This window comes from Mauremys mutica, chromosome 20 (genome assembly GCF_020497125.1).
Source record: "Mauremys mutica isolate MM-2020 ecotype Southern chromosome 20, ASM2049712v1, whole genome shotgun sequence".
Taxonomy (NCBI): Eukaryota; Metazoa; Chordata; order Testudines; family Geoemydidae; genus Mauremys; species Mauremys mutica.
The window spans coordinates 25,615,066-25,684,566 of record NC_059091.1 but is presented as its reverse complement, the minus strand read 5'-3'; the positions used below and the strand labels follow the sequence as shown (position 1 = coordinate 25,684,566).

The following is a 69,501-nucleotide window of genomic DNA, read 5'->3' as shown; positions in this document are numbered from 1 at the left end:
TTTCCTGATTAGTTGTAGCTAAATTAGCCCCCATCATATTGTATGTATAGTTGGGGTTATTTTTTCCAACGTGCATTACTTTACATTTATCCACATTAAATTTCATTTGCCATTTTGTTGCCCAATCACTTAGTTTTGTGAGATCTTTCTGAAGTTCTTCACAGTCTGTTCTGCTCTTAACTATCTTGAGCAGTTTAGTATCATCTGCAAACTTTGCTACACTGTTTACCCCTTTCTCCAGATCATTTATGAATAAGTTAAATAGGATTAGTCCTAGAACTAACCCTTGGGAAACACCACTAGTTACTCCTCTCCATTCTGAAAATTTACCATTTATTCCTACCCTTGTTCCCTGTCTTTTAACCAGTTCTCAATCCATGAAAGGACCTTCCCTCTTAACCAATGACAACTTAGTGCTCTCAGACCCCAGAAAAGGTGTCGGTTGATATAGACAGCAGGATGGTGGCCATGGAAGTTGGAATCCGCTAAGGAGTGTGTAACAACTCACCTGCCAAATCAACCAGCCCTGAAAGTGGATGGTGCTGGGTTGTTGGGCCCATAACCAGCCGTCACCGGTAATGAGAGCCGTGGGGGCTACACCGCGATGAGTAGGAGGGCCACTGCGGTGCGCCTTGAAGCCTAGGGCGCGGGCCCGGGTGGAGCCGCCGCAGGTGCAGATCTTGGTGGTAGTAGCAAATATTCAAACAAGAACTTTGAAGGCCAAAGTGGAGAAGGGTTCCATGTGAACAGCGGTTGAACATGGGTCAGTCGGTCCTAAGAGATAGGCGAGCGCCGTTCCGAAGGGACGGCTGTTGGCCTCTGTTGCCCTCAGCCAATCAAAAGGGAGTCGGGTTCAGATCCCTGAATCCGGAGTGGCGGAGATCGGTACCGCAAGGTGTCCAGTGTGGTAACGCAATCGATCCTGGAGAAGCCAGCAGGAGCCCCGGGGAGAGTGCTCTTTTCTTTGTGAAGGGCAGGGCACCCTAGAATGGGCCCGAGCCTTGGAAAGCATCACGGTTCCGGCGGCGTCCGGTGAGCTCTCACTGGCCCTTGAAAATCCAGGGGCGATGGTGTAAATCTAGTGCTGGGCCGTACCCGAATCTGCAGCAGGACTCAAGGTGAACAGCCTCTGGCATGTTAGAACAATGTAGGTAAGGGAAGTCGGCAAGCCGGAGCCGTAACTTCGGGATACGGATTGGCTCTAAGGGCTGGGGCACAAAGTGGGGCTGGGCGCGACTCTGGACGCAAGCCGGGCCCTTCCTGTGAATTGCCCCAGCTGCGGTGGACATCGCTTGCCTCTCCCCCTCCCGTGGGGACGGGAGGGGGGGGGGCATTCTGCCTTGGCCGGCGCCTAGCAGCTGACTTAGAACTGGTGCGGACCAGGAGAATCCGACAGTTTAATTAAAACAAAGCATCGCGAAGGCCCGTGGTGGGTGTTGACGCAATGTGATTTTGTATCTGAAATTATGAATATTGACTACGTAGCTGTATTTCAAATGTAGTTACACCTGGATAATGCTCATTAGACAAGATGCTTTCAGTCTAGAAATGGGGCAGTGGCAGATTAGCCACTGGGCCTATGGGGCCCTGGCCAACTGGGGGTCCCTAGAGACCCTACACCCCAACCCCGCTCCCTGGCAGCAGCACTGGGTGGGCAGGGTCGGCATGGCAGGGGAAGCTGGAGGGAGAGGGGGGGCAGGGGAATCCCTTGCACTGGGACCCCCGCTGTGGCCCCAGAACTGGAGGAGCTCTTGCTACCTGCCGCAGCCTCAGGGCTGGGGGAGCTCTCACGCCTTGCTGTGGCCTGGGGTCCTGGTGGCGGGGGGTGGAGGGCAAGAGACAGAGCTTTTCTGGTCTTGGGGCCATGGGGGGGCATGCAGAAAGTAGCAAACGGGTTGTGGGTCTGCACAGGGGGGGAGAGTGGAATGGGGGAACACTAGATAGAACAGGAGCGGGGCCCCAGGCAAAGGAGGAAGAGGTGGGTCTCTCCATACAACACAAGCAGTATCGCTGATCTGTTAAAAACCACAAGTCGACTATTGCCACATTTCAGTCAAAACCTGACAGCATGAGACGACTTTACAGATCTAAAAGCATTTTTATTTTATAAATAAATTTTACATTTGATTACAGAAAACAACTCAGCAGATTCAAAACCTCAGTGTGTCCCAGAATGGAAACTTCATAACAGCCACCGTTTTAATGTCAGCCAAAACATGCTAACACGGACTCAGGGCTTTGTAACAGCGGGTGAAGATGAGGGAGTATTTAAACAATGGAAGGCACAAGCAGCCATGCACAGCAACGTAACCCAACAAACCAGGTGCAGGATCTGGCTACTGGCGGCCTGCTAATATTACTCAAATATAATACCTGAGATCTATGCTCTAGTTATTCGCATACATTTGGGTCTGGTCTACGCTACAGTTAGGTCAATGCAAGGTGACTTACGTCGATCTTATTTGGTCAGCATCTACCCTATGATGATGCTCCTGACAAAGTAAATGACCCGCTACGTCAACTTAATAATTCCACCTCCACAAGAGGCGTAGCACTTAAGTCGACATAGTTACAACGATGCAGTGTCAGTGTAGACACTGTGTTAATTACATCAACTTTAATGGCCTCCAGGAGATGTCCCACAATGCCACACTACTACCACTCTAGTCACTGTTTTGAACTCCACTGTCCGGTGGCCAGGTACTCACCACATACCTTTTCAATTCATTTCCTGTTTGGAGAGCTCACCTAGCATCTGCCCAATTGACCATGCTGGTTCCACGCAGCAAACACACTCCTGCCTTGAGTACACAGGAGGTGGTGGGTCTCCTGGGTCTCTGGGGAGAAGCAGCTATGCTGGCACAGCTCCAATCCAGCTATAGAAATGTAGATATCTACAGACAGATGGCTTGGGACAAGGTGGAGAAGGGCTACAAGAGGGAAACGGAGCAGGGCCACATGAAAATCAAGGAGCTGCGGCAGGCACACCAGAAGGCAAGGGAGGCAAACAGTTGCTCTGGTGCAGAGCCGCAGATATGCTGCTTCTACAAGGAGCTGCATGGCATCCTTGGCGGCGACCCCACCACCACCCCAAGGGCCCTGTGGATACTTCGGAGGAGTCAGAGTCATGCACCACTGGCGTGAACCCTGAATACAAGGTGTTGGACGAGGAACAGGAGGAGGGGTTTGGGGGACAGGCGATCGGGGGATCCAGTGGTATCTTCCTGACACCAGAGCAGTTGAGCCAGTCCCCATCATCCAGCACTGGCAAGCCTGATTCAAGGAAAGGAACCTCTGGTAAGTACGACATTTGCTTCAGTATTGCAGGTGCACATCTGTTCAAGTTTTTAATCAGGTTAGAAGAGATAGTGAAATAACCAATAGAGGTAGAGTTGCTATCTGCTTCTCATTCCCCTGTACAGTTAGACAGAGGAGGCCCTGCGGAACAGTTTGTTTATGTGCACCGGGATGTCCCGTGCATCTTCCAGAGATCTCAAGGAAACTTTCCTGGAGGTAGGTTGCAATCCTCTGCCGAAGGTTTCTGGGGAGGGCTGCCTTACTAGGACACTTTCCCACAACACTCAGCAATTAATTCGGCAGCCATCATTGCAGCACACGGACTAACAGCAGCCGGACGCGTGCAGGAGCTGTTTCCTTTCTGTCTCCGTTACCCTCAGGAGCAAGATATACGCTAAAGTCTCCATTGCCCGTGGGAAACGGTGACAGTATTCAGCTCAACTGCCCCATCTGCTTGTACTGGTGCCCGTGAGCTACCCCAAGTCATTGTCCCAACTCGCTCCGCCCCCCGGGACATACTCATCATTGCCTGGGACTGCTGCCCAGCTCTATGGATCCCAAGGAGATGGGAGAATGTTGTGCTTGTAACTTGTGGGGCCGTGAATGCATTCACAACAGTACCTCTGTCCACTGTTTCTTTTGCAACTGCAAACGTGGCCTTGACGGTCTCTCCATCCACCCTGAAAGAGCGGCTGGCCCAGATAAGCAGGAGAAAGAAGAGGACAAGGGCAGACATGTTGCAGGAGGTCCTGTAAGGTTCTGCTGTGTCAGATTCCAGGCTTGGAGGGTGACGCTCAGGGACAGAATGCAGAGCAATAGCAAGGACAGGAAAAACAGACAGGTGGAGATGATGGTGCTGCTCAAGGAGCAAACACACATGCTGCGATCTCTGACTGAACTTCAGGCTGAACAGATGTGTGTTTGCCTCCCCCTGCAGCACACAGACAAATGCATTCCAGGACTTCCTTATACTTCCCTCTCCCCCCACATTCCACGTACGCTTGAGGTCACAGCAGAACTCCCACCACTCCACCCTGCAGGACAGGACACAATCACAGTCACATATGCACTGACCTGTGTGGCACATGGTTGGTGTCTGTGTTTGTGAAATGGACACGATGGGTTCTTTCCCCTTAAAGGTTCTGTTCCCTGCATTTAAAATGTGTGTTTGCACAACCCTTTGTCCACTTCCTACTAGGTATGTTTTGGAGTAGGCTCATAGCACAGCAATGTGGTTAATGCCTTTTGACCTGAGTTAAATTTTATCTAGAGTCCAAGGTTTGGGCAGCCAAACACTTCTGTGCATCAGGATGACAGCTGACTTGCTCCCTCGTGCTTGGGGATAATTCACCTGTTGCCTGATGTTTAATGTGAGACGGGGTTAAACTTAAGACAGAACCCCCTCATGCCAAACTGCGTCTAATTTAAATAAGCTCATAGGGCCACTGGTCCTCATATGCCACCTTTCCACCGGGCCTTGTTATTTTCTTAGTAGGAGAATGTGAGAGATCACTTCAGGAGCCCAGCCAAGCAGATTGCAGAACTGAATTTCTGCTGGCCTGTTTTCAGGTGATACAAGCTGTCAGGATGGTCCACGTCCTACACTGCTCACCTCATTGTTTTAGCCAGAGAAAATTCTGCCTCCAGACAGATAAATGCAACTGCCACTGGGAGTACAACCCTGCCCAGAAGAAGCAATTCTGGGAGTTATTTCAGGGGGGTGAACACCCCACATCTCACCCTCATGTGTTCCATACAACTCCCCATTTTTAACATTTCGTCTCAGAATGTGTGTCAGGGAGCACATTAGAAACGGCAGTTGGGCAAACTTGCCTGAATTTTATGTACTGTCTGGTCTTCAAAGTCAATCCCATCTAAATTGAGATTCCTTAACTGGGGGAGTGCCTGGCACACAGCAACAATGGCATCAGGGGAAAGCTTAAACCTGGACTCGAGGCGGAGGGTTTCCAAGCATTTCAAGGCTGCTAAACAAGCCAGGCCTGCATCTGTTAGGGAACAAGTATTGCTGAATTCCAAAGAGCGGAGCTGTTTCATGTGGCGCCCGATGAAGTGAATAGCAGCATCTGTAATATCACATTTGCGCAGGACCAGGCATTCCAAGTCCTCCAGATATGGGGCTGCTCTCTGAATTCCAGTATCCGTCAGCCGGTAGGTTCCAGAGAGGGTCAGCGTCCTTAGGCTGGTCTGAGATGATATGTTAAGCAGATGCTGATCAGAAAAGGCAGAGACGTTATGGATCATGAGATGCTGCAGTTGTGGCAGGACTCTGGGAGTCTCTGGAGATGCAGATCTTTGGAACCACACAGCAGGGATCTCACACTGGTTCAGCTTCATGCTCTTTAGAGAAGATGGTATACAGTCATATGGGAGCCGACGGAGGTCAGCCTGGGTCAGGCAGAGGTGATAGAGGCTGGGACACTGCTTCCCGAGTGCCTGCAGCAGCGCTGGGGAAAGGAACTCATGCTTTCTCATTGAGTAGAGAGCTCCTCCCACTTTCAGTACCCTCAGGCTATTGCGCAGGTACTGCCTTAGCAGGTGCCACAGGATCCTGGAGCTGAGCTGAGCACAAGAGAGCAAGCAACACAGCACTTAGCACCTTGACGAGACACGTAACAAACTCAACAGAAGCACTAAATGAGTAAGGAAAGGCCCATCCCTGCTCTTCTTCATATACCTCTTTCCCATTCATCTTAAAGGAAGATACTCCACCCCCGTAGGGTAAGCCACAGGCACGACCCTGCAGCATAGCTCCTCTTACCCTGACTGTTGCAGCTCCTTTCCCTATGAGTAACCTCAGTCCTTGCTCTCCACACTCCAGCATGCGCCAGATGCTGTGGCTGCCTTCTCCTCCACATACACAGTCTCTGTCCTCAGACACCATCCCTGACTCCAGGGAGCTACTTAAAACAACCCTCCTGGTTTTAAATACTCTTCAGAAACTGGTCCAGCTGATCTCATGGCCTCTCTGCCCATCTAACACTAGCCTCCTATACGCAGCTCCCTCTCCCAATGCCCCAAATGTGCAAGATCTGCCCCTGGGATATCCTCACTGTGCCTCTCCTCTTCCTTCTCTTCTCTCATTCACCATCTCATGTTGAATCCCAGATGTAGGCGCCTGGTCCCCATAGGCCCCTCTGTCCCTTCCCCTGGGACAGCATTTATCAGCCCCTTGGAGCGGTCTCGAGTGGGAGACACGCTGCAGGGACACAGCTGGGCTGGTACCTTGTAAGGCCTTAAATCCACAAATCTCCAGAGCATCTTGTCCTGTACCAGCCTGCGCCAGCGTCTGCAGACCCTGTGGGAACAGCAGCAGGGCAAGTTACGATCCCAGCAGCAGCATCCATGATCAATTGGGGGGGGGGGCACAGGGAACGAGCTCATCCACCGGGGGGGCATGGAGGAGCCCCCTTTCCAGGGCCTTTCCAGGGGGCTGGACTGAGCCCGGGGGGGGGGGGTGGACAGAGCTTCCGGGGGGGGAGGAGAGAGAGAGAGAGAAGGGGGGTGGACCGAGCCGCGGGGGGGGGAGGGGCGGACTGGACAGAGCCGCGGGGGGGGGGGGGCGGTTTGGACCGAGCCGCGGGGGGGAGGGGCGGTTTGGACCGAGCCGCGGGGGGGGAGGGGGGCGGTTTGGACCGAGCCGCTGGGGGGGGAGGGGCGGTTTGGAACGAGCCGCTGGGGGGGGGAGGGGCGGTTTGGACCGAGCCGCGGGGGGGGAGGGGCGGTTTGGACCGAGCCGCGGGGGGCCGCGCCCGCACCTGGCCCCGCGCAGCCGCTCGTGCAGCGGCAGCAGCCCCAGAATCTCCAGCAGGAGGGAGTCGGGCAGCGCCCCCAGACCCGCGGCCGCCGCCATCGCCAGGCACTTCCGCTTCCGGTTCAGCCCGGCCCCCACACCGACTTCCTGCCGCTAGCAGCGCACTTCCGCTTCCGGGTCAGCCCCCAGCATCTCCTCGGCACTTTCGGGAGCTGCGAGGCGCCGGCGGGGCAGCGGCAGCGGCGGTGGGTGACCGGGAGCGGGGTCGGTGGGGGCTCCCCGGCAGGGCCGGCTCCGCCCCGGGAAGGGGCCCTCCGGCCCGAGCCCTCTGCCCCCCCCGACCGCCTGGGGGGGTCACCCCGCCTCCCCCCGGCCAGCCCCCCCCCGCTCTGCCCCTCAGCCAGGCCCGCCCCCCGACCGCCTGGGGGGGGGCTCACCCCGCCCCCCGGAGGAGTCACCCCGCCCCCCCGCTTAACGCCTCCCCCCAGCCTGCCCCCCCCTCTGCCCCTCAGCCAGGCCCGCCCCCCGACCGCCTGGGGGGGGTCAGTCCCCCCCCCGCCTAACGCCTCCCCCCGGCCAGCCCCCCCCCGCTCTGCCCCTCAGCCAGGCCCGACGGCCGGGGGGGGTCAGCCCCCCTCCCCCCCGCTCGGGGGCGTCACCCCCCCCCCCCCCGAATGCCTCCCCCCGGCCAGCCCCCCGCCGCTCTGCCCCTCAGCCAGGCCCGCCCCCCGACCGCCTGGGGGGAGTCAGCCCCCCCCGCCTAACGCCTCCCCCCAGCCAGCCCCCCCCTCTGCCCCTCCGCGAGCCCCGCCCCCCGCCCGCCGGGGGGGGGTCACCCCGCCCCCCCCGCCTAACGCCTCCCCCCCCCACCAGCCCCCCCCCGCTCTGCCCCTCCGCCAGGCCCGACCGCCGGGGGGGGTCAGCCCCCCTCCCCCCCGCTCGGGGGAGTCACCCCGCCCCCCGCCTAACGCCTCCCCCCAGCCAGCCCCCCCCGGCCCCTCAGCCAGGCCCGACCGCCGGGGGGGGGGTCACCCTGCCCCCCCACCTAACGCCTCCCCCCAGCCAGCCCCCCCTGCCCCTCAGCCAGGCCCGCCCCCCGACCGCCTGGGGGTCAGTCTCTCTCCCCCCCCCAGCTCTCAGCCCCAATTCTCCCCAGCTCCGCGGGTCTCCCCTTCCTCCACCCCTAACGCCTCTCGCTTCCCCCCAGGCAGGCAGGATGATTGAAGTTGTCTGTAACGACCGGCTGGGTAAGAAAGTGCGGGTCAAATGCAAGTATCCTCCGGAGGGGATGCTGGGGGTACAGCTTGTGGGAGCCTTGGGGCGTTTGGGAATGGGAGCTTCCATCAGTGCCCTTTCCTCTCCTAGCGAGAGCACCCTACCCCGTGGGAGATGCCTGTCACGGAGTCCCTGGGCGATGCTCTGGCACTGCTCCCTACAAAGCCAGTCAGGACTCTGGTGAAGTCTCCTCTCTGTGAGCAGACTGTCTCCAGGGCAAGAAGCTCACATGGCTTCACCTTCCTGGGTCTGAGCTTGGAGCATTCAGCCTCCAGCATCCTCTGCCCCTCCGTGCGCTTCCCACAGCGAGTCCGCCCAGGCAGGGTCCTGGGGGAACCAGAGGGCCCTGCACCCCCACTCCTCAGTTAGACGTGACTCTCAGCCAGCCAGTAAAACAGAGGTTTATTAGATGACAGGAACACGCTCTAAAACAGAGCTTGTAGGTACAAAGAACAGGATCCCTCAGCCGGGTCCATTTTGAGGGGCAGTGAGCCAGACACCAACGTCTGCCCCTCACTCTTTGTCCCTTTCCCAGGCCAGGAGGTCACCTGATTCCTTTGTTCTCCAACACCTTTAGCTATCACCTTGCAGGGGGGAAGGGCCCCGGCCATTAGTTGCCAGGATATAGAGTGTCAGCCCTTTGCTCTGCAACAATTACACCCCCTTATCCCACCACCTAGAGACTTAAGAAAGGCATAGGGGAAACTGAGGCATCCCTACAGTATTCAGAGGAAACGTTAAGAACAGTCTCATTTCGTCACAACACCGTGGTGGTGGGTGTCTGTAACATGACAGGTGGGGAAGGCAACTATAAATGTGTAGCCCCTTGCAGGGGAGGGGGATTCTGGCCCTGGTCAATGTCGCATTCTCCAGGCGCTCGATACCTGGGTGCGAATGTAGTTTCCTTAACCCTGTTGCTCAGCACTGAGGACACGATCGGTGACCTGAAGAAACTCATTGCGGCTCAGACTGGGACCCGCTGGGACAAAATTGTGCTGAAGAAATGGTAAGTGGGTGAATTAAACGCAGGGGCGACGGAAGGAAACATCTTAGCACAGGAGTGGCCAGCCTGAGAAGGAGTCAGAATTCACCAATGTACATTGCCAAAGAGCCACAGTAACATGTCAGCAGCCCTCCATCAGCTCCCCCATCCTGCTCCCAGCACCTCCCACCCACTGGCAGCCCTGCTGATCAGCGCCTCCTCCTCCCTCCCCGCACCTCCCAATCAGCCGTTTTGTGGTGGTGCAGGAGGCTCTGAGTGGGAGGAGTGAGAGTACAGCAGACCCAGGAAGGCGTGCAGTGGGGGCAGGGCCTGTGGCAGAGCCAGGGGTTGAGCAGTGAGAACCCCTGGGCGCATTGGAAAGTTGACGCCTGTAGCTCCAGCCCTGGAGTTGGTGCCTATACAAGGAGCCACATATTAACTTTTCAAGAGACGCATGTTGGCCACCCCCACCTTAGCAGGCTTGATGCACTGGGACTCCCTGGAGCTACAGCTTTCAATCCCAAGCAGGGTCATTTTAGTTCTTCGTCCTCCCAAGGCAGGTAAACTGAATTCTGTGCACTTCCCTGCATGTGGGTGTGTCTGGTGCAGTCTTCAGCTACAATCCACACCCCTCCCACCACACATACCCAGAGATGGCTGTATTTGAGGTAATGTGTCTCAATAGTTTGTGATGCACTCTGGGATGGAAAGCTGCATATGAATGCAAAATCTTAAAGAATGCAACAGAAAGGGTGATCCTAGGGAGAGGAGGCATGAGGTGTAGACTTCCAGTGAGTGTTCATTTAAGATTTCTTTTTAGGTTCTGAATTTGTTAATTCTCAGATGTTTCACGTTCTGTACCTTCCCCATTGTCCAATGTTTCTGGACAAACCTCTCACTTAACAACGTCTGAGAGGCAGGCCAGTGGCTCTAAACTTCATAAAACAAAAGTGTAAATAACTACAAATTATTCTGGATGAATGCTACTGACTGAGTTTTCCTTCATATTCTCACCTGCAGTGACATTCGACTCAAGATTTTTACATGGTTCTCTATCTTTTTTTCAGAATTTCCTGCTGTTCCCCTAACAGGGAATGGCTCACTTGATGATTACATGTTCTGTTCATTCCCTCTGAAGCATCTGGCGTTGGTCACTGTCAGAAGACAGTATACTGGGCTAGATGGACCTTTGGTCTGACCCTGTATAGCCATTCTAACTTCTATATGTGAAGTTATATATTTAATACTGTAACTGCACATACAGGTTTCAGAGTAGCAGCCGTGTTAGTCTGTATCCGCAAAAAGAACAGGAGTACTTGTGGCACCTTAGAGACTAACAAATTTATTTCAGCATGAGCTTTCGTGAGCTACAGCTCACTTCTTCGGATGCATAGAATGGAACACACAGACAGAGACTGGGAATGGTTGGGTCATTACACTAATTGAATCTATTTCCCTATGTTAAGTTCTCCTCACACCTTCTATAGGTCATCTTAATTATCACTTCAAAAGTTTTTTTTCTCCTGCTGATGATAGCTCATCTCAATTGATTAGACTCTTCCAGTTGGTATGCATACTGCCACCTTTTCATGTTCTCTGTATGTATAAATATCTCCTGTCTGTGTATTCCATTCTATGCATCCGAAGAAGTGAGCTGTAGCTCATGAAAGCTCATGCTGAAATAAATTTGTTAGTCTCTAAGGTGCCACGAGTACTCCTGTTCTAACTGCACATAGGCAGTCTCTTCCCTTTCCCCACGGAATTCATGACTGGCATTTGTTAAAAAACACGGTTTCAGAAACCTGTTTTAACATTTCAGTGATTTTCTAATGTAGTAACGGATACCAGCAAACCTCTGGGCACTATCACAATTGTTCCATTCTTATTGACTGCACATCCTTTTGTTAATTCTTGTATTACACTTCTGTTCTTGACTAACTTCCTTTTTAAAACGTTTGTGCAGGTACACAATCTTCAAGGACCATGTATCACTGGGAGACTGTATCCTTGAACATTAGAATAGTCTGAGTAAACTGCAGCTTCTGGAGAAACCCTTTGTCTAGTTAAAATAACTGTCACTTACAAGATCCACAACCTAAGTAGTGGAGTGACAGGCACATTATAAATACATAGCTAGACAGAGACCTTTTCTAATCTGACATAGTTGCTTGTCGCAAAACAGAGGTCTTGCTTATCTTCTTGGGTACTGGTGACTGATGGTATTGGTAGACCATCATAAGATAACTGGTGAATCTATAGGAAAAAGTCCCTTACTAAATTGAGTGGGGTGGCATATGACGGGGACTAATTTGCTAAGTTAAGATGCTGCTGCTTCTAACGTTGATGCTTGCGTCTCATATGACCCATGTTCCCTTCCATAACACTAGCAGTTTAGTTTGTCCATTTGGGACAGAAACGCACACCAGTAGTAAAGAGGGAAGGAGAATTCTGAAGTATTGAGCTGGTAGAAACTTAATGCCTTCTTCCATTTGAGTTTGAGCATTTCCTGGGGAATTCCCCTTAACTCATTCCTTCCAGATGAAATCCACGATGGCATGAACCTGGAGTTATATTATCAGTAGCCTTGACTCTAGCTGCAGTTGTACATGGCGGGCATCACTTTTCTATTTTTTTTCTAATATAAAACTTGTCTATAAACTTTATTTCATGTAAGGTAGAAATTAAAAGCTCAAGTTGTGCATGTAGTTTTATCAGATGTCTTTAGCTTTGATGGCAATAAAACTAGCTGCAAACTTGTAAGAAGGTTGATTTTGTTTTAAAAAAATTGTTCGTAATAAAAGTCTCCTGACAACTTTGATGTCCTGCTCCTGGCTTTTTAAGTCAGAAGAAATCTCTCTTCCTCAATAACTGCCACAGGAGCCCTAATTAATACAGCTGTTGGAAGCAGTGGTGGTGTTCTAGGCCATTTAACTTTCTGGAATAAGATGAATCCATCTGCTGAGAGGGACTCTGTTCTAGCTAGCTTAAGCAGCACAAACCCAAGCAAATGTATCTGTCCTTTTAAATTTAGATTTCTCATTTTTAAAAGAAACTTTGTAGTAGTTCTGTGGTTAAGCTATGATCCAGGCAGGAACATGCAAACAGCAACTCCCATCATGTTTCTTTCTGTAACAGCCTCTGCCCAAGCTATGGGCATCCTATGTTGGTAGGTACTATAACCTTGTACATGCTCTGCCCTGTCATTCTCACTGAACGTTCAAACAACCTCTCCCCACCCCCAAAAAACCTCTCTGAACTGTTCATTCAGCTCTGTCAATGTAAATGATTGGCTAGGATCCTGAGAATTTACATCAATGAGACATAATTGGCAGCAAGACTGAGAGGAGAGCAATTGATTAAAAAGCACTTTAACAAATAACAGCAATAGTAATAATAGACTTCTGAATACCTTCATTCTTAACCCAGGCTGTCTCCTGGTTTCCATGGTAAAGTCTGGTAAGATTTCTCTCACAGCTGTTATATTTATTCCCTTGAAACCCTTTTCCTGGCTCCTTTAACATAATTTTTAACTAGACCTACCCTATGCGTCCTTGTACCTCTACTGGAATAAGGAACCAGTTGCATTCTCAGCTGAACAAACTGAAATATCTTCTTGAATTCCTATCTCTTTGCTTGTAGCTGCTCCATCTGCTGGACTTTTGGTGACTTACTTTCTCAGACACCTGTGCTTCACTTTCCTCTATTTTACCTGTAGTGACTTCTCCCCTTGTCTTCTAAATGTTGGTTATTCATCCCTTTGAGCTATTTTTAATCATGCATCAGTGGAGTTCCTTCCTGCTGCTCTGTGTGAGAAACCCTGAAAATATGAAACAATCAAAGATCACCCAGCAGTTCACAAAACAAAAACGGAAACCAAGTTAATGACCAAACATACATGCAACCCTTGTCCCATGATGCTTTTCATCCTGAATCCAAGATGTTTTTAAGACTAGAAATTTTATTTTAACAAATAGGGAGGAACTCACTGAGAATTTGAAAGTGGAAGGTAGCTTGGGTGAAAGTGATCATGAAATCATAGAGTTCACAATTCTAAGGAAGGGTAGAAGGGAGTACAGCAAAATAGAGACAATGGATTTCAGGAAGGCGGATTTTGGTAAGCTCAGAGAGCTGATAGGTAAGGTCCCATGGGAATCAAGACTGAGGGGAAAAACGACTGAGGAGAGTTGGCAGTTTTTCAAAGGGACACTATTAAGGGCCCAAAAGCAAGCTATTCCACTGGGTAGGAAAGATAAAAATTTTGGCAAAAGACCAGCTTGGCTTAACCATGAGATCTTGCATGATCTAAAAAATAAGTCATATAAAAAATGGAAACTAGGACAAATTACAAAGGATGAATATAGGTAAACAACACAGGAATGCAGGGGCAAGATTAGAAAGGCAAAGGCACAAAATGAGCTCAAACTAGCTACGGGAATAAAGGGAAACAAGAAGACTTTTTATCAATACATTAGAAGCAAGAGGAAGACCAAAGACAGGGTAGTCCCACTGCTCAGTGAGGAGGGAGAAACAGTAACAGGAAATTTGGAAATGGCAGAGATGCTTAATGACTTCTTTGTTTCGGTCTTCACCGAGACGTCTGAAGGAATGCCTAACGTACTCAATGCTAATGGGAAGGGGGTAGGTTTAGAAGAGAAAATAAAAAAAGAACAAGTTAAAAATCTCTTAGAAAAGTTAGATGCCTGCAAGTCACCAGGGCCTGACGAAATGCATCCTAGACTACTCAAGGAGGTAATAGAGGAGGTATCTGAGCCTCTAGCTATTATCTTTGGAAAATCATGGAAGACAGGAGAGATTCCAGAAGACTGGAAAAGGGCAAACATAGTGCCCATCTACAAAAAGGGAAATAAAAACAACCCAGGAAACTACAGACCAGTTAGTTTAACTTCCGTGCCAGGGAAGATAATGGAGCAAGTAATTAAGGAAATCATCTGCAAACACTTGGAAGGTGATAGGGAATAGCCAGCATGGATTTGTAAAGAACAAATCATGTCAAACTAATCTGATAGCTTTCTTTGATAGGATAATGAGTCTTGTGGATAAGGGAGAAGCGGTGGATGTGGTATACCTAGACTTTAGTAAGGCATTTGATATGGTCTCGCATGATATTCTTATCGATAAACTAGGCAAATACAATTTAGATGGGGCTACTATAAGGTGGGTGCATAACTGGCTGGATAACCATACTCAGTAGTTATTAATGGTTTCCAATCCTGCTGGAAAGGTATAACGAGTGGGGTTCTGCAGGGTTCTGTTTTGGAACTGGCTCTGTTCAATATCTTCATCAACGACTTAGATATTGGCATAGAAAGTATGCTTATTAAGTTTGCAGATGATACCAAACTGTGAGGGATTGCAACTGCTTTGGAGCATAGGTTCAAAATGAAAAATGATCTAGAGAAATGGTCTGAGGTAAACAGGATGAAGTTTAATAAAGACAAATGCAAAGTGCTCCACTTAGGAAGGAACAATCAGTTTCACACATACAGAATGGGAAGACGCTATCTAGGAAGGAGTATGGTAGAAAGGGATCTAGGGGTTATAGTGGACCACAAGCTAAATATGAGTCAACAGTATGATGCTGTTGCAAAAAAAGCAAACGTGATTCTGGGATGCATTAACAGGTTTGTTGTGAGCAAGACATAAGAAGTCATTCTTCCACTCTACTCTGCGCTGGTTAGGCCTCAACTGGAGTATTGTGTCCAATTCTGGGCACCGCATTTCAAGAAAGATGTGGAGAAATTGGAGAGGGTCCAGAGAAGAGCAACAAGAATGATTAAAGGTCTTGAGAACATGACCTATGAAGGAAGGCTGAAAGAATTGGGTTTGTTTAGTTTGGAAAAGAGATGACACAGACAGGGGCGGCTCTAGGAATTTGGCCGCCCCAAGCACGGCGGCATGCCGCAGGGGGCGCGCTGCCGGTCCCGTGGCTCCGGGGGACCTCTTGCAGACGTGCCTGCGGAGGGTGCGCTGGGAGGGCGGCAGGCGGCTCCGGCGGACCTTCCGCAGTCGGGAGGTCCACCGGAGCCACGGGACCAGCGAACCCTCCGCAGTCATGCCTGCGGGAGGTCTGCTGGTCCCGCGGCTCTGGTGGACCTCCCGCTGGCATGACTGCGGAAGGTCCGCCGGAGCCGCCTGCTGGCAAAATGCCGCCCCAAGTGCGCGCTTGGCGCGCTGGGGTCTGGAGCCGGCCCTGGACACAGAGGGGACATGAGAGCAGTTTTCAGGTATCTAAAAGGGTGTCATAAGGAGGAGGGAGAAAGCTTGTTCACCTTAGCCTCTAAGGATAGAACAAGCAGCAATGGGCTTAAACTGCAGCGAGGGAGGTTTAGGTTGGACATTAGGAAAAAGTTCCTAACTGTCAGGGTGGTTAAACACTGGAATAAACTGCCTAGGGAGGTTGTGGAATCTCCATCCCTGGAGATATTTAAGAGCAGGATAGATAAATGTCTATCCGGGACGGTCTAGACAGTATTTGGTGCTGCCATGAGGGCAGGGGCCTGGACCCGATGACCTCTCGAGGTCCCTTCCAGCCCTAGAGTCTATGAAGCTGTAACGCTTCCGGGTGCACTGTGCGCTACCTCCCCACGTGGCTCGGTATAGGAACGCCCGACAGCAGCTGGCCGTGGCGTTCTCGCCTTGTCCCTCCCCGGTTTCCGTCCCCGTCACGTGGTCCGGAGGCGCCGGAATCGCTTCCGGAATCATTGCGGCCTTTCGCCCGTAGCCAATCACTGATCTTCTGCGCCAATGAGACAGTGTCTAGCGAGGGGGCGGGACCTCAGCTCTTTTGAACCAATGGGCGCCAGCGGGGGCGTGGCCCCGGTCTGCCCTGCGCCAACGGGAGGCAGTGGCGCCAGGCGGGCGGGGCGTGGCCGGCGCGGCGGAGGGAAGATGGCGGAGGAGGAGAAGCTGCCGTCGGGCTGGGAGAAGCGCATGAGCCGCAGCTCAGGTACCGCGGGCCGGGCCGGGGGGCGCCGGGAGCCGGGGCTGCGGGGCGGGGGCCGGGCTTGGCCCTGGGCCGGTTGGGGCTGAGCCGGTGGGGGGTGGGGTGGTCGGGGCCGGCTGGGCGGGCCTGGGCCTGGCGAGTGGGGGAGCCTGGCTGGGTGGGGACCTGGACCTGGACCTGGAGGGGCCGGGCCGGGCCTGGCCAGGCTTGGGTGGGTGCTTGGGTGGGGAGGTGAACTGGCCCCACAGCGGTTGGGGTGCAGCGGGGCTGGGCTTGGGCTGATGGTGGGGGGGGGTGACTGGCACCGCGGGGGTTGGGGTGCAGCGGGGCTGGGCTTGGGCTGATGGTGGGGGGGGTGACTGGCCCCACAGCGGTTGGGGTGCAGCGGGGCTGGGCTTGGGCTGATGGTGGGGGGGGGGTGACTGGCACCGCGGGGGTTGGGGTGCAGCGGGGCTGGGCTTGGGCTGATGGTGGGGGGGTGACTGGCCCCGCGGGGGTTGGGGTGCAGAGGGGCTGGGCTTGGGCTGATGCGGGGGGTGAGCTGGCACCGCGGGGGTTGGGGTGCAGCGGGGCTGGGCTTGGGCTGATGGTGGGGGGGTTGACTGGCACCGCGGGGGTTGGGGTGCAGCGGGGCTGGGCTTGGGCTGATGGTGGGGGGGGTGACTGGCACCGCGGGGGTTGGGGTGCAGCGGGGCTGGGCTTGGGCTGATGGGGGGGGTGACTGGCACCGCGGGGGTTGGGGTGCAGAGGGGCTGGGCTTGGGCTGATGGTGGGGGGGGTGACTGGCACAGCGGGGGTTGGGGTGCAGAGGGGCTGGGCTTGGGCTGATGGTGGGGGGGGTGACAGGCACCGCGGGGGTTGGGGTGCAGAGGGGCTGGGCTTGGGCTGGTGTGGGGGGTGACTCGCACCGCGGGGGTTGGGGTGCAGAGGGGCTGGGCTTGGGCTGGTGTGGGGGGTGACTGGCACCGCGGGGGTTGGGGTGCAGCGGGGCTGGGCTTGGGCTGATGGTGGGGGGGGTAACCGGCCCCACAGCGGTTGGGGTGCAGAGGGGCTGGGCTTGGGCTGGGGGGGGTGAGCTGGCACCGCAGGGGTTGGGGTGCAGAGGGTTTGGGCCTGGAGGTGAGAGCTGTGAAGGGCTGGTCCCACAGGTGTATGGGGGGGCGGTTGCTTGGTCCCCATGGGCTGGTCTGTGAGGGGGTTGTTCTGTTGCATGCATGGTGATGTCCTGGGGGGTTGGTTGTTCCTTATGGGGGGGTGTCTTTGAGGAGGGTGATTGGTTCCCATGGGGAGGGCGTTGCTGGGGGATGGTTCGGGATGGGGTGTGGGTGCCCTGCTGCATGCACTGAGTACAGCCAGGGTTGAAGTGACTTTCAGTGATTCTCTGTGGTGGGGGAGGGAGGCTCTATTGTGGCAGGCTGGGAATCTCACCATGTCTTTGCTTGGGGATAAGTTTTCCCCGTGGTGTGAGACCAGAGAGCAAGCTCTGGAGGTCTCATGTTTGTTCACGTTGGGGTGGATGGGCAAGTCTGGAATGAAGCTCTAGAGTGTCCCTGTGTGTGTGTGTGGGGGGGGGGAAGTGAAAGCTGGAAAGCTGCCTGTCTTGGATGCTGGTCCCAGTGTGGATGGAGTGGATACTGGGGCTTGTTCTGCTATGGGGTAGGGTCAAGTCTGGAGCAATGCCATGACATGTTCCGTGTGCAGGTTAGAGGCAAAGCACCTGCACGGGGTCATGACATGAATCATGTTCCAGTTTTGCCAGGATGCTGACAAGCCCACGTGGTAGTTTTATAATTGGAGGTTTGGTCCCTGTATCTTTGGGCTGGAATTTCCCTTTCCCTCTCCTCCTTGTTGCCTTCTATGCAGTGCTCTGTGCATGACAGTCACACTCCTTAAGAGCATTGAGTGCTTGGTTTGCTGGTTCAAAATCCTTTGGGCTGAAAGGGGTTATAGAGAGGGACGTTAATAGTGGAGAAAATCAGCCTGGCTCATGTGAATTCCTGCTTGTGCAGGAACGAGCTGCTGCCAGCTTGGAGGGCAGGAGCTTGCAGCATCTCCAAGTTACAGTATTGATTGGCTTGGCTTCACAGCCGAGTGTCCCCTGTCCTCTTGACTGCATGCTTCTGGAGAATTTTGCTGCTTATTCTAAAGAGCAGTTGATTTTGGTTGAGGAGCGGTTTTTGTTAGTGGTAGCACCCAAAGACACATCCAGGATCAAGGCCCCATTGTTTGTGCAGTGCCCGGCACACACAGACATGATTTCTTGCTTAGTCTTCCAACTGCAAGATCATAGGACTGGAAGGGACCCTGCAAGGTTTTCTATTTCAGTCCCCTGCACTCCTGGAAGGACTAAGTATTAGCTAGGACTAAGTATTAGCTAGACCATCCCTGACAGGTGTTTGTCTAACCTGCTCTTAAAAATCCAATGATGGAGATTCTCTAGGCAATTTGTTCCAGTGCTTAATCACCCTGACAGGAAGTTTTTCCTCATGTCCAACCCAAACCACCCATTGCTTCTTGTCTTATCCTCAGAAGTTAAGGAGAACAGTTTTTCTCCTTCCATCTTGTAACAACCTTTTATATACTTGAAAACTGTTGTGTCCCCAGACAAACCCAAACTCAATCTTCCCTCATAGGTCATGGTTTTTAGACCGTTAATCATTTTTGTTGTGCTTTTCTAGACTTTCTCCAGTTTGTCCACATCTTTCCTGAAATCTGTAAATTATGATGCATTTGTAAGGTGTATGAGTCACTGATATCTAGGCCTTTCATCCTTCCTATGTAGGGATTTCACAATGCTTTATCTTCACATATATGCTGGGGTAAAGCGAAACATAATCTCCTTGTTCTTTGCCAGAAACCCAGAACCTTTCATTTTCTCTTCAGGGATAATACAGGCAGAGTTCTGTTGTGTGAGTGCACTTCTTCAGAAGGTGTGTTGCTGTTGTGTGATGCCGGAAGGCTGCAGACACTTTCTGATTTCATAAGAATAATTAGTACTTTACAAATATGAACTATCCAGTTCACCTGTGGTGGAGGTTATCCTGGGAAGGTTTAAGGACCTTCTTGTATAGAAATCAGTGGGAGTTTTGACATGGACTTCAGTGAGAACTGGATCAGGACTGAAGTCACTTTCCAGAGCTGGAAAGAGGCTGAATGAGCTGTTGTGCTCACACCCTCTTCCTTTATTTCTTATTAGGAGTGTTTTGATAGAGACCAGAATCTTAACAGATGGGATTGACATCTGCAATGCTGCAGCATTCTCTTATTATGGGATATTGAGTGTTTCCAGTTCCTGATTTGAGCCAACGTCCACACATTCTCACCCACTTGCAGAAATTCAGTCTTGTATTTCTGATAAGCAAGAAGCTAGTGCCATGAGTCTGAAAGGAACTTCTAAAATCTAACCCTTTACTCCCTTTTATTTGTAGGCCGTGTGTACTACTTCAACCACATTACAAATGCTAGCCAGTGGGAGCGCCCCAGCGGTGGTGGGAAGAACGGCCAAGGAGAGCCCGCCAAAGTGCGCTGTTCACACCTCTTGGTGAAGCACAACCAATCCAGAAGGCCCTCATCATGGAGGCAGGAAAAGATCACGCGGAGCAAAGATGAGGCACTGGAGCTTATAAATGGCAAGTAAAAGCAGGAGAGGTTGATGGTAGAAAAGGGGAAAGTCCTGTTAGGGACAGACACACACACACACACACACACACACACACACACAGACACAGACAGAGAAATGGCTTATTAGTGTCATGAACCCTCTAAGGCAAAGTTTTTGAGCCAAGTGGCTTGAACATGGACTTTCGTGTAGCACAGCCACTTGGGGAATCAATTTTGCTGTGTGATTCACTGACCCTGATTAAATGACCTAAGAACAGGATTCATCCCTTCCCCATCCCCTCTTTATGTTTTTGTAATGTCATGTCAGACAGGTGTGTTTGTATTTTCTTTGTAAATGTGTATATTTTTATATTTAAAAATAAAATAATTATTTGAAGCTAAAACAAATGTTCCTTTAACATCTTCCTTTTTCTATATTTAAGATTTCATTTGCCCTAATGCAGTTTCTATAAATTCTGATAAATCTGTGCTTGAGATGTGCATAAACATTTGCACAGGGATAGTCAAATATCCTGCTTAGATGATCCACAAAATGTACACAGTAAGTTTCCCAGTGTGCGGTAGCCTTAAACTGGTCCAGGAGGGATGGAATCCTGTGTCTTTCCTAATGCCTGTTGGGACAAGTCACCATACATATTTTCCCTTGCAATGCTGGTAGCTTTTAATTGGGATGCTGCTTAGGCGGTGAGGTTTGGACTTGCAAACTGAGCATGGGATTGGCATTTAGAGACTGGATTCTCACCCCAGCTTCTCCATTGACTCTCCTATTGCTTTGGGGCCAAGTTAGTCAGGGTCTGGGGTGAAGTCAGTGGGAGTCTTTCGTCTGACTTTGGATCAGCACCTTAACCTGTTTCCCATTTGCGAAATAGTCTGACCTACCTACCTCACAGGGGTGTTGTGAGGACTGACTTTTTGTAAAGTGCTTTGAAGCTGTAAAGCTGCATGCTGTTACGTTACTGTAAAGTTTCTTGTTGCTTTTGGAAGGCTCAGCAATGAGGTTTTACTTGCAACAGCCTTGATCCTGCTTCAATTAAAAAAGCCAACAATTTGACAGCATCTGGGGGAGAAGAAAATCACCCCCAGCAAACTCTGTGCAGCCCTGAAGCTTAACCTGTTGCCCAGTGTGTTTTGAAAGAGATGCGGAATTAACTGCCAAGAATGCTAGCAACTTTTCAGGAAAATCTCCTTTGTGAGTTAAGTTAATTAATTAGTTATAACTGGCATAATAAAGAAGCTGTTGTGTATTGCAGGGTGTGAGGAGTGCTACAACAAAGTTTATTAGCACTGTGCGCATGGAGTTGAGAATTTTATAAATAAAAATAATTTGAAATATTTGCAGCCTGGCTGTCATAAACAGTAATTAATCCTAGTAGATTCACTTATATCTTAGGGTGAAACTCTCCTCTGTGCAAAGAGCGAGCACGTGACTGCAGTAGTACCTAGGCCTCATGCTGCCTCCCCCTTCCCCCCACATAGAGGTGAGGGTTTAGGTGGGCCTAGGTCTTGTTTGCTCTTTGCATGGGGGGAATTTCACACCACACCAAATAACTGACAATTGACACTTTGTAGTACAGCAAAGTTTGCTGTCCTATACTGATACAGCAGAACCCCATTTATCTGATCTAACTGGGATTGGGGCCTGATTGGATAATCAAAAATTGGGATAATCCTGAGAATGGGAAAATGCGGGCCTGCAGCACCATCCAGTGGCCACAGGGGAGAGTGCCTGTTTCTGGACCTGTGCGCTGGCTCATATGGAGAGCTGGATAATGGAGGGTCGGATAAATGGGGTTTTATTGTACTAGAAGCAAGAGTGCTTTTGTCATGGTACAGAGCAAGTGTTCATAAACTTAGGTCCCAGTGAGAGAGAGTGAATTTTAGAGCGAAAAGTTCTCTTGAGCTGTGTTAACTAAGTGGTATTTCAGAACCTTATAGCCAGTTAGACTTTCTGCTGTTAGAAGATCTGCACACAAGTTATCTGGGCTTCTAAGGGGGCGATAACATTATTCTGAATAAATGAATCAGTCGTCTTTATAACTTTGTCTGGGTGCCCTCCTTTATCTCACACAGCAGGTCTTCAACATCTGATAAGGTTATGGATAGAGACTTTTTTTTAATCTTGTTCTGTATGAGATCCGGATGTAATTTTTATTTTAAAGTGATTTTTAGTGCTAGACTAAAGTGCAGGATTGACAGCCCTGGAGACTGAAGTCCCCTCACTATCAGATAATTTTTATGTTTAGCAATCTTTTTCCCTGTGGCGCCTGAGGACGAGAGAGATGTGATTAAAACTTATTTGATGTAAATGTCCTGCTGTGTTCTTGATAAAGGCCATTAGGGATTCTTTCATTCATCATGTTTATTATCATTGTATTTTTGTCTCCTGAGAATGAAATGGAATGATCAGAAAATCTATTTCTGTCGACACTCCCATCTGTGCTTGATAAACGCTATTCCCTGCAAAGGTCATAGGGAACATCCACTCATAATTATTTTATGTAGGTTGTTTCTGCATTTTCCTTGCTCCAGGAAGGTGAGATGACACATTGATACTGTTGACCTGGAAAGAGCCAATCCGGTATTAGCCCCCTGAAAATGACAGAAAATTATAAAGTTTAAAAAAAAAAAAAACCAAAAAACCCACTAGAGAATGTATTGCATGAATGCACAGCTTAACTCCACTACAATTTCTGACAAATAGTCAGGTATCATTGAATTTCTTTGTGCAGATGTACTGTACTTGATGAACGTAATTATAGCACAGAATTGTTTAAGTAGATCTCCTGGGAGGCGTTTGTTCAACAGACATAGCACACCACAGTCTTAAGTTTTGTTTAGAGAGCAGTTAAGTCTCTATTTCCTTCACAATCTTTAACTCTGGAATTAAAGTTTTATGCAATATAAACCTGTGATTGGAATTTGTTTAAAGAAAATGCTTCGTTATAGTCTCCTGCCCTCAAGGAACCTGCTAAAGGTTAGCGTTTTAGATAGACAAACTGGTTAGTTTTGGACATTTTACTTGCTTGTGATTCTCTTTTGAGTAATAAGGAAAGTAGATTGAAGACAGCTAGAGGTGATGCATTATTTGTGAATAAACCAGCATTGCAAAATCTTATACCATTACGAAAGTTAAAATGGGTGACTAAAATGTGTAGGTTAAATTAGTTTTCACTATAATCCTGATTTGATTTGTATTATAGCAATGCTTAGAGGGCCCCATTGTGCCAGGCTCAGCACAAATACATAGTGAGAGACAGTACCTGTCTTGAAGAGCTTCTGATTGAAATAGACAAGGCAGAGTTGGTGAAAGGAAGGACCATTAATCCCATTGGAGATGGGCGCTGAGGCATGGGGAGTAAGGGCTAGTCTACACTTACCAGCCGGGTGGACGCGGTGAGTTCGACTTCTCGGAGTTCGAACTATCGCGTCTAATCTGGACGCGATAGTTCGAACTCCGGAAGCGCCGCGGTCGACTCCAGTACTCCACCACTGCAAAAGGCGGTGGCGGAGTCGACCTTGGAGCCGCGGACTTCGATTCCGCGGCGTCTGGACGGGTGAGTAGTTCGAACTAGGGTACTTCGAATTCAGCTACGCTATTCACGTAGCTGAACTTGCGTACCCTAGTTCGACCCCCGCCCTTAGTGTAGACCTGCCCTAAGTGTCTTGCCAAGAGCTGCACAGGGTGTCCATGGCAGAACCGGTTGACCCCCAGTTTAGTGCTTTAACCACAAGATCATCTAACCAGTTGGCAAGAACGTTTTGTGCTTGGGCTAATAAACGGTCATAGATTTAGCAGAACTGTGATAACCAAATTATTTAGTTTCACTTTGCAGACTTGTGAAATTCACTGTAACAACTTCATTCTCCAGAAGCTTTTAACAGCATGAAGGTCGTGGTACAAACTGACTACTCAGGGACTTCAACATTAAAGCTTATGATCCTTTCTTAACTCAAGTGCCTTTACTTTTTTTAGCATGAGTGTGCAAATTAAGGCTGAACCTTCGTGTGTGTGTGTGTGTGGTGCAATGGGAGGTAATATGACACATTTACCAGCATGGTTAGTATGATGCTTGGAAGTAAACATGCACTCAGGGTGATGCAAATATGTATTTTGGAAGAATGCTGTATTTTGATAGCAAATGTATTGTGCAAATATACTGTTTACAATAGGCTGGAGCAGCTTAGTTTAATTAGATAAACAATATTCATTTTTCCCACTGCAGTGTGCATACATAAATGCTATGAAAACAAATGGTCTTCTGCCCAGAGGCACAAGAAACACAACAAACCTCTTTGGGGTAAATGGCTTACTCATAATCTTGCATTAATCTTCCTTAAATAAAATACAGAACTGATTCTGAACTGATACACAGCTCCCTTTGTGTGCTCTCTTGCTTCTCCCGCTCCACCTCTAATTAAACAAAGTAGAAGGTGGGATAAATATGCATACCCCTTTTATTTAGCAATACCACTCCCATTACTGCTAGCGTCTTTGCGTTAAAGCACATCATCACATTAATTCCTCAGAAGGAATATAAACTACCCTGGCTCTCAAAATATAGTCACAGGGCTGTAGTCCAAAGTCAGTCCCCCATTCTTCCTCTCTGCCACTCTCTGGCAGCTTTCCTACAGGCCTGGTTCTGAGGTTAGCACTAGTCCAGCTAAAGATACAGAAACAAGTCTCTACTCAATTAAATTCCTTGCATAATTACACAGATGTAGGGTACTGGCAATTACTTCAGCTGAAGGGATCCTATTGATTGAACTTTGGGGTGGGTGGGGGGAAATGCGCCATTGTTGGGGAAATCCCAAGACTTGAAGCAATAAGGAATAGTGTTTTATGCTCGGTTTCAGTCAGTGGAAGACTATTGTACTGGGAACTGCTTGAATGAAATCTGATGTAGTTTGACAGATTTATTTTCCTTAAAAACCAAGCTATCCTCTTTCAGTCCCTAAAAATAGACAAAACTTAGCCAAGCAGAAGACTGAGTCATACTGGCTTAAGACAAAAATCAACCATATATTTTTGTCACTGGTTGGTCACCAAAACCAGACAGTCTTTTGGAGAATCATTGAGGTGTAGCTGTTTGGCAGTGACTGGTTAGCTTGCTGTCAGTGAGGTTTTTTCCTCTCGTTTCTTCATGACATGGCAGCTTACTGCAATGTGTCATCCAAGGCAAGGGCTGCCACAAGCTTTTGTGGGTAGTTCTGGGGTCTTGAGGAGGAAGCTCATTTCCTTTCCTCTCTGACTATTGACAGGCTCCTGTCTCCTTGCTATGAGATGTGAATGTTGCATGTAATGGCTAACCCTTAAAATTCCAACAAGCACTGAGACATTGCTAAACTCCACTGGACCATCAGTGCAAGGCAGGAATCACCACAACTCCAATAGGAATGTGGTGTCTCTTTCCACAAGCTCACTCCTTCTGGTGACACTTGGAGTTTTGCATTTCGCTTCATGGTCTCTCTTCATGTGTGGTGCTGTCAACATGGCTCTGCAGGTCTCCATTGCTGCTAACATCTTCGCTCTTGTTGGTGCATGAGCTGCTGCTGTTCGCGCCTCTATTTCCCCTCTAGTTGCTTTGCCCTCTCCCACTCTTGCTCGTTTTCTTGCCACCCATGGCTCTGTGCTAAGTGGCCTTACTTTCCTAACTTCAGAGCCCACTTCTTCCATGAGCTACCTGTGCTGATCTCTCTGAGAGTCTCCATGGCTTCTTGCACCTGAATTGCTGTACCTGTGGCTTGACTGAGTTGCTCTTTATAGTGCACACAGAGAGAAAAAGGGCTTAAAGCGCCATTTGCACTCGTATAATGCTAGAGTGGCATTTGCTTCCTGTGCAGATGCAGTTCATCTGTAAAATATTTGCTAATGAGGGAGCATTTCTGGAGCCGTATATGGTAGCAAAACTTTTTATCCCCTCAAACTTTTGCATCTGATGTTGCCCTCTTCTGTCCCTGAGCATTCCCCCAAACTATTAAAATGAATTTAGCGCTCTCTCGTTCATACGCACGCACACACTCTGAAATAAGGCTCTTCCACTGACCCTCCTACAGCAATGAACTACAGCTTGAAATCTAGTGTCCAGATACCCATCTTTCAGAGCATGAGTGCTCTCACCTGGCTTACAGTGCCCAAATGGTAAGTTACTTCAATTAAGCTCTTCATCTTCTGAAACCAGGAGATTTATTGACTTCAGGCTAAACAACGTCCTTTTCTTGTGTGCTTCTCCCTGAATGCTTCAGGAGAACCAGCAGTCATTGCTGTATTGAAAGTCCAACTACCACACCTAGCTTGCCTTATGGTCCCAAGATCTTGCAGGGTTTCACTGGTAGGATGCTCATGCTGATAATGGCTGGACCAAGCACAGTCTTTCCCCTTTCATAGCAATTGCTGTGTCCAGCATTTCTCTTTGGAGATGGAAGACTGGGTGTCCAGAAGGCAGCAAAGCTTGACTTACTTTGAAAGAAGTAAGAAGCTCTCCCTCACCTTTGTTTGGGGTGCTGAAGTTCTCCCCAGACATGAACCCTTGAAGTTAAGTAGGTAGCGACACCACCTTTGAGGCATGTGCACCTGCAGGGTGCCTCAGGAGAGGCATGCAGAGAAAACAAAAGTGGAGAAACATGCACACGAGATCTGAATCTCTCCCTCTAACATCTGTGTTCTCCTGTATTGTCTGAAAGAGCATTAGGACCTTGCCTTCCCTAATTATAAATAATCTGAAGACTGACTTGTTCCGGTCCCCTGCTGTTCTTCACTGCTAAAGGAGAGAACCACCTCCCGAGTTTTGAAATGCTACAAGCTGGTAGTGCTCGTCTTCCTGCCATGATCTCATCCCAGGAGCTCTGTGAAGTGGGCACACTTCTGTTGATTAATCCTCCTTCAACTTCCCCCTCTTCAGGGGTGTGCCATGGTTTCTCTCTCTTTAAAGCACACACAGGTATGATGCTGTTAACGTGACTTAACATCCTGTGGTCCAGAGGGAAAAGCACTGGACTGGGACTTGGGAGATCGGTGCTCTACTTCGAGCTCTGCCGCTGACCTGTGAGACCTTGGGGAAGTTACTTACCCTCTGTGACTTCCCCTCATGCTCTTTTGTCTATTTAAGCTGTAAGTGTTTTGCAGCAGGGCCCCTCTCACTACATGGCACAGTGCGTAGCTCTGGGGGGAGCCCTGAGTTGGGGTTCTAGATGTTGTTGTAACATTAATACCCCAGCACTCCTTGACTGTTAATAGTATTGCTATTAAGCTTAGGCCATTATTGTTTATAAAAAAAAAAAAAAAAAGCACATGCTTATTTCATCATCAGTCACCAAATCACAGCTGAGGTGGCTGCAACATTTCTGTGAAGGGTGTAAATGCGAAGGGGAGACCGAAACTGACTAGGGAAGTGCAGGAGTGTGAGGATGAAAGCTAGGTGATAAAAGCTAACTAGGAGACACAGGAAGAAGAGAGGTGGCATTTCCTAATGGCAGAGATGCACATATTCTGTGGTACTGGTATGGACTGGCAGTCTCATTGTGTTTGAGCACCTGACAAGCTTTACAGTACTTATCGTTGCAAGCCCCCTGAGAGGCAGGGCAGTGCTGTTGTCCCATTTCACAGATGGAAACTGAGGCACAGACTAGTAGTTAGGCACCTAACAGCCATTGACTTTAGTGGGAGTTGCATATCTAAATACCTTTGAAGACTGGGCCTGAGTGACTTATCCAGGGTCATGCAGGGAGCCTGGGGTGGAGCAGACAGTTGAACCCAAGTTTTCTGGGCTAGCACCCTAACCCCGGACCTTCTGTCAGCTTGTGCAGTAGTGGAAATGGTGGCAGCCCGTTTCCTTGAGCCACTGGAACTTATGCAGAGCCTGGGAGAATGCAGTGCAGGGAACGGTCTCTGCTCTGGGTAGAGGGAAATTCTCCTTCATTCAGTGAAACAAAATAAACACTGAAACAAATTTCTATACTATTCATGGTTTTTGTGGAGTGCCTCTCCCAAAAAGAGCTGGTGGGCATTGAGTGCTTTTGTTAATCTTAATGCTAATGGCTTCTAATTAAAAAGTTAAGCAGGGTCGGTGCTGGTTGATTTAGCAATGATGTAGTACTCTGTATGCCAGAGATGCTCTTCAAAATGGCCCATTCAGTTGCATTAAGATACAAGAGTGGCTATGCTGGGTCAAACCAATGGTCCATCAAGCCCAGATTCCTGTTTTCTGACAGTGGCCAATGGTAGGTGCTTCAGAGGGAATGAACAGAATGGGCAATTATCGAGTGGCCTGTCCCCTGTTGTCCACTCCCAGCTTTTGGCTGTCACAGGCTAGGGACACCTGGAACGTGAGGGTTGCATCCCTGCCCGTCTTGGCTAATAGTAGTTGATGGATGTATCCTCTATGAACTTCTCTTTTTTGAACCCAAAATCCTGCATAGCCCTTTGCTCAAGAGGCTAATGGATCTCAATGAACCATCAAGAATTGTCTGTCATGGCATAATTCAGATACCTGCGTGTGACATGGTTTTGCTTGTCTCTGATTAAATGTTTTCAATGCCTGAGTAGTTAGATACCCCCTTCCACTCTCCAAAATACAAGTCAAATGTTGTTGAGTTGCTGATGTGAAGGAACAATCTAAAAGGTGAGTTACATTCTGCTGTTACACAGATATGAGGGCAGGGTAGTACATGTGCTGGAGTTGTAAAAGACAGCTTCCAGTTAAGGCTGAGTATTTCCATTATAACCCCATTTTCGGACACCCATAACTTTCCAAATCTTCCACCTATTTGGCTGAAATTTTCCATGTTTGGCCTTTTACCAAGGGTAAACTTTTGTAGATTTAAGTACAAAGTTCTTGTCTTGATTTGTTGGTGGTGAGTCTCTGCATTTCAACCCCTCTCTCCCCATCACCCTTTTTAGCAACTAGAGATGAAAAGGCTTAAGATGCACAAGGAAGATTGAAAGGTGCTTGGAAATAGCCTTCAGTAAGAAGTGCTTCTGAGTGTTGTGGGGAAAGTTTATAGTTTTGACTTGATTTACATTTAAGAGGGTTTGCAAACCTCACTTCTTGCATGCAGAGCACTTTGGAAAGTACACTACTGTCTGTCTTAGCTGGGTGGTGAAAAGGCGTCTGAGGTGTGAATCGCTGAGACAGGTTCTGTAGGAACCTAGTACTTCTAGTTTTATAGACTACAACTGGTGACTAGTGAGTGAGGTTAGGGCTTCACAGGAGCTGCTTCCCCATTTGTTGCACATCTTGTGTAAGTCACTGTCATGGATTCTTTTCTAGTATACACAGAACCGCACACAGTAGTAAAAGATCCTAGGAAAGCATCTGAGGTTGTAGAAAAGCATGAAATGTTATTTACATGATCAAATACATTGTAATACAAACACATGAAGGTGAACGGAAGAATGCTACTGTTGCTCAGCAAGGCAGAATTTCTACAGTGATGGAAAACGCCTCCTGTCATTGTAGGAAACTTTGACCCTGTGGTGCTATCGTGACATAGCAGTGCCTCAGTAAATGCCAGTAGTGTAGACATGGCCAAAGTGGCAGTCATGCTTGCAAGTGCAACCTGAACTTCTGGGATTCAGTGCAGCAAAAGGCCACTGGTATTTGGCACCAAGAACACGAAGTGAAGTCCTGAGGTGCTGCACTAGTTTCTTGGGAGTTATGGACCTTCTGCAATGGCTCACACTTACCATTAGGGGATGCTAAGACTGAAGCACCTCTTTGAAATAGCACAGGGGAAAAGCAGGTCCCTTGAAATGCTCCTCAGTAACTAACAAAAGCTCAGATTTATCTACCCTTTTTCATTATGAATATTTCCCTCCCCCCGCTCCCAATCATGCTCTCTGACTTTTGCCTCTGACTATGAATTATCACGTGTGTCAACAGGATACATCCAGAAGATTAAATCTGGAGAGGAAGATTTCGAATCCCTCGCTTCCCAGTTTAGTGACTGCAGCTCGGCAAAGGCGGGAGGAGACCTGGGTGCTTTTGGGAGAGGTAGGTGACATGAATTCAATACTGAGATTACACAATTGACATTGAAATTCCTCAGTAGGGGGTGAGAATTAATAATCCCTCCCACCCCCCAGTGGATTGGTGTGCTAGGAGACCTTGCTGCACATGAAATGTAGTTTGCTGCTTAGACGTTAAACCTGTTAGGAATACAGCTATGATGATATTCTAGGAGGAGAGGATGTTACACAAACGCTCCTTATGAAATTGGCTTTTGCTTTGAGAGAGATTTTTTTTTCAGCCACGCTGAATGAGAATCCAGTTGTTTAGCGTAACAAACCGTGAACAAGGAGGAAATGAGCAAATGGAACTAATGACAAGTCAGGCAGATAATTAAGCACTAATCTCAGTGTGTGTGGGGTGGGGGAGGGGGGGGGATAATAGCAAATTGGCGAAAAGGGTGCAATTTTCAGCCAACTAAAAATAATGCTGCTGGTGAGGGAATTCATTTCAGAAATATTGATCTGTGTGCGTGAGGGAGTAAATTCAAGAAGCTGCTCTCAGATCACTTCAAGTGTCCTAATAAATTCCATTAATAAGGAAGATCCTTTTGAAATTTAGAAATGAAATTGAACCATCTGAGATTCATTGTCCTATCTATGATCACTTAAGTTTTAATTGTTTGGAGTTGCTCATGTATCCAGTTTCCACTGAGTAGAACAAAGTACAAAACAATGAGATCCTGTAAAAGATGTATTTAAAAAACAAAACGCCACCTAAATGCCAGGAGCACATAAAAGATATGTGCCCATGTTGCATATTGTAGCTGGAGTAAATCAGGAAACTGGTGTTGGCAAATGCAGCATTTTCTGTCTTTGGCTTTAAAACACATTCTCCAAAGTCACAGAAACTTGAACAAACCCAAAAAGAAGTCTACTGAGAACTGCTTACAGCTGAAATAGTGAGGTGGAATCATGTGTCACCGTCGGTGGAAACCCCACATTTTCCCCAAGTTCATTGTTGAGGCTAGCAGGATGAGGAGTGAGTATTCTCAAGGCAAGTTCCTGAACATTTTGAATTTTTTCCCTGCTGTAAATATACAAATTTTGCAGCAGAAATCTGTGCTGATGCACAGTGCTGCAAGGGTATATAAGAGAGCAGATAGTGTGCAGGGCGGTCTGCATAGTTGTATCAATAAAGTACCATTTTATATCCATGTACGGATCTTATTTATATTGCAGTTAAATGAGAGATTCTTCAAGTATTGTCCCTGTGAGTGCTTCACTCCAGGTACGCATGTGCCACTGCACCTTTGATTGGAGATTTTGGTAGCAGTGCCCGTTCTGCCTGTGCATGTGTCCTACGCATCCTTGTACCAAGGCTATAAAGGGCTGTACGGGTGAACCGCCCTCAGTTCCTTCTCCGCTGCCTTCGGCCAGAGATGGAGTCTAGCATGTGCCTGTTTGCTGTCCATTTATCCCCCCGTTAGTCTTTTAGCTACATAATTAGTGCTTTGTAGTAGTAGGTTTAGCACCTTATAGTTGGAACTTCTGTGTCTCCCCACCCCTCCTTTTTTTATTTAAGAAAAATCTTTTCCCCCCCAGTGAGGGGTTTGAAATACTTTTCCTTTTGTCGGGGATGCCGGTCTCCCTAAGATTTAAAAAGTGATTCTCTTGTCGAGACCTATTGGGCACTCCCACTGTATTTGTTGCCTCGGAGACTCTCCCGGTCCCAGCACCTGTGAAATATGCTCTTCTTTTAAGGGAAATTCCTGTGAGAACAGGGAAGTTAAGCATAGACAGTTAACGATGGAGAAAGCCTTATGACTGGCTTCAGAGAACTGGGTACAGAGAACTCCGCTGTACAGGTACCTTCCGCATCCGTCAGTGCCTCATCATCATCGAGAGCACTGTCACAGAGAGCTTCCAAAAGGAAGATGGCACCAAAACCCCAGTTTCTGGCATTCTCGTTGGCTAAGGTACCGATAACTGCACCGCTGGTACCAAGAGCTCCCCGTTCAAAGTGTAAGGGAGGAGATAAGAGGAGCAGAACAACAGAGTTCCTCATCAAAGAAGATCCAGTCACCGGAAACCTCAGGCCCAAAGAAGAGAGCTAGTGAGGCGCCAAATGCTTCAGATACCATTGGTAACAAAGACTGCTACCACTGAGAGACCAGCTTCAATGGAATCCTTGACCCCACTCAGTATCAACATCAGTGCCTCGCACAACAGCCTCTTCAACATCATTGGTGGTGATACTGAGTTCTGTTGGGCTTCCCGTACTGCAGGAATTCTGGTACTGAATGAGCCAAGGTCTCTGCTCCTTGCAACCTCTGGATGTCACTTGGTACTGAGGTTGGTTGGGTCACTGACACATCTCAGTAAATTGATTTTTATAGGAGCGTTTCTGGATTCAATAACAGGCAGGGGATATCTCTCTCTCAACAGGTTCCTTGCTGTTTTAAAAAAAAAAAAAAAAAAAAAAAGCTTATGCAAAGAGTGCACCTCAGCCCGCAAGCTGTAGCACAGACATGTCTACAACTGCTGGAGCACATGGCAGTTTGTGTTTTTGTGACACACAATGCCAGGTTGCATCTTCAGTGTCTCTACGGGTGGCTCAGGACTGTTTAGGTATCCCATAAATGCAGTCTCAATAAGCAGGTATCTGTATTCAGTCAGATCCTACAGTCACTCACCTGGTCCCTCTGCAGTCATGTTAACATTAGATGCTTCCCTCTTGGGATGGCGAGCATATTTGGGTCCTCACGTAGTCCAAGGACAATGGTCACAACAGGAACAGCATTTGCACATCAATGTGTTGGCGTTAAAGAGGTCAAACGCTTGCTTTCACTTTCTTCCCCTACTCAAAAACAACTCCATCAAGATCATGATGGACAACATAGCAGGCATATATTCTATCGATTGTCAGGGTGGAGTGCTTTCCCCCTCAGTCTGTAGCAAAGTGATAAAGCTTGGGAACTCATGTGTAGCCAATCGGATCGTCATCTTGGTGGTTTACCTCCCGTGTATACAAAACACCGTGGTGGATGACCTGAGCAGATATTTCTCCATAAATTTATGAATGGGAGCCGGACTCTCAAATCCTCAACAAAATATTCCTAGCTTGGGGGTCTTTTTTAATGTACATCTTTCAACTTCGTTGCTGTTAAAGGTCCTTATCAAGATCAGAGAGGATCAAGCCAAAGTTGTTTTGCACCAACTTGGCCAAGACAAGTTTGGTTTCCTTACCTCATCAAACTCCTCTCATCATCCGCGGTGACTCCCAATTAAACCTCAACCGTTATCTCAGGATGCGAGTCAATGCTTCACCCCAATCTGAACATTCTGCAATGACAAGGTTGGCTCCTCAATGATTCTCTGGACAAGAGACCACATGTTCATTGGAAGTACAAAAGATCCCTTAAATAGCTAAAAGGAATCTACTCAACATACTTCCCTTCAGAAATTGTCAAGTGATGATTGTCCATTCCCAGAAGATGACAACCTTTGGTGTAACCAGCGCCATCTTTCTCCAGCCAGTCGCCTCTTTCCTCAATCTTGGGTTACTTGTTGGAATTGAAAACTTCTGGCCTTTCTATGAGTTCCATAAAGATTCATTTAGCGGCAATAACAGCTTTCTGTGTGCAAATAGGTAGTTTCTTGGTATTTGCACATCTGAGCGCAGTGAGATTCCTGAAAGGACTTGCCAATCTTTTTCTGCAGATTAGAGCCTCTACATTGCTTTGGGATCTCAGCCTGGTTCTTAACTGTCTCATGAAACAATCCTTTGTGCCATTAGCTGTGTGCTTGTTGCGACATCTGTCTGAAGATGGCCGCCTTAGGTCAACACTTCTGCTTGAAGGGTTGGGGAGACGGGCTTTACCTTCTCCTTGGAAAACAAGGTATCTTTAGGACCTCATCCAAAGTTCTTATGGGGTCCTGAATTTTATATCAACCAAACTACTCACCTTTCGGTTTCTTTCTAAGCCGCATCAGTCTACAGAGGAGTCGGCTTTTCATACGTTAGATGTTAAGAGGAAATTGTTCAGGAAGATTCCCTAGACTCTTTGTTTCTATTGCAGCCAGGTCTAAGGGAGTATCTAATTCCAGTTCTAAGGGAGTATCTGACGTTCTAAATGGATCTCTGGATGTATTATTGCCTGTTATGGTTTTGCTGAGGTTATACCTCTTCTGAGAGTGACTGCATGCTCTACTATAGTCTACATCTGTAGCTCTTCTCAAAGACATTCCGGTTGCTGAAATCTGCGGGGCTGCGATATGCTCCTCAGTGCACACGTTTTCCAACCACTGTTCCCTAATTAATGCCGCAGTAGGCAGTGCAGTTTTCTTTAGTGATGGACTCTTTTCCAAAACTCCCATCTCCCAGAAGTGTTACTGCTAGGAGGTCACCTGAAGTGGAGCACCCACAGGGATGCCACTCAAAGAAGTTACTCACCTTGAGCAGTAACTGGAGTTCTTTGAGATGTGTGCCCTGTGGGTGCTTCGCTACCCTCCCTTCCTCCCCTCTGCGTCGGAGCTGCCTCTGTGGGCTTTCCAGTAGAGAAGGAACTGAGGATGGTTCACCCACACAGCCTTGTATATAGGGCCCTACCAAATTCACGGTCCATTTTGGTTACTTTTACGGTCGCAGGTTTTAAAACATAAATTTCATGATTTCAGCTTAGATCTGAAATTTCATGGTGTTGTAATTGTAGGGGTCATGACCCTAAAAGGAGTTGTGTGGGGGTTGCAAGGTTATTGTGTGGGGGGGTGCTGTTACCTTTACTTCTGCCAGGAGCCCAGCTCTGAAGGCAGAGCCGCCACGAGCAGCAGTGCAGAAGAAAGGATGGCATGGTATGGTATTGCCACCCTTACTTCTGTGTTGCTGCTTGTAGAGCTGGGCTCAGTCAGCAGCCGCCGCTGTCCAGCCGCCCAGCTCTGAAATCAGCAGCCCGGAAATAAGGGTGGCATCGTACGGTACTGCTAGCCTTACTTCTGCACTGCGCTGGCGGGGGCGCCGCCTTCAGAGCTGGGGGCTGCCAGGTCAACAGCCACCGTTCTCCAACCACCCAGCTCTGAAGGCAGTGCAGAAGTAAGGGTGGCAATACCGCCACCCCCCCTAAAATAACCTTGCGACTCTCCTGCAATTCCCTCTTGGGTCAAGACCCCCCAATCTGAGAAACACTCATATCCCCCATGAAATCCCTATAGTATAGGGTAAAAGTACATGAAAGACCAGATTTCATGGTCTGTGACGCGTTTTTCATGGCTGTGAATTTGATAGGCCCCTACTTATATATCCTCGGTACAGGGCATGGAGTGTGTAGGGCGCAGGCAGAACAGGTCCTGTTACCAAAAAATCTCTGATCAAAGGTGCAGGGCTCATGCACCGCTAAAGTGGAGCACCCACAAGGGCACGCATCTCAAAGAATTCCAGTTACTGCACATGGTGAGAAACTTTTCCTCCTTCCTCAGACAAATATTTCCTTTTAGACAGTGCATAACACTGGCATTTTATGGATTCAGTGACATGCCCATGAATCTTGGGATGCTGTGACTGCTAGTTGTGGCCCATTTGGAGACCATCAGTTCATTGTAGTGCTTGGTGACTTACAGAAAAAGATTTCTCCTGGTTTAATCAGAAAGTAAAGAAATGTTGCAAGACTATCTCCACTAGATGACACTAGAACTGCAAGTGGCTGCTGCACTCTCGATGTCACACTTAGTCTCCATCTTTGCCTCTTGCTGTCATTTGGGCTGCAAACATAATTTATTAGAACTGTGAATACTGGTTACTTCAGAGGTGAAACTGCTAAAACATTCCAATTTATCTTCTTGAAAAACTGCAAGTAATTGATGCTTTTTGCTTTAGGAAAATTATTCTGGTGTGGCACACAAGGGTTCTCTCCTCGTCTGAAGTAAAGATCCTGTGCTAGTAGCAGAATTAACTAAAATCTAAGATGAAGGGTTTTCAGTACGCAGTTTTAGGCGAGATAATGCTGTTTGAATCATGTGTGAATGTGTCGTTAGAATAAGAATTAGTGAGACGGCCAAACAGTTTGCCTCTCCTACCAATTAATCTAAATACTACCTGGAGGAGAGAAGCAGAACTCTGAGAAGTCCTATGTATCAAGTTACTTCAGTAATAAAACCAGTGTTCTTTTGAAGGGTAAGACATCAGGCTGAAGCTATTATGACTAATCCTGAAAGGAGGAATCTAGCCTTCATGGCATCTTGCTGCCTCGCTAGAGGAATGACTATGGATGGATTTAGACCCGAAAGTGAAATATATGAATTCTGTAGCAGCTCCTCAGCTACATGTGATGCGTCCAGGATGTATGGCCTATGTGGGACTGGAAAGCTTTAGCTCCCAAAGAGATTAGTATATCACTGAAATGTCTCTTTAGGGGAAAAAAGAGCCTGCTGATGATCCATCTGTCATGCTGTCTAATGCTTTCTGCAGCCATCTCCTAATGTGCTGAGGAGTCCAAAGCTACTGCACTGTCTTGAAACTCTGAGACAAGGGTCATAAACTTACAGGAGATTTATGTTGTGTTCCTGGCGAGCAGATGATTTATCCCTCTTCAGGCATCTCAAGGCAAACACTGCAAAGTGCTAAGTGCAGGGAGTGAAGCTTCTTTACGTGCCAGGAGGCTCTCTGCCCTTTTGCAGGCATCTGGTGTGCAAGTGCCACAGTGCTAGCAGAGTGGAGCCTCGTTATTTCAGCTGGGAGATGCAGTTTCTCTGCTATAACTTCCAAACTGTCACAGGAAATTGGGCAAAAATCCTGTTCCCTCTTGAACCAGTAACTCCCCTCATGGCTGAAATCCTTCTAACTGAATCTTTGTAGCCCACTGCTGAACTGCCCTAGGCCGCCTGCTCATTCTCTCTCATGCAGGGGCCATCCCAGCGTCACCTGTGGCTTTCCTGGGTCTCCATTGATAAACCCTCAGGAGCTTGGTGGCATGGAGACCAGAGCATTAAGCATGCTGTCTGTCTAGGTCATGACATTACCCAGACGCATCCTGTAAATTATTTAGTGCAGCTTGTAATGCACACCACATCTCTTCCTTCTCTGTGCCTTAAGGGCATCTGAGACTGAAAGACTAACACCCTCCTGTGCCAGTGAAGCTGCTGAGGAGATTTCCTCTGCCCTTGGAATTCCCGGCTCGCTGAAACACTTTTCCTGGCAGCAGTGATGTTTATGGGGTGTGAGTGAAAGCTCTGAATCTGAGTCATGTGTGTTGGTGGAGTGTCTGCTGGGAACAGATGAAAACAAACACCCCCTGCAAGCTATTAATTGGTGACTTCGTTGCTTGCCTGGAGGCTGCCTTCCTTTGAGGCTGGCGTGCTCAGAAAGGTCTTCCACTCTCTGCTGACTTAATTGAACTTTTTCTCATTGCTGCTTTCTGCAGGTCAGATGCAGAAACCTTTTGAAGATGCCTCATTTGCGCTGCGGGCTGGTGAGATGAGCGGACCCGTTTTCACAGATTCAGGGATCCACATCATTCTACGTACGGAGTGAAGTGCCTGGTGACCTGTAGAAAGGAAAGGGCGAGGGGAAGAAAGGAGAAAAAAAAAACCCTACTCCAGCCCTGCACTCTCCCGAATGAACTTCATAGATCTAGTTAAAAAAACCTCATTTCATATTTCAGTACCTTCCGTGGCACCTGACACGTTTTCCCCCTGTAGAGATGCATGGTTAGCCAAGGATGAGAATGCAATCCAACAAACAGACGGTAGCATCTTTCATAAGCAGAGAGAATGTTAAAATTCTCAGGCATGCCACAGCCGCTTGAGTTTTATATTGACAATTTCTCCGTTTAGGAGACGTGTCGATGCTAAAGGTCACACTTCAATGCTTCCCACATCCACCTTATTAATGATAGAGTATTTATTACAGAACTGCACTGATGGTGGTGAAAATGACTCGTGAGCTCTGATGTTTAAGATGGAATGAATCTCTGTCCCACCCCTGCATCCCTGCACTGCTTTAAAAAAAGAAAAGGTTTTCTCTAGACTAAGCAGCATTCGGTCTGCACCCCGGTTTTTGTTTGTAGAACCGATCTGTCAAAGCCATTTATAAATTGATAAGATACCGCACAACGAGCCATGCTGATAAGGCCTGTCACTGGTGCCTGTGTGCAACTGCCCTTCATGTAGCTGACTCAGTGCAGGTTGTTGGTCCTGCCAGACAATGGTAACTGGAGCTTCCACCTCTGCCCTTGCATGGACTTAAAACTTGAAGATGCCTTTTGGTTTGTGATGAGTATAAACAAGGGGGGGGGGTTAATGGGCAGTAGTTCCCAGTACAGAAAGATCAGTAGCCAATTAAGCTGTGTAGAGGTCTGTAGAATACTGTGTGTTAACCATTCCAGCATGAGGTCACTCCATTAAGACATGCCAGTGCCATTCGGTAGGAGAGACTGCAGTGTGGAGAGAGTGCTGTTTTCTCAGAGCATCTCTTTATCCACTTGTGGTTTAATCATTGTATGTCACTGTTTCCAGTTACACTGCATTGCTTATGTTTAGACAAAACTAAACCAGATAAAGTTCCCAGCTTCGGTCCAGTGCAAAGATGCTGTATAGTTCCAGTTCTCTTAAGCAGAAAATAAAGCCCTCTCCAGTTGAACATTTCCAAAGCTCTGGCATTGATTATTTCTCCCCTTCCTCCCTGGATTGTACAGATCTCTTTGGTCTTTTTTTTTTTAAATCCCTGTGCAGCATGTGTAAAGGCAGCTTTGGCCAGTTTGATCTTAAAATGGAAATATGACTCCAGTGATATTAAACAAAGCTGTTCTTTCCGGGTCTTGAAAGAAAATCAAACAGCCGCCAAATAACAGGGGGCCTGATTCTGCCACTTGTGGCTGTGCTGAGTCGGGCTTTGCCCAGGGCCTAGTGCTGTTGGAATCATGGAGTCAGGTGCGACTCCGTGTGAGTAAGTGCTACATCAGGCTCGGTAGTGTCTAATTCAGTAACTGTTTCCCAAATTCTCTCAGTTCTGCAAATCTACAGAGGTTTCCTTTATATCAAACTAACCATTAGACAGTGACTCCTTGATGCGATTTAAAGATTCCAATCTTGTTTTAAAATGACGAAAGGCAACATCTCCCAAAAGCTCCAGCCAATTAAGATGATCACCTAAACCAAGAGGCATCTGAAAATGAATATTTCTTGCATTTCTGCCTCTGCTCTGTCCCTTGCTAGTCATTCTGGGGAAATGGAAGGCTCTTGCGTATCAATGACAGTTAGTCTCCATAGCAACATATTTTAAAAAATACCCTCCCTGTTGTGGGGTGACAATCAGGTGAGAACTTAGAAAAGGAAAATTACCCCAAATCACTGCGCAGTATCATGAAAACAGGATCAAACATAAATGGGAAGTGGTTAAATGTGGTGAACTAGCGAAGTGTTGGCAGCTGAATGCTTTCGGAAGCTGGACTTGGTCATGACTTTTGTTAACAAATTGTAATAGGTTTAAGCCTGAATTACATGGTCTCAATACTCAGTTCAACTCTGTCCTCTCCCTTTCAAAAGATAGAGCAGCAAAAGAAGCACTCCGGAGGTGGGAGAGGCTGAAAAGACCAGGACAGTTTTAGAAAGTACACCAAAAAGAAGGGGCAGGAGGGCAGGCCAGATCAGGTGCTCTTTTATTTAAAAAAAACAACCCCCTTTTCGGTAATATTGGAGTGAGGGGATAGTTAATGAAACACAGGTGCTGGATTGCAAGCTGGTAAAGAATTTGAAATGTATTGACCCGTGGAACTCTGCCACAAGATACTGAGTTTAGTGGGGTTCCAAAAAGCATTTGAGGTTTTATATGGATAATGAGAACACCCACAGGTAAAGTAGGTGGGATGTTGTTTGTTATGATTGGGTATCTGCCCCCCTAGTGCTAGGAATACTGTATGCATAGGGTCTGCCACAAAGAGCTTCCCGGCCATACAGGGGAAGGGATAAGGAACCTGGGTGCTTCAGGGCAGCTATCCAAACCAGCTACTAACTGCGTGGGTGTTGGGGGGGCGGGAAGCCTCCCCCTGGGCACATTATTCCCTACTTGTCCATTATAGAGTTTTGTGCAGTTGGTAATGGCCATGTTGGAGACTGGGCTAAATGATGTGCTGGTCTGAACTGCTCTGGCCGTTCCTTTGAGTTCATCCAGCTGGACCCTCATGTCTTGCTGATCTGGATCTCAGCTGTATGTGGAGAAGGGCATTCTGAGAGCAGAAGCATTGAATTGCCTGGTGCTATAGCCAGAAATACCATCTGACCCAGCCCTTCCCCTTTCCTGCCACTGGGACCCTGCTGTGGCATTAGCAGCAAAAACAAGTGCTCTGAAGTGTCTGAGAACAGAACTTTCTTCCCTGGCAGTGGTGGTGAGATTCTGCCTGGGGGCTGTTCTGCCTGTTATCTCGGAGTTTGAGTCTCTGTCCTTAGAAACCTTGCTGTAGCATGTGGCGATGGCCGGAGCGAATGTGAAAATCTCCTTGCCCGGTTTGTTTTTGTGGACAGAGCTGAGGTGACTCAAGCCTGTGTTGAACCGCAGGGAGCCCTATTAGCTTGCACGCTGACATTACCCTACCTGCAGCAATGACTCAAGCCCTGGGACTCCTCCATTAACATGCAGTGGGGCTCTGCTGAAAGGATTTTATTTTTGGGTAAATATGCCCTGCTTTGCAGTTACATGCTGAAGCTGTTTTCAGTGCAGGTGAGGTAGGTATGCCATTGGTAACATCCCTTCCCTGCTCACTCTCATGGCAGTGTGCTCTGAAAACACAAAAGTACAATCTCCATCTCAAATAGCCAGCGCTCGCCTAATTGCTGTCCTGGTGCTGGGCTGCAATCCGGAGTCCTCTGCATGCAGGCACAGCATTTCAGCTTGCTGGTCCTTCAGCTGTGGTTAATTTTCATGTCTCCTCAGTTCCTGCTCGCACTGGCTTTTGCTTGGTGTGTGTGTGGGGGGGGGGGGGGGGATGCACAGCTGGCTTGGAGATGCTAATTGAGCAAGGGCATAGGGAGTGACTGGGAGTTTGTACCCCTTCTCCAGTGCCCCAGGGAAAGAGATTTGATGTTGCTCCTGTCCTTTGCCATAGCCTAGCATCGTGCACCTATTCCACTGGAGTCTCCTCAGTTCTCTGCATCTGCCTTTCAACGGGCAGCGTGGCTCTGGGCTCCCTGGGACTGGAAACCGTACCCTCGGTGCCCTGGCTAGCTACTGGTTGGGGGCTGGCTGAGGAGTATGGGCCTAAACTTGCACAGTGTCTAGTCCCAGTGGAAGCCTCGTGTAAGACCAGGTTTTTAAAACGTGCCAGGCCACCTGCCCTCTCAAAACCAGGCCCCTCTCCGGTGTCAGTCCAGAATCACTGTTCCTTTCCATGCCATTTAGGAGTCTGAGAGCTGCTGCACTGAATCCAAACAGCTCCATTTTCATAAGGATTTTACAGAGGGGAACAGCACCGAATGGGGCAAGGCCCACACACCACAGCAGCTCACGTGCACAAGGAGTGATCTTCAGGTAGGGTCATGCGAGCAGGATCCAGGGGTTTGATCAGCGCTCCCCTCCCTGCCCTTTCCTCTCTCTCTGGCGGAGCATTTGCCAGAGCCCCTCACCATAACCCTGCCCTTGCACGGTGGTGCACGTGGAGCGTGAGCTCACGTTGAGCTGTGCCAGGGGCAACACTGGAGCTGGTGCTCACTTAGGTGAATCATACCCCTGGTTCGTAGTGTAAATAGTCTATTTGTATCCACTCATGGTAGCTCAGTCAGCCCAGTACAAACCTGCCTGACAACAGTGGGTCTGCCTTCGGCATGGCTCGGCTGTCCTCCGCAGCCACACCGCTACACTCCTGTTCCCAAGTGGAGCGTTGGGCCCCTGAGGGTGAAATCTAGAGCCAGAGCAGCTGTCTCTTGGTACGTTTGGGAGCTCTCCTCTCCTGTGAAAGGAGCTGAGCCCAACGAGGGAAGCCAGAGAGCCACCCTCATGTGAGTAGGAGTTACGGTAATAGCGCCTCTCTGAGCGCAGGGCGCTGCATGTTGCACCGAGTGACAGTCCTCTGAGAGCTGCATAGACTAGCCTGCCTGAAGGGTTATATCCTACAGGGAGGGCTAATGACTTGTCCAATGTCACAGACAGCCTGACATTGAATCCAGATCTTCTGAGGTCTCGCCTAGGGCCTTAGCCGTACCAGGCCACCACCCTTCCTCTCTAGTGATGGTCTCTCTTCTGTGATGCACCTGGCACTATCTGCCACTCGGTGCTTCTGAATGGGTGTGGATCCCAGCCCCATCTCTCTTAATCCCCCCTTGCTCAGAACTGGGTTAGGTATCCTGTCCTAGCACCTGGTAAAGTGCTCACTGCTGCAAAACACCCTCTGAGCAGGGAGCATCTGAGGCATGGTACCGTGATTTGGTAAGTCCTGCTAGCTGGGCCTTTTGCCTTTCCGGTGCCATCCCTAGGTGAGTGTGGGTTTGTAGCACAGCGCTGGACCTGCAAGGCACCCTGGGTTTTTATTCAGGGGCTGTATAAGGCCCTGGATTCTGTCTGGGTGAGGGGATGACTGTGACAGTCACTGCTTCTGACCATATCATGTCTGCATCCTTCAATTCTACAGACCAATCATTAAAGGGTTTTCTTCTGGTTTCTCTCCAGGCTGGAGGAGGCGGCTGTCACATCAGGAAAGCTCAGGTGTCTGATCAAAGGCCAGTGTCAGGGCTGATCCCAGGCTACTAGGAAAGCAAACTGCCTCCTCCTGGGAGTAAGGATGGGCCTGGCCCTCACCTCTGCAGGGGGTGCTTGGGCTCACATGCCCAGCCATAGACCTATGAAATGGGCACTCTCCAGGTAGAGGGGAATGGAGCTCAGGGCAGGGGACACACAGGCCTCTAAGGGAGACTCTCGTTTAGTGGGGAGAAACACACACGAATAACACAGGCTTTGGAAGCCTGAAGCTTGCGTGTGGCCAGAAAAGCTCTGTTAACTGCAGTTTGCTGAGAGGCAATATCGGCCCGTGGATGGGTCACGGGACTGCACAGGAGGACACCTGCGCTCCACTCTCAGGCTGTCCCAGTGACTTTACCCTCTCTGTGTCTGTTTCCTCTTCTAGAGCTAGCACTAGAATCTAGGTGTTTCCTGCAGCCCAGTTCCTTAACCACAAGACCATCCTCCCTTGCCTGTGAGCTGCTTAGTGTGTGGCAGGTCTTAGCTGTGTAGAGAGGGCCGCTTTGCATATGTAAACCACGGAGGAAGGTGCATGACAGACTCCCCTCTGTGCCAATTGGTTCTAGTCCCCCCAAACGAAGTTCCGGCCCTTTAGCTCAAGCTATAGCTGCTTGTGCTTTTTTTGCTTTGGAGGTCCCTGGTGCAACAGGGGCTCTGAACAGGAAGGGTTAATCCCATGAATCCCTCTTTGCTTCCTCCCTTTTGGGTTTCATGGCAATAATTCTGGTCTCTTCTTTATCACCTGCAGCAATGAAGTATCCCTGGTCACCAGGGATGGGTGCTTCTGATTAAATGGCCACACCTGGACAAATCTCAGCCCCCGTTGTCTGAGCAAGATTTACGAGGTGGCGGAGTGAAGCGGCTTAGCACCCTCGTTTCTTATCCCCAGACTCGTGCTGCATCCCCTGCTTGCTATAGACAAATGTGCATGCACATTACAGATGTACACACACGTTTCCTGGCATATACCACTCATGCTCGCTGGGCCAAGCTCAGGGCTGGGTTTGGCCCTTTCCATTTTATATGCCTAGTGAATCTGCTCTGCATTATGCAAACCCACTGAGGGTGCAGCACGCTCTGACTGGATGCTGCTGTGCTACATGCGATCACATCCATCTCTGTCAGCGCTGTTATTAAGCTGGGGCTGTGAGGCTCAGGTCTGCAACACTGCAGCTGCCCAGCCCACAGCCCGCACAGGGAGGTGGGGAAATACATTCTTGTCAGATTCCCACTAAAATCCAGTTCTATCATGTACACACCGGGAGATGGAGCCAGCTCTGGGAGGGAAGTGGGGCCTAGTGGATTAGAACGGGGGTGGGAAGTCAGGACTCCTGGGTTTTGTTCCCTCTCTGCCACGGCCTTCTGAAACATCCCTTCCTCTCCCTTCTCAGTACAAATGGGAATATTGATACTTCCCTCCCCCAGGGGGTGTTGTAAATTCACTAGTGCTGATGTGTTCTAGATGCTGTAGTGAGGACCCCGTAGACACCTATAACCCCAGAGTGCGGGTGGGTTCCTTTCTCTGGGATAAGCTGTGTGGTAAACACAAATAAGCCATTAGGTTGCAAATGCAGCCCTGCTACCTTTGCGGGCTCCATAGGCCGCACCCAGCAATGCGGCAAGTGTCTTTTATGGCCCTGCCAGCAGCTCCTGAGCGTCTGGCTTCTGCCTCAGTTGCCAGGCTGGGGACACGCTTGCCCTACGTCTTCCCCACCCACGAAAGCGCTGTTGGGGTTTCAGAGCTGTTTGCGGGGAGGGGGCGGATATCCAGTGAGGTGTTCTCAAGCAACGCGCTGCTATTTGCAGAGACATTTGATGATTGGGGCAGGGGCTTGTGGGTCCTATTTGTGAGGCACAATCCAGCCCCTGGATGTGCAAACGTAGCAGGCCTGGCTGGCTGTCCTTCAGTCAAGATGCTGGGCAGAGCTGAACCGTCCCGCTGGCAAAGCAAGGTGGGTTTGGCACAATATCAATTTAATCTCTCTCCGGGCCAGGGTCCACGTCTCAACCCAGCCCTGGTCCTGCATTGCAATAATTATAACAACTAACACTTCACCCAGCAAGGCAGCTGTGTCTGAGGTGAAGGTGGCGGGTGTTTAACAGGGTGCAGCAAAGCTATAAAACAGTCCAAGGAAGGAAGTGAAGGAAAAAGCTTCAGCCTATTGCTAATGGGGGGGATTCTAGGGAGGGCAACTGGAATTACCTGAATTGGAATCGGGGGGATGAATGCTGCTGTCCTTACCAGAAACTGTCATGGTGCAGAATATGGACTCAGAGATTTTATTATGGGAGGGGAAGGGTGAATATGGTTTTCTCTCATTCTTGTTGCACTCATGTTTCAGAGCATGCGGCCTCTATAACCTCTTGTACATTTAGATCACGTTTAAACTCAGGATGTGTCATAACATAACATGGTCCCAGCAAGTCCGTTCACAGTGGCACTCGCTCCACATCTGCAGAAGCCTTGCTCCCTTCACTGTATCTCACTGCCTAATAGCTATTTGAATTCAAATAGCACTTAGCCTGAGCTGATTTGGCTGGACTGGTCTCTTGTATGTAATAGTTGATGCTTGTTCTCTCCTTGCACCAAATAGCTGCCTCTAATACTCTGTCACTACCTGGGCGATTTATACTGGAGGAAGAGGGGATGTTCTAGAGACATGGTACAAAAAGCCCTTTCATTGGGGTTCCACATGCCCACCCATGCGCCCAGCAAACCCCTTCCCATCTGCTCCCAGAGTCAGTTATTGTTCTTATTTGTTTTATGGCAGCACCTCAGCGGTTCCCCATGAGATGGGAGCTCCTCTGTGGTAGGTGCTGCCCAGACACACCGTGCCAGGATCGGAGCCCTGTAGTGCTGGGGCTGTGGGAGGCAGAGCTGTGTGGGATGGCTGAGCATGGCTCTTCGTTTGTAAAACCTCTGGGAAAGGGACGGTCTCTGTGACGCGTTTGTACAGAGCTTAGCTCAGTGGGCCCCTGGCCTCTAGGCGCTGCCGCCATGCAAATAATCAATAATAATAAGTATCTTCCCACTTGTTCACTGCAGGGCCATTTGGTGGATAGCTGCCCCTGCCCAGGGACTACCTATTGCTTCCAGTAGTTCTGCAAACATAACCTTAATTGGATCATCAACTGGATCTAATTTACAGAGCGTGCGTCTCCCTCCATGCCTCATGATGCTTTGGGCAGCTGTGTACCAGGCATGGCACCGCCAGCTGTGAAAGAGCGGCTGGCTGCTTTGGAGGACTCTGCCATAATGAACTTTGCCGCTAATTGTTTGTGTGCACGGACGGGTTTAATGAGAGCCATCTCGCACTGTCAGTCAGTCTGGCTGGGAGTGCCAGGGAGCTGCCTTCTGTGCTGGGGTCCTGGGTGAGGGCTAGGCCTCCTGCTGGGCCCTGCCCAGGGGTACGAGGTTAGATGAGGCCTAGGACTGGTGCTGGGCCCTGGATGAAATTGCCCCTTAGTGCCCAGTCCTGGCCCCTTTGGATCAGAAAGAGGGTTTGAGGGGCAGGAAGATGGTGTACAAAAGGACCCATTAAGAAGGTTCATGCCTCATTCCCCTGAGCCTGGTTTCTCTGCCATATCGAGGGCCACCACATCCAGGCAGGCGGAGCAGCAGCAGGGGTGTTTCTGCTGCCGGTGGTGGTAGGAAATGGGGAACTCAGCCTTGCTCTGCAGGGACAGAAATGTAAGAAAATCCCAGAATTATTCCCAGGCTGCCTGGTGCTCTCTTTGCCTTAGGCCGGGGTTTCTGTAGCACCCAGTCACCGGAGTATGGAAATACTGGAGGCTGAGGTTTTCATAGGGAAGTGGGGATAAAACTAATGGGAACTGGATATGCAAATCTCTTTGGCAGGCCTCAGCTGGGGAAGCTACAGCCCTGCCTGCTGCATCAGCACAAACTTCTTGCATCGACATTGTTAGGAACTGGGGTAAACTGCACTGGTACAATTCACTTCTTACCCCAGTGCAGCGTGTCTAGACGAGTGGCTTGATTCTCCTTGAACACTGCAAGATGTAGCCTTGTAGTCCTTGTGCAGTTGTTGCACCAAAGCAAAGCAGGTGAAAATCAGAACAGCAGCATTTACACCCACTCGGCACTGACATCAAGAACTGTGCACGGTGCCCGGGGATGGAGAATCAGGCCTTCGGCATAGACAAACCCTAAGTCAAGGTCACTGTCTCCTTTTCAGCCTCAGTTCCTGTGGCAAATGAACTCCCAACACGCCGCTCCACTCTGGGCTTCTTTTCACTCAGTATGACGAATGAAGGAGAGTGGCAGCTCCCAGTGTCTGTCCTATCGATCCTGGCAGAGGCCCTGTCCGGCAACCAGTAATGGGGATAAATGAGCTGCTAATGTGCTGTGTCTGAAAGGTGTTTGCTTTCAGGCTACTCTAGACATAGTTTATTTTTTGTACAAGGCAGTGCGTCATTTCTGGCTCATTTCCCCTCTACAGGGCTGAGTCTGGGAGGAATCAGCTCCATCAGTTGCTGTCCCCATGCACTTCGCTCTTATCGCTCTTCAAGACAGCGTGGTCCAGTGGGTAGGGCAGCGGGCCAGGACTCAGGAGATTGCGGTGCTGTTCCCAGCTGTGCCTGTGTCCCACTGTAAAGTCATCTCCCTTAGGGTCATGCTGTACACAGAAAAGTTGGGTAAAAACATAAATACTCTTGCTGAAAGGTTGCAACTTAACACTATAGCTTAGAATGCAAAACAATGACACAAAATAAAAAAAACAGAGACAAAGCAGGCTGCTCCCTACAACAGCGAGGCATAATTCACTTGCATTACTTTAGGTGGGCTGCCTGCAAACTCGCTGCTGCTAGGCCCAGCTCGCATGCTCCTCTGCAGAGCCCACTAGCCTGCAAGCAGGAAACCCCCTGAAATTTAAAGTGACAACTTACAATTTTAACACAGCAAAGAATCCTGTGGCACCTTATAGACTAACAGACGTTTTGCAGCATGAGCTTTCATGGGTGAATACCCACTTCTTCGGATGCAACCACGAAAGCTCATGCTGCTTCTACAGAACCAGACTAACACGGCTACCCCTCTGATACTTGAATTTTAACACAGTTTTAACACACCACAACTTCCTCTCTCTGTGCCTCTGTTTCCCCTCCCACTCTTTGTCTGTCCTGTCTAATCTGGGGCAGGGACAGTCCCTCACCATGTGTCTGTGCAGCACCATCACAATGGGGCCCTGATCTCGACTGTGACATTCATAATAATTAAGACAACGACTGGAGATGGCCAGGTTTGGAACAAGAACCAGGAACAGAAATTACCCTCCCATTAATACCACAGAACTGTGCTCTCTGTTTGGATGTTGCAATGGTTGTGATCACAGAATTACCTGGGGAAATGCAAATGTCCAGTATTTTAAAAGGACTAACCCTCAGAGGATGCTCCTAACCAGCAACGTTCACTGGCTGATCCAGGGCAGGTAATGTCAAGTGGGAGATGATTTGATCTGCTCATTTATGGAGACACCTGTAATCATTATCATTGTCCTTTTGGAGACCCTTACATCTGAGTGTCTCAGACTTCACCGAGCCTCACAGACCCCCCCTCCCTCCCCAGGAAACAGGCAACATTTATTATTCTCATTTTACAGCTGGAGAAGCAAAGAGATGGAATGTTGAAGTGACTCACCCAAGGTCGCACACTGCAAAGCAGTGTCAGAGCCAGGAGCAGGGCTCAGGAGTCGTTGCCCCTCGAGCCTGCCCCACCCATAAGTGACACCCGCTCTTGTTCTCATCCTGACAGTGTCCTCCATGTATACAAACAGCAGCCTGAGGTTCCCTGCTGCCCCTGTGTAAAACATGCCCATTGTGCTGCCCCGTGTCCCAGGGATGCCCAGATAGGTAGCACCTGCAGGTCTGGTGCCCAGTCTCCCATTGTCATTCCCTGAGACATTGCTGGGGTTCTGGCAGTGCAGCAAGTGTGTTGGAAACCCGGTACCAAGGGAGTTAAGCTTTTCCTCCACTTGATATAAAGGTGGAGAGGCAGGTTTCAGTGTCACAGTCAATTCTAAGTGATTATGACTTCCCCACGCCCCTGCATGGGCTGCCCTCTTTCTGCAGTCTCTAGCCACATGGCTGCAGTAGCAGTAGCACAGGTACGTTGGAGGGAACTGCAGGGCGAGCTCTCACGTGTCAGGATGCCTGAGCAGGGAAATAGACTTGGTCCTAAAAACGCTGCTAAAGGATCATTCCCACGGACGTCCCCTGGCTCCGAGCCCAGCCAGTGGTCAGCGCTAGGGGAGACCACCTGAGCAGGGGAGGCTCAGCCATCCGTGCCTGTCGGTTCCTCTATAATAGATGGGTGAACATGCTTTATTCATGTTGCCGGGGCAGGCTGGTATTTAGGTCACCATTGCTGTGAAAGGTCTCAGGCTTGGAGAATGTTTAAACGAGATGCGGCGCCAGGGATTCTGCTGGGTTTCTCTCCACCCGAGTACGGGCCCTCTCCACTCCACCAGGGTCTCTGTCCCCTTGTTGTCATCCAGAGATGGGGGGGCAGGCAGAGCAGGTTGTCAGGCCTAATAAAGAGCTCTGAGTGCAGCCTCTGGGGCAGCTTCAAGAGGCTGCATTTGGGGACCGTTGCATTAGGTAGACGAGGCCATTGGACCTGCCAATTTAGCTTTTAGATGGATTTTGAGCAGCGGCTTTTCACTCCCTGACACAGGAGTTTGAGTCTCAGCCATTTGCCCCTCGTGTATTTCTGCTTCCAGGCACGAGGATTTGTCTTGTGGCCGCTTCCCCGTCCATGCACCAGGGCTGCAGGCAAGGAAACAGAACAGCCGGATACTCACATCTTTAATGCTCGTGCTGTCTCTGGTGCCTGGCCCACTGGCCAGGTGTCTCCAGGCCACACAGAAAGTGAGAGAGTGGAAGGTGATAGAGTTGGCATTTAACTGCAGTTCTGTTCCATTTAATTTCCTTAACACAGTAAGGAGCTCGCTGATTTATGTGTGTCACCAGTGCCCTCTGCTGGATGGGACAGGAACTTCTCTGCTGTGGGTCATAGGCTCTGTAGTGCTGATTCTGCTTTAGTGCATGTGGTAGGGATAGTGCTATTGGAGCAGAAGTATCTGGGCTCTGGCCCTTCTGTTGCTGTGAAGGTCTGAATAGCCCCTGTATGCAGCAAAGAGAGAGCCAAAAAGTGCTCAGTGGGATCCAGGTTTCTTACAGAGCCCTCTCCGTGTAACTTACAGAGGAGGAGATTTTAGGGGCTGGAGCGTTGCCCCATGTGGGTTAGAAAGGAGGGAGTTGGCAGGATGCATTAGTCCAGCCCAGTATCCCACCTGATGCTGCAGAGGAAAGCCAAAAAAAACCCATAATGCACCTGGCCAGTTGGGCAATTCCCTCCTGCCCCTGAAGGTGGAGCTGTGATCCCCACCAGTGATGGGGCAGATGCAGATACTCTTGCCATGACATTGTCCAAAGCACGTTTACAAAGGCAGCCCCGCGTCCAAACGGCATTCCGCCCAGAAGGGTTTCTCCGGGCTCTCAGCAGCATGGAGCAGGGCAGGCGCTGAGAAGGGCTGAGGTCTGGAATGCAGCTCGTGTTGGCTAATTATAGAAAAGTTACTTTAGATTAGTGCTGCTTGGCTGCTGCGCCAGTTCCGTCAGTGGCTGAGATCCAGGCCAGGCTCCAGGAGCAACATTCTTTTCGTGACAGAACGAAGCACTGGATTAGAAACTAATATTAAAACCATTGCCTTGCCATTCAAACATGACATGCTCCTTGCAAGGAGGGTTGTCTTGTGCTTGTGACAAAGTGGGGGATTTTCGTGCTTAAGACACTGGCCTAAGAGTCAGGCTTCCTGGGCTCTCCTGGCTCTGCTGCTGACTGGCTGAGACGCTGTGGTGTAATGCCTGGGACTCCCAAGCTTTGATCTATGCGGGTTACCCAGCAGCAGCCGATTCATAATGGCAGCCAGGCAGAGCGCTGTATGAGTTCCCTTCCTCCCCACATGCCAGAAGGCAGAGAACAAGTCGTGCCTGGTTCATTACAGATAAATAAGTCATAAAGTTTTCCAGCTTCCAGCAGATTTGCCTGGCGAGCTGTTTTTTATTTATTTATCATTTCCAAAGTACTGACTCTAGTGATTAATCACCGCTCACTCTGCATATTATACCTGCCTGTCAGCCCCTGTAAATTGATAAGAGTGATGGGTGATGTGGAACCTCCATCGTCAGAACTCTGGCTGTTTTACCTTTCACTCAGCCAATTAGTGCCTGCTTTTATGGTTTTCAATTGGCCCATTAAATCTGCTGCCTTCAAACAAATAATTCAAAGTCTGTGGCGATGAAAGCGTACTGGGAAGGGTCCTTCCCTTCCGAGTGGATTGCAGCTTTGCTTGCCTGTCGGAGAGGTGGGGAAATCTGTGCTCTGTACCGCTGCATCCTCATGGAGGCCTTGCAGAACTCAGGAATGGGAGAAGCACTCTGGGCTGGTATGAGAGGCCTTGCCTGCCTTGTAGCTAATGAAGAGCTCTGCTGGGTAATGAATGTAAAGGGAAACACGGGATTTTAGACCCAGATCTGTTCTGGCAGTTGTGTATAAGCTCCATGCATGGTCATTCTCGTATGAGATCTTTGAATCTGGCACAGGTGGAACAGGAGCCAATGGCTGGAGACAGAAGCAAGACAAACAGCAAATAAGAAGCAGAGTTTTTTACCCAGTGAGGCTGTTATTCACTGGAACAATTTACCAAGGGATTTATTTGGTGGATTCCAAATCACATCCTGTCTCTTTCTAAAAGATATGCTCCAGCTCAGCGTTTCTCCACTTTTTCGGATCAGGACCCCCCTTAGATTGGCTATAAAAGTCAGAGTAAGAAATGTGATGCTGATAGTAACGATCGGCCAATATCATTTATGTGTGTGTGTGTTGTGAGTGGCTGACAGAGGGTACTCGAAGGGGAAGGTGTGCGGAGGGCAAGGGATCTTTGCTTTAGATTGTAACACATGTTCAATGCCTTGCAACCCCTGCGTTGGGCGTTCACCCCACACCGGCCCCTGAAGGGGTAAAGGTGAACAGATGGGCCAGTTAGCCCCTGGGGCTGCACCTAGAGGAGGAGCAATGAGGACTAATGAAAAGATGATGTTCACCTGGACAGGAACAGGTGGGGCTTGTACAGAGCCAGGTGGCTGAGGGCAGAAGGGAGCTGCAGGGAGGAGGCTACAGTCACTCTCCCTGAGGCTAGAGAGAGAAGGCAGCTTGGCCTGGAGGGCAGGGCACGGCGTACCCGCAGGGGGGGGAGAAGGAGCCTGACAGAAGCAAGGTAGGAAGCAGACCAGGGACACCAGCAGCAAGGTGTAGGACTGTGCAGACCTTAGCTGCTAGTTGTAGGGTCCCTGGACTGGAACCTGGAGGAGAGGGTGGGTCTGGGTTCCCCTACCAGCCCCTGGGGAAGTGGCACCATTGAGGGGCAGTGAGTTGGAAGACTGCCTGGTACGGTTGGTGCAGTGAGACTTTGGTACGTAGTCCCTCACCCCCGTCCCAGAAGGGGAAAACTACAGTGACCTGGGAGGGGGGCCAAGCCACGCAGAGGGAACCGTTGAGTCCCAAGAGAGTGATGGAGTAAGTACCTGCAGGAAGGGGCATCAGATTGGCAGAACTAATCCCCAGGGGGCCCCAAGGAGGCACTCCAGCAGTGCGTACAGCACCCCCGTGACACCCCTGTTTGCCTTTCATGACCCCCGTGGGAAGCACTGCTCTGGAAGACAAAGGCAAAACAGGATTCAATGGTTAGAAGCTGAATCTAGACTGTAAATTGTTACAGGAGGGTCACTACCCATGGGCGCAACTTACCAAGGGTAGTGGTGGACTCTCCATCACTTGGTGCCTGTGGATGGAGAGTGGTTGTCTCTTTCTGAGAGGTACACTCTAGCTCAGCCAGAAAGTTGGGTCCTGATGCAGAAATCATTGGGTGAAATGTCCCTTCTGGCCTTAAAGTCTGTGGTTCTGCAAGACATCCGTGGCTTGTTGAGTTGCGTGCTAGTGTTTGGAGGTTGTGACCCTGTGCAGAGTCTCAGCCCGAGGCCTAGACATAATGAAGTTGGGCATCAGCCCTGGCCTTTGCACTGGTCCCTCTGCATATGTATACAGTGGGCTGCAGGTTCTGTGCATAGCCAGGTCTGTTTTTTCAAGGTTCGTCCCCTGTCCGGTGCAGATGATAAAACAGGATGTGGTATGTCCGGTATCACACCACCTGGGAGGGAGGATGCCATTTTGAAGAGCATGCCACTCTGCCCTTGCCAGCGTGTCCGTGTGAGCGAGTCATGCCGATGGGGCGGGCCCATGCCGTTCTCGTCCAGGGTTTTGGGGATGTCAGTGGCTACCCTATGTGTCCATGAGACAAAGAGCAGGAAGTTTCTGTGAGATGCTTTATAGAAATGAGAGGCCCCAGAAAACAACGCAACGTTGCTTTCTCTCAGGTCAGCAATTCCTGGAAGATAAATGAGCCTGCTTCTGTACAAGGCCCTCTGCTCATGTGCCCTCCTGGTGTCTCTGATACATGCCTGTGTCCTGGTCATTCGCCTTTTCACTTCCTCAGTCCTCTTTAAAAATGCAGCAGCAGTCAAAAAAGGCTTAACAGGATGTTGGGAACCATTAGCAAAGGGATAGATAATAAGACAGAAAATATCATATTGCCTTTATATAAATCCATGGGATGCCCACATCTTGAATACTGCATGCAGATCTGGTCGCCCCATCTCAAAAAAGATATATTAGAATTGCAAAAGTACAGAGAAGGGCAGCAAAAATGATTAGGGTCTGGAACAGCTTCCGTATGAGGAGAGATTAAAAAGACTGGGACTTTTCAGCTTGGAAAAGAGATGACTAAGAGGGGATATGATAGAAGTATATAAAATCTTGACTGTTGTGGAGAAAGTGAATAAGGAAATGTTATTTACTCGTTCATATAACACAAGAACTAGGGGTCACCCAATGAAATTAATGGGCAGCAGTTTTAAAACAAACAAAAGGAAGTATATTTTCACACAATACACAGTCAACCTGTGGAACTCCTTGCAAGAGGATGTTGTGAAGGCCAAGACTATAACAGGGTTCAAAAAAGAGCTCGGTAAGTTCATGGAGGACAGGTCCATCAATGGCCATTAGTCGGGATGGGGTCCCCAGCCTCTGTTTGCCAGGAGCTGGGAATGGGCGACGGGGGATGGATCACTCAATAATTGCCCTGTTCTGTTCATTCCCTCTGAAGCCCGTGGCACTGGCCATTGTTGGAAGACAGGATGCTGGGCTAGAGGGACCGTGGCTCTGCTCCAGTATGGCCGTTCTTACATTCTTGAAAAAAAGTCAAAGTGAATTTTAGTGCTTGTGAAAGTGTGGAACTGAGTTAGCAACACCAGCTTGAGCCTGGTATACAGAAGGCAGGTACTGGATATGCTTTACACACACCCTGTGCTCTGCCACTCAATATGTCTTACTGGTCCAGCCTTGGTGTCCCCTCCCAGCTGATTTCCCTCAGTCTGGCTCACAGGCCTGGGCTCCCTGCCCCAGTGCCCCTCAATCCCGACCTGCAGCCCCTCTGCTATCCCAATGCTAGAACTTCCCTGCCCGTTCAGCTGACGCCTCTCAGCCCCAACCCGCAGCACCTTCCTGCCTTAGCCTCGCCTCATAGATTAATCATCGAAATGCTGCATTCCCCCACCGAGTCATTACAATACCTATCATATCCCTGCATCTATTCCCTCTCCTCCCCAAACACCCCGGGACAGGTGCCCTGCCCACAGCTGACCTGCTGGGAAATGAACCTGGTCTGGTACCATCAGCAGTTTCCTGTGCTGGCATCTCAGCACAGTCACCCAGGGACACAGGCGGCTATTAATACACTAAATGCAAACCCTGTGGAATCAGGCAATGAGCATTTCAGCTGAGGAAACAAACAATGAATAAATAAACAAACCCAGCAGGTGAGGAAGCTGCCATCTCAGCCTGAGCACAAGGCAGAGGCCACACAGATGGCAAGTGCCTTCGAACCATCTGATCAGCAGGAAAGGGGCCCTGCTCTCCCCTTCTGGCACCTTGCGTGTGGGTCAGAGCAGCAGAGAGCTGGGGGCTAGCACTGGGGCTGGCCTGCGCATGTGCGAAACTGAATTGACTCGGTTACGCGCCAGTGTAAACCCTCGTGGAGAGTGTGATAGACCCAGGCCAGTTGGGAACAGCAGAGTAGTAGAAGGGAGATATACTGGCCACTGGATAAGCAGGTGTCTGTTCCCTGAGTGACCAGAGCAGGGGCTGCTCCAGGCTAATGAGAACACCTGACTCCAATTAACCTGCTAAGAGTCAGGTGAGGCTGTTAAGCAGCTGACTCTGATTAAGGCCCCTCTGATGCTATAAAAGGGCTCACTCCAGTCAGGCCAGGGGGAGCCAGAGGAGAGGATGTGCGAGCGAGCGAGCGAGCGAGGAACTGGGAGCAAGAGGCGTGCAAGGAGCTGAGAGTGAGTCAGCATCCTGCTGGAGGACTGAGAAGTACAAGCGTTATCAGACATCAGGAGGAAGGTCCGGTGGTGAGGACAAAGAAGGTGTTGGGAGGAGGCCATGGGGAAATAGCCCAGGGAGTTGTAGCTGTTGTGTAACTGTACCCGGAGGCACTCTAGACAGCTGCAGTCCACAGGGCCCTGGGCTGGAACCCGGAGTAGAGGGCGGGCCTGGGTTCCCCCCAAACCTCCCAACTCCTGATCAAACACAGGAGGAATTGACCTGGACTGTGGCTTCTACCAGAGGGGAAGGTCTCTGGGCTGTTTCCCGACCCACAGAGTGAATCTGTGAGGCGAGCAAATCCAGCAATAAGTGCAGGACCCACCAAGGTAGAGGAGGAACTTTGTCACAAGAGCCACATAAACCAGTTCCAACCACGCTCAGGCTGTGCCTACGCAGACGCTGGGAGGGGCTTCCCAGGGTGGGTAGATGGACATGCACTAGCGCCGCTCGAGTTAGCGTGTGAAAAATAGCCGTGTGGCCCACAGCAGCATGGGCAGCCGCTCGGGCTAGCCACGCAGGGACGCACCCAGGAGGTCGGGCGGGTTAGTGCTTGGCTAGCCAGCTCGAGCGGCTGGCCACACAGCTGTTTTTAACACGCCAGCTGGAGCAGAGCTGGTGCATGTCTGTCTACCTGTGCTGGGAGACACCCCCCAGCTGCTGCATAGACTGATTTAACTCTGCCCGGCCCAAGGCTTCGTCCTTCCCCAAAGTCCTGACAGACCCAGTGGTTTCCATAGCAACTTCCATGGTGTCAATGGCCCTGACTCCTTCCCGCTGTTAGAAAAGCGGGGGGGGGGGGAGGTTCCGCACAAAAGGCTCCCCCCTCACACCCAGACCCTGCCCTCGAGTTCAAGGGGGAAGTGGAGAGCAGGGGAGGAATTGGCAAGGAGTCTTTCCACTGCAAGTCACCAATTTGCTCTAGTCGCTCCTAGTTTTGAGGAAGAGCATGAGGGATCTTGAGTGGCTGCAGATGAAGCTTGTCAGCCAAAGGGCAGCTGCCGTATTGGACCTCACCACAGCATTTGGCCGCCATTCTCTGCAACAAGGATGGGGATGGGGGAGCAGAGATGGCAGCAGGGACAAGGGTTCACCCTAGGTCCAGACACTGCCCTGGCCTGCAGCAAACATCTGCATTTCCTGCATCCCCAGGGATGAGGAGTCTTAGGGGTAGTCTACAGTTGTCACCTAATGCTCTGCTCTGGCTAGTTCTCCCAAACTAAACACAGTCAGTTTGGTGCATACTTGGATGGGAGACTTCCCAGGAGGGCTTATGATGAGACCTGCTCAGAAAATTTCCATGCAAACGATTTTTCTTTATTTCGACATAACAACATGTTTTGAAAAACGTCCACTTTTGTAGATGATTGTTGAATGCTGCCCAAAAATGGAAACTTTTTGGGTTTTTTTATGAAAACCCAAAAATGTTCAAAGGAAAATTGCAATGAAAACAAAACGTTTTTGTTGAAATTTTATAGAAGGGGGAAAAAGTCATTTCCCAGCCTGCTCTAGCTCTCCTGATGAATTAAGGCCACTGCAGTGTCTGTCTGTTGTACCTACACAGCTTTTGTCACTGCAGTATCTAAGCACATCGCAATCTTTAATGGAGTTGCCTCACAACTTCCCTGCAAGGCAGGGTAGGAGTATTGACCCCCAGATGGGGAAGTGTGGCACAGAGAGGCCAAATGACTTGGCCCAGGAATTTATGGTAGAGCAGGGAACAGAACATTGGTCTCCTGCATCTTTGGCCAGGGCCCGAACCACTAGACCAACTTTGAGCCCCAGTGATGGCAGAGGAGCTGTTCCCATTTACACCAGGCAAGAATCTGCCCCAGGGATGTGTATTGTAGGAGGTGATAATTCCAGATTTTCCCCACTCCCCAAACCTCTCCAAGTTTCATTCTCAGAATCCTCTATATTCCCATTAGGATGCACGGTCCCTCTCTGGTTCACACTGGCTGTTCCAGCCTAATTGGAGACGATAGATGATCTGGAACGACCAGCCAGAGGAAATAGCAGGCAATTAGCTCAGAGAGAGAGTCTGCAACAAGGAGGCCGTGTCCTTTGTCACGAAGCTGTGAGGGAATGAGGAGCTGGCAGCAAAAACTTTGAAGCAGCCACCTGGCTTCCGGTGCAGACTCTGAGCCCCCTTCCTGCTGAGCGGCACTCAAAGGCAAATGACGACCATTATCCCAATCCGAGCTGCAAATGATATGATGCATTTCCAGCCCACCAAGTGCAGCCATAATTAATCAGAGTCTATTTATGGCAGGCTATTCATCAAAAGGGAAGAAATCATCCACATTGTAATGGGAGCCTTTAATGTCCACACATTCAGAGGCAAATCTCAGCAAGCTGCTTCCAATCTGCACGAGCATCGCTGCCATGGAGCAGGAATACATTTCCATATTAATGACCGGTGGGGCTATTATCACTTCCAGGGAGTGCGCTGTCCATGCAGAATGAGAGTTCTAGATAAAGGCTCTGGCTTCAGGGCTGTGCAGGCCAAAGCAGCATCCCTGTGAACTCGGGATTGTGTTTTCTTTTGTTGCTCCACTTGGCCCCTCTCACTGCTCAAAGGGAAAGGCTGCAATTTTGTACCTTTTAGGCAAAGTCACGGGGCAAATTTTCAGCCTCAGGAATGTTATTATTGAACAATCTAATTGTGTCAGCAAACACAGAGGCACAGACACTTTGCATGTGCAAAAAGTCATAACTATCTCGTCACAGCTTCAGGGTAAATGCACTTGTATCCACCACCCCTTCGTGGTCTCCTCTGGAGATCCCAATCAGGTCTCCAGCTGTCACCTGTCTCTGGGCAGAGACCCTTGTCCTGCTCCCTTCTGACTTGGGGGTTTTAAAGTCTGCACAGCTCCCTGCCTTACACTGTGATATCCCCAGCAAGCCAGTCTGCCTGCAGGCCAGTGCTTTGCCTTCTCTCGCAGGACTATGAACAATGCATTGTCAGCAGTTACCAGTAACCACCCTGCTCCTTCTAAACAAGCATCTTTATTCTTAAGGCAAAAGCATCACAGAGGAAACATATAAAAACAATAAACAGATTCAAACACACACTAAACACACCAGCAATCGCCCATCTGTCTTATGGAGCCCAGGTAGACCAAAGCCTTTTCAACCCTTCTGCAAGTATTAGGGGCCCCCTTGGACAGAAGGGCCTGTCTGTTTGCTGGGTCAGAAAAAAGGCTCTGCATCAATTCCAGCTCATCCTTTTACACCACAAGCCCTTTCTTTGTCCCGGAAAACCCACTTAAACCAGTTTATGCAAACCACCCCAGGCGCTGGTACCTCTCCCAAGCTGCACAGTCTCCGTGATTCACCTTAATCACCCCTTACTGTTTTTAGGTCTTATATGAGCTGTGATAAACCTCCTCCAAGGAGTAGAACATAATCATACATCAGCCATTCGTAAATTAACTACAATGGCCCCCAGAGGTACTGCATGGGGTTGCAATATCTGTCACACATCTATCTACAGAATCCAGCTTCTACAGTACTGTCACTGTCGATCTACTGACTCCATACGCATTCATCACCTAATCAATCTATTTATCTACCTGCTGAACTGAGTCTGCCCAGTACTATTCTATTGTGTATAGATTCTTACATTATCCTAATCACTGTAATGACTCTGAGTGCCTTCCAGTCGTGCATTAAGCATCGTAACATCTGTCACATGAGATTTGTTCTGTCTCTCATCCTCCCCCTAAGATGTTCAGTGGAGCCTTTGTTTTGGAAGGGTTTTGTATTGGGGGATTTTTTTTTTTAGATAAGTCCACACTGCTCTGTGTTTATGTTGGAGATGGCAAGTGTGAAGAAGTCTTGTGCCTGCCACTTGGAGCAGGAAGTGGGGTGGTTTGTGACTGTCTAGCTACCACTTATATTGCGTGTTCAGCTCCATATATGTGGTAAGACAAACTCACTGACACGCTCTGTCTTACCCTCCACTCGCCATGGTCCAGGTGGGTTTTTCTTACCTATATATTTGAATGGCAGGAAGCCTGGCTCACGAAAAGGGGTTTCACATTTTGGGGCCAGTCTTGTTTCACCTGGGAGTGCGTTCCAGCTGGGCACAAGCGCTGCGCACAGGAGTCTCGCTCTGGTGGCTGATGGTTCCATTGCCCTGGTGGGACGTAGCCGCTGGTTGTGCAGGGTAAGCCAGTTCCTCTGGCTGCTGCCGCGGAGAAGTGCATGGAAAGCTTTGCGGGTGAGGAGCTAAACTCTGCATTCAGAGAGCCGAGCACTGGGGGTGGTGGGCTGTTGGCAGCTGCTTGTGTGCCTACCGCACACCACTGAGTGCTCAGGCACGTGACAGCCTTTCGGATGTGCAGTATAGCAGGTGTGCAAATAGGAATGTGCAAAGAGGCCTGCTGAATAGCTCACCTTCAGAGGCCATCCTGCCGTTAGCAGAGGAAATGTGGCCCAGTGAATAGGGCGACGGGCTGCGTGGCAGAAGACCCATGCTCCAGTCCAGCCTCTGCTGCAGGTGACCGTGGGCACTTCACCTCCCTAAATGTGAGCTCTTCGGGGCAGGGGCTGTTGCTTTGATCTGTACAGTGCCTCGCCCAGCAAGTTCCCGGTCCATGAGTGTGGCTCCCAGTCGCTACCGGAACACCCCTAGTTAAAGAATAAAGCTCCCTTTCTCCCACCCTGTGTCTGTCTATCTTGTGAACTCTTTGAGCAGGGACAGATCTGAGCAGCACTCAGTGCAGTGGGAGCCTCTCTCTCGGTTTGGTGCCACTGTACCAGTGAGAAGAATGGGGCATTGCCTCTTGCCTTTGCACCATTTCGGTGCGTTGCGAGCATCCATTCAGAGCGAAGGGGTGAAATACAGCAGCCAGGAAATAAGCAAGCTCCCAGCCAAGAGAGAGAGCCCTTGGTGCACAGAGAACAAAATTACCCCGACGACAAGGATTCCTAGCGGGAGTACTTGGCATCAAAGCAGCATTTTTATCCATCTCCAGCAGCTGTAAATCAGCAAAGCTAGAGCCATGTTGTGCTCCTTAGGGGAAACCTTCATTTGAAGAAAACAGCTCAGGTATTTTTGGGGGAAATGTACGAATTACCTGAACTCTAGGGCCAGGCAAGGTTCACCTCCTCCCTGGAACATATTAAACAGGGGATAATGACAGACAGTGTAGCGGAGCAGGAGATCAGGTTTGCTACAATTTAGCTCCATAGAATGAATGAGTTTCCTTTTATTCCTCCCCTCCGCAGCTCTTGAGCATCTTCCTGGCACTGAAAGGTGTTTTCTGGGATCCTGCTGCCTGCTCTCATTCCCTTTCATGCTTACACAACCATCTGGTCTCTTTTGCAAGCCCTTCTGCAAACCTTGCAAGAGACCAGGAATCTCTCAGCAAAATACAGCAGATGCATGTGTCCCCCTTTCTCCCACCCACTCCCATGTGGGGATCAGGGCCTGACTGAGGAAAAGGCTATTAAAGTGGGAGGAGAGGCTCCCAGTAATTCAGGATGGGTTTTAATATTGGTGAAAGGTCCCATGCCGGCAGCACTAGAAAACACAGGCCTGGAGTTAGTCTCAGCATCAGGGCTGGCTCCAGCTTTTTTGCTGCCCCAAGCGGCGAAGAAGAAAAAAAGAAAAGAAAAAGAAAAACCCGATTGAGCTGCCACCGAAGTGCTGCCGAAGAAGAAGAAGAAGGGGAGTGAAGGACCCACCGCCGAATTGCCGCTGAAGACCTGGACGTGCCGCCCCAATCACAGATGGACGTGCCACCCTTTTCTATTGGCCGCTCCAGGCACCTGCTTCCTTTGCTGGTGCCTGGAGCCGGCTCTGTCAGCATAGAGAGCAAGAGACACGCCCAGCTTCCCCACCCCACTTGGAGTGACAGGGGAGTCAGTCTGGACTGGCCAGGCAGCCCTGGGCCTCTCTGCTGGGGCTGCATAGCAGGGACTGGTTTGTGCTGGGATGCCCGTTCCCTCGCAGTGGAACTGAGACCAATTAACTCTTTAACAGGCGTCACTGAGGAGCTGCGCCAGCCTGCACTAGCTAGTTAGCGGCATGGAGAGGAAGGGTGGCCTTGTGGCTAAAGCAGGGGGAGAGGACTCTGCGTTCAGTCCCTGACTCCAACTTCCTGTGTAGCCTTGGGGGAGTCACGTCCTCTCACCAGTCTTCACTTCCCCATCTGTAAAATGCGGGTAACGATCCTTCCATTGGCTATTTCGACTATCAGCTCTTTCGAGCCGGGACGCTCTCCCTGTCTGTGCAGCACCCAGGGGCCTTTCTCTCAGCTGGGGCCCAGATGTGCTACTGTGACATATTCCCAAGGACTGTGCTGCACCATCACCCAGCCTTACAGAGCCATGCGCTCAACCTAACACTAGCCATGGCATTGCTGAGCTTAAAGAAAGACGAGAGCTTGTTCCAAAGTCACTTGGTGTTGGCAGAGCCTGAACATGGGACATTTTCACTGAATGCTGAAATTCAAAGGGATTGAAATGCAGAGGGGCGGGGGGCTGTCTGTAGAGTTATCACAGTGCCTGGGCAAACAGCAGATTTGGAGACAGAGGCAAATCCAGCTGTGAGCAAGCCCCACAGGGATTCTCCCAAGCTTTGGCTAGTTATCACTCTGCCTTAGAGTTTTCTGAACAGATCTGAAAGGAGAACCCTGGTCTGTATTACTCCAGACCCCCGCATCTCTGCTGGCAGGGTTTGATCAGCCAGCATGTGAAATCTCACTCTCTGGCACCACATCCTCAGTATCACACACTCCTGCCCTCCTACGCATTTATTCTTCACCCAAACAACTCTGCAGTCTCATCTCTCATGCAGTATACATGGCACCATCTGTGTCATTCATTCTTTATCCTGCTCTATCTCAAGGAGTCCGTACAACACTTTCCCCCCACATTATTTTCCAGCATCTGGAGGCTGCAAGGTCTGTTTTGGATGTTTTCCCCTTGGAATACAGCAAGTGGTTTACTTTGCCAGGCACGGAGGGAGTTGTGGGGGATTGATAAGGTCTCTAGTTGCTTTGCTGTCTGTACAGATGTGTCTGTGCTAATGTCATATAACAGAGTCATCTGATCTAGAAACTAACAGCTGATTTCCAATTTCTCACTTCTTCAAATGATCCCATTTGGCCTCTGCAAAGATCCTTGTCAGCTCCAGAGCCTGCTTCAAAATCTTAATCGAGGCGCAGGGGTCACTTCAATGCAGTCTCCTTCCTTTTGTGTCCCTTTTAGAACATTCTTTTACCCTCAGTTGTGGCTGAAAGGAGCACAATGGCCTCCAATTTACATCCTTTTAGGGAACTGAGAGATAAGAGCCGCACTTGCTCTCTCTCTCCTAGCAGGCTGAAGTGCTGAAACCAGCCCCATTACACTGGCCTCTCTCTGATTTTTCTTCCCTGCTGCATCCTGGCCTGGCTGGACGCTAGTCTCCATTCCGAGCATTATCATCTGCATCCCAGCAGCCCCCAGAGGCACCAAGCTTGGACCTGCCTTGGTCCAGGTGCTGCACGGGTGCTGGCTGAGATCAGGACCCAGTTGTGCTGGGCACTGCAGGGACAGAGAGTAGGAGGGTCCCTGCTTACAGTATAAATCAACAAGACAGACACAGGAAGGATGATTATCCCCAATTCACCAGTGGAGAACTGAGTTGCAGAGAGCAGAGAGAGGCTGTGAGGAGCAGGGAACTGTGCTGTCTCTCAGTGGGTGAAACTCGCCCGTGCGGTGCAGTGAGGCAGCCCCCGAAGTCCCAGAGGAGTGAAGGGCACAGTCTGTAAGGGATACCTCCATAGATCTCTCAGCTACCCTGGCATGGCTGGACCGGCAGACTTGTGTCTCACAGTGCCTCTTCCTCTGGGCTTTAGCTCAGTTTCTTCCTTCCAAGTTTCGTAGGTTTTGCAGAGTTTCAGGCCGTTATATCGCCTGACCTCCTGCGTATCACAGGCCTTGACACAGGCGCTAGATTCAGCCCACTGACTGGAGTTAAATCAAAATATTTCAGTCCTCAGGAGACTAAACAGTTGTGAGCCACAGGCAGAGAACAGGAGGGACCAAGGTGACCCCAGTGCCCGAGCCCCTTCCACTGGCAGGGAATTGAGTAGGTCAGGTGAGAAACGCCCAGATGAGATCCGAAGAAGTGGGTATTCACCCACGAAAGCTCATGCTGCAAAACGTCTGTTAGTCTATAAGGTGCCACAGGATTCTTTGTTGCTTTTACAGATCCAGACTAACACGGCTACCCCTCTGATACTTGACACAGATGAGATCAGTAGTTCGCCAAAGCCCATGCTGCAGAGGAAGGCACCCCCCTGCCAAGGTTCCTGCCAGTCTGACCTGGCACAGAATTCCTTACAGACCCCACATCTGGAGACCCCAAGCAAGACTGACCAGCCAGACATATTTCTAATTCCTCCTCCTCCTCCCTTTAATACATTTTCTTTCTTCCTTCCCTCTCTAGGTTTTATTACCATCTTTTGTCTTCTAATCCCCAGTGACCCACTGTAGTCCCTCGTCATTCATATCTAGCTCTTACTGGTCTGCGCAGTCCCATCTGCCCTTCTCCAGGGTAATTGTGCTTGACAATCGTTGATTCCAGTCCATTTTCTGCAGCTTGCTTCTTATCCCTTCTGAGCCAGCCTCCGTCACGTTTGCTCTGCGCCTCTGTCTTTGGATGTGGATCCCTCTGGAGTATCCCAGATTTGATGATATTATGATGACTTGATCTTTGGCACTCTCTGACTCCTCATTCATCCTCCCTGGTTCATTGCCTAGGACTCGGGATTGAAATAGAATGTTATTTTTTTACTGTTGTTCCTTCTAAACGAGTCGTTAACAGAAATTGTAAACTCTGCTCTGATTCCAGCAGCCAATTTGGAGACGCAAAAAAAAAAAAAGAAAAAAAAAAAGAAAAAAAACAACTCAAATCCACCTTCACTGTGAATGTTCAAGCAACCCTCCCCAACATAAATATTTTGGGTCAGATTTCCATAGGCCTCAGAGTGACCCCAGGCAATGGAATAAACCAAGCAATGGGTGAGCCCTGCAAGCTGCAAAGCCCGGCATTGGTGCATGAGTATTAGCATTTCACTACTGTGAACGAGGCCAGTGTTGTCTCCATTTTACAGACAGGAAAACTAGAGCACAGAAATTCACCGAAAGTCACACAATGAATCACTAGTAGAGCTGGAAATAGAATCCAGCATCCTGACTCTTAGCCCCCTCCTGCACTAACCATGAGACCCCACTCTCCTTCCAGAGCTGGGAATGAAAATGAGAAGTGCTGTTTCCCATTAACCCCTCCCCCTAGCTGGGGATAGAACCCAGGAGTCCTGACTCCCAGCCCTCCGTGCTCTAGCCCACCAGACCCCAGTACCCTCCACTAGTCATCTGTACGTGTGGTGTTAATAGAAAATTTCTGTGCCCCGGGCATCCTGGCCAGGGTTCAGGTTGTAAGGTGAGGCTGTGCATGTTGGCAGATTGCAGTCCCTGTGGCAATCAATCATCCCTCGTCTGGGATTTCTCCCAGCTGCACGTTCCTGAGCTGGCACACCTGTCCCTGAGCTCTACTACTTGCCTCCCTCCTGATGTGAAGGGTGGGCATGGGAGGCAATAATCCGGAGATAACTGGTGCTGAGATGAGTCCCCCCCATCAGGTGCGGGGCCCCGCCAGGGCCAGTGCTGATCATTTCATCTTAAATATTTACGGCTATTATGTCTGTGGTGAGCAAGTCGCCTGTTTGGTGCGGGCAGGTGTGTTGGACAGTGGGTTTCTCACATGTGGGGATTGCATCTAAGCTCCCAGAGTCTCCTGGAGGCATAAACTGCAAAAGCCGGCAGCTAACACCTGAAAACTTGCAAAAATAGAATTAGCAGCATCATTAGCAGAGGGGCTGGAGTGTGGGGGAAAGAGAGAGAGAACTCTTCTGATGTACAGCTGTTGTCTGCGTTGCGGCCTTCCCGCCCTGTCTGTCGGTCTGTCTTTTCTTTCCCTAGTGATTTTTTCCCATGTCAGTCATCTTATTCCTCAGTCAATACTAACAGCAGCCGCAAAATACAATGAATAAAATACCTCTCTCTCTCTCTCATCCAAAGCCTTTACTTTGAAAGACAGCCTATCATTAATCATTAATCAAGCATTCAGAGATGATCTCACGTTCCTAGAAGGCTTCTATTAATAATGAGCATCTATTAGAATAGTTCACCATGTTACCTTTGATGAAAGACTAACACATTGCACAGGCAGTTCTTGGACTCTCTTCAGACAAGGGGCTCAGCTTGCTGGAAAGGCAGGTCTCGGACTGGCGTAGTCACTGTTGTTGGGACACCAGCAGAGCCTCCTGCAGAAATAAAGAGGTGAGAAAACACCCAGGCTGGGCAGGAGGGGAACAAGGGGATTGTGGAATCGAGCTCAGGGCTGGACTGGACGATGCTGCCTCCAGGGTGACCAGACGTTCTGATTTTGTAGGGACAGTCCCGATATTTGGGGCTTTGGGCTAGTCTGCACTTACCTGCCGGGTCGACGCGGTGAGTTCGACTTCTCGGAGTTTGAACTATCGCGTCTAATCCCCGCGCGCTCCAGTCGACTCCAGTACTCCACCACTGCAAACAGCGGTGGCGGAGTCGACCTTGGAGCCGCAGACTTCGATCCCGCGGCGTCTGGACGGGTAAGTAGTTCGAACTAGGGTACTTCGAGTTCAGCTACGCTATTCACGTAGCTGAACTTGCGTACCCTAGTTCGACCCCCACCCTTAGTGTAGACCTGCCCTTTGTCTTACATAGGCGCCTATTACCTATTTTTATATTACCCCCATCCCGATTTTTCACACTTGCTGTCTGGTTGCCCTAGCCCCTGCCCAGGAGTGAGAGGAGGGTTGCCAGGCATCCGATTTTCGAGTGGAACGCCTGATCGAAAAGGGACTCTGGCGACTCTGGTCAGCACTGCCAACCAGGCCGTTAACAGTCCAGTCAGCGCTAGGGGCCACAGGGACCCAGGTGAGAAACCCTCTTGCTGTTTGCTCCTTGCGCTCGTCATGCCATGTGCAAGCCCTTAGGGGACAGGGCCTTGTCCTGGGGGTGCGCCACCACCTGGGGGTGTGCCACACACCCTGGGGCTCTGTTAGATAACTGGATAAAACAACAACGGAAGTCGCAGGCCCACCAGTCCGCTCCATTTCCGGCCATCAGCCTCCCGGTGCCTTCTCACCTGGTCACCGGCTGCTCCCGCCGCGGGTGCAAGGAAGGCTGGAATTGTAGCCAAGGCCCTTCGGGTGCCTGGTGTCGCTTTCTGGATCGGCTGTAGGCTCCTTGTGCAGCCATGAAGTCACCTTTTTCAAGGTTCTGGTCTCTGTGGGGTCTTCACCCCTAGATGAATCTTTCCGTACCTGGCAGTACCCTACCAGGAGCCCACTCCCCTCTCACAGCTTGGGATAGAACCCAGGAGTCCTGACTCCCAGCCCCCCTGCTCTAGCCACTCAACCCCACTCCCTTCCCCAGAATTCCTCCAGAGGCTCTAGTCATCCTCACTTATGACTTTTAAGAAAACTTCTGTGCTGTGGGTCTGCTGGCTAGGGTGTTGCCAGGATAAATACGTGACTGTTTCCAAGGTGCTGAGACAGGAGTGCAATGGGAGCAATGAAATATCCAGTCGCACAGGGAAGGCAAGCTCCGTGCTGACAGGCAGTGTGCACCTCTACAGTCTCTCTGCCTGCATCTGTCCATTCGCTCCTCCTGTTCCCCCGCCATCATTTAATTAAACCCCATTTTAATAAATCCTCTGGGACTTGGGGGGTGTCTGAGTTTTAAGGTGAAGGTATGGAGCGTTCTTCATTTGCATCTTGCCTCTGCTGCTCCTGAGAGAGTGACAACCCCAGTAGCTCATTATCTGCAGATCCAGCATTAATTGCCTGATGGGAAGGAAGATGAGTCATTCCAGGCTGTTTATTACTCATTCGACCAGGGAGACGGGTTCCGAGCAAGGATGAGATGTCTGTGCTTTCAGGGATCAGGGTGGATTTACGGGGGGACAGGCCCAGGAGATAAGGAGGAATTAGTGTATTGGCTGTCAAGGCGGTAAATGACTGCATAGTGTGTGTGTGCATGTGCGTGTGCATGTGCATGTGCGAATGCACACTCGTGTTCCCACACCAAATTCTCTCTGCTCTGGGGGAGCCAGGCAGCACCCTTCTCTCTCTCACTCACACTCACACTCACACTCTCTCTCTCTCTCACACACACACACACACACACACACACACACACACACACACACACACACACACACACACACACACAGACTAAGGGAGTGAGGCACTCGACACCTGCTGGATTTTAATAGGATTTCAGAAGCCCAGCCGGAATGTCTTTCTTCCCTGATGCTCTCTCCAGGGGCTGAGCAGGAGCTGTCGCCTGCTCCAGCCGGGTCACTTGCCCCTGGGTTTCTGGTCTGAACTATGTGTGTTGTTATGCTGAAGATGTGCCGCAGCCCAGGGAGTCAGGGCGGAGATGCAGACTTTATACATCGAATGATTGTAAGCTCTGTGGCTGCTTCGGACATCTCTGCTGCGGGCTCCATGGCCACTCATGGCAAAGGTGAGGATGCAGCTCAGACCTGCCTGCTCCAAAAGTTCAGGCCCTGACCCCCTGAGCAAGAGGAGAATTTCCATTAGTAGTCAGAAGTGCAGGGCATATGACACACAGCTGAGCAAGTCTGATTCCACCCAGCAGAGGGCATTGGTGTGTACGTGTATACACACACATGCTAGCAGAGACATTGGCTCACAGGTCTGGCTCTGGTCTGGCAATTCTTATGTTCTCATTAATGATGGTAACATCCAGGCCTGGACCTTGCAGAGTTTGGTCAATCAATAAAACTGTCTCTTCGGTGAGGAACACAAGGATTGCTAGACTGGGTCGGACCTGTCTCCAGAGGTGGCTGGCACCAGGTGCTTCAGAGAAAGGTGTCAGAACCCTGCAGTAGCAGAGGTGGGATAATCTGCCCCCCACATAGGTCACATCCTGGTCTCTAATAGCTAGAGAATGGCTTGAGCTCTGAGATATGAGTGCTAATATTCCTTCCAATCCTGTTCGTGTCATTGACTATTCTAGCTCTGGCTATTCTGGAAAGCCATGTAAATGCCCAGTCCCTTTTAGAACCTTGTTAAGTTCTTGGCCTCAGTCACTTCCTGGGGCCGAGTTCCATAGTCCAATCATGGGTTGTAGGAAGTGTTTCCTTTTCTCGGTTTTGAATTTCCCAACTTTTCACTGAATGAGCTTCTGCCGTAGTTGACTAAACACAGATGTCAGGGTCCTGGGTGCCCCGGGAGGCCCCCGCCATGCCAGTTTCGCATGACGCTCAGCTCAGATTGGATCCCATTCCTGCTGTGGCAGCTGGGACACTCCCTGTTGATACCACCCAGCAAGTTTCTTCAGATCTGCTCTGTAATGGCTCCGGCACACGCTCTGGATCTGTCAGCCAGAGCCAGCCGCTCCGCTAATTACTGTCACTTCGGGGGAGGGGGAGGGATGGCCAGATGCAGTATAACAGGCTCCGAGCCCTGCCAAGGCACCTGCTGTTCCATAAAATAGTCCTTTTGTGGGTTATAAATAGTGCGAGAAGTGAGCGCAGTGCGAAGAGTGAGAAGAGGAGAAATGGAAGCCAGGAGCTAGCACTGCTGGATCCACTGGGTTTCAGCTCTGAAATGAAATAGCCTTGGGGAATTCCAGTCTAAACGGAAGTGAATAGAGGCCCCGCAGACCAAGGTCCAGGTTAGCTGTGGGCTCAGCACCCTAGCGCCAGTCCAGGTCGGTCTGTCTGTCTATCAGTAAGACCAAGGCCCTGGAGCAGGTCCCAGCTGAGAGCCCTGCCTCCGAACTGACCTTGAAAACAAGGGGGTCACTGAGCTAAGAGGCAGGTCACGGGAGCACCGAGCATGCTGGCGAGATGGAAATGAGGGTCCCAAAGGGCTGGCTAAGGGCGTGCGGCCAGTGAGAGGGGGAGACGGGGGAGCAGAGACACGAGTGACGGTGGGGGGATAAGGAGCGTGTGCTTTGATCATGAACCTCGTTGGGAGGGGGAAGGGTTGGATGAGGAATAGAGGGAACAGACTCGTAACTGAAGTAGAGAGGTGAGCAACACTGTTGTGTTTCTAGCTGCTGGGGTAGCGTCACTGGTGCAAGTCGTGGTTTTATTGGGGCAGCATCTCTGCAGGAGAGGTTTAAGCTGGTACACTAGGGTCTGGCCGGAGCAGCGCGTCCGCGCTAGGGCGTTGTGCCGGAGCAGCGCGTCCGCCCTAGCGGGTCGGGCCGGAGCAGCGCGTCCGCACTAGGGGGTCTGGCCGGAGCAGCGCGTCCGCGCTAGGGGGTCTGGCCGGAGCAGCGCGTCCGCCCTAGCGGGTCGGGCCGGAGCAGCGCGTCCGCCCTCGG

At 49.9% G+C, this 69,501-nt stretch overlaps 3 protein-coding genes across 6 annotated transcripts; 2 read left to right on the top strand and 1 right to left on the bottom strand.

The window, feature by feature from the left end:
• Positions 1-1,979: 1,979 nt before the first annotated feature.
• FBXL12 (F-box and leucine rich repeat protein 12) lies at positions 1,980-7,288 on the bottom strand. Its single transcript, XM_044994454.1, has 3 exons — positions 7,074-7,288; positions 6,541-6,613; positions 1,980-5,877 (listed from the first exon to the last, which is right to left on the bottom strand). The coding sequence occupies exons 1-3, from the start codon at positions 7,166-7,168 to the stop codon at positions 5,104-5,106; spliced, it is 942 nt and encodes a 313-aa protein (XP_044850389.1). The 5' UTR covers positions 7,169-7,288; the 3' UTR covers positions 1,980-5,103.
• UBL5 (ubiquitin like 5) lies at positions 7,215-12,144 on the top strand. Of its 4 annotated transcripts, none has more exons than XM_044994458.1 (5): positions 7,215-7,314; positions 8,281-8,341; positions 9,267-9,350; positions 11,290-11,327; positions 11,865-12,144. In XM_044994458.1, exons 2-5 carry the CDS (start codon positions 8,286-8,288, stop codon positions 11,906-11,908), a joined length of 222 nt encoding a protein of 73 aa, XP_044850393.1. In that variant the 5' UTR covers positions 7,215-7,314; positions 8,281-8,285; the 3' UTR covers positions 11,909-12,144. The 4 variants fall into 4 exon arrangements, with proteins under 4 accessions (XP_044850393.1, XP_044850392.1, XP_044850395.1 ...); XM_044994457.1 differs by having other exon boundaries at positions 8,277-8,341; XM_044994460.1 differs by having other exon boundaries at positions 7,217-7,308.
• Positions 12,145-16,142: 3,998 nt separating this feature from the next.
• Positions 16,143-38,496, top strand: PIN1 (peptidylprolyl cis/trans isomerase, NIMA-interacting 1). Its single transcript, XM_044995691.1, has 4 exons — positions 16,143-16,293; positions 19,719-19,919; positions 29,790-29,900; positions 37,270-38,496. The coding sequence occupies exons 1-4, from the start codon at positions 16,236-16,238 to the stop codon at positions 37,377-37,379; spliced, it is 480 nt and encodes a 159-aa protein (XP_044851626.1). The 5' UTR covers positions 16,143-16,235; the 3' UTR covers positions 37,380-38,496.
• The last annotated feature ends 31,005 nt before the right edge of the window (positions 38,497-69,501 follow it).

What these genes read in the sequence shown, in the direction of transcription:
- FBXL12 (XM_044994454.1), bottom strand. Translation starts at nt 7,168, where the DNA reads ATGGCGGCGGCCGCGGGTCTGGGGGCGCTGCCCGACTCCCTCCTGCTG. An exon ending in GAGCGGCTGCGCGGGGCCAG is followed by an intron (nt 6,614 to 7,073) that starts GTGCGGGCGCGG and finishes CTGTTCCCACAG; the next exon opens with GGTCTGCAGACGCTGGCGCA. An exon ending in TGGATTTAAGGCCTTACAAG is followed by an intron (nt 5,878 to 6,540) that starts GTACCAGCCCAG and finishes TCTTGTGCTCAG; the next exon opens with CTCAGCTCCAGGATCCTGTG.
- PIN1 (XM_044995691.1), top strand. Translation starts at nt 16,236, where the DNA reads ATGGCGGAGGAGGAGAAGCTGCCGTCGGGCTGGGAGAAGCGCATGAGC. An exon ending in GCGCATGAGCCGCAGCTCAG is followed by an intron (nt 16,294 to 19,718) that starts GTACCGCGGGCC and finishes TTTTATTTGTAG; the next exon opens with GCCGTGTGTACTACTTCAAC. An exon ending in CCTGGGTGCTTTTGGGAGAG is followed by an intron (nt 29,901 to 37,269) that starts GTAGGTGACATG and finishes TGCTTTCTGCAG; the next exon opens with GTCAGATGCAGAAACCTTTT.
- UBL5 (XM_044994458.1), top strand. Translation starts at nt 8,286, where the DNA reads ATGATTGAAGTTGTCTGTAACGACCGGCTGGGTAAGAAAGTGCGGGTC. An exon ending in AAAGTGCGGGTCAAATGCAA is followed by an intron (nt 8,342 to 9,266) that starts GTATCCTCCGGA and finishes CCTGTTGCTCAG; the next exon opens with CACTGAGGACACGATCGGTG. An exon ending in AAAATTGTGCTGAAGAAATG is followed by an intron (nt 9,351 to 11,289) that starts GTAAGTGGGTGA and finishes ACGTTTGTGCAG; the next exon opens with GTACACAATCTTCAAGGACC.